The sequence below is a fragment of the Pseudorasbora parva genome, chromosome 13 (genome assembly GCF_024679245.1).
Source record: "Pseudorasbora parva isolate DD20220531a chromosome 13, ASM2467924v1, whole genome shotgun sequence".
NCBI lineage: Eukaryota > Metazoa > Chordata > Actinopteri > Cypriniformes > Gobionidae > Pseudorasbora > Pseudorasbora parva.
The window spans coordinates 27582009-27654097 of NC_090184.1; the positions used below are offsets into that span (position 1 = coordinate 27582009).

Consider the following 72089-nt stretch of genomic DNA (forward strand, 5'->3'; position numbering starts at 1 on the left):
CGGGCTGTAGCGGTGACATTTGAGTGAGGCGGAGGTAGCTTTCCCGCGAGTGGGGGTGGTTTCGGCGCAGCCCGCAGACACGCCCCCAGCGTTTGAGAGCAGAGAATACTGCTCATTTTTTCAAGATTTTGATCTCTTATTTTATTTGCTTGGCAACTTTTTTTATCATTCAAATTTGGCTGGGTGGTTAATAACATATTTTTCTGTGGTTTGACTAACTCAGATCACATACTTAATTTTGACTTTACAGGGTCTTTAAGTGTTTTTTTTTTTTCAATTGCTAATGCGACCTTTTACACCACATTTAAAATGAAGCATTGTTCAGTGATTTGTTGACCTAAATTGGTATTATTTAATTGTGTACTTAAATGTAAGAGCTGATTGGTGGATTGTAATCCATTACATACCTTTCTAGCAAAGTTATCAGACATTATCAAGATGAATTTGTTCTGACACAGTTTAACTCTGAGATTTTGTCATATTTTATTACCATTTTCTAAACTATAGCGAATAAATGTACATTTTGTTTTGACTGTATATAAATCATAGTTTTTCTATACTAAAATATTATATACCACAAATATATTGTATTAATATCTGTTGTAATGCTTAATATGTAAAACAATACAGTAAATTCATTAAATATCTTTCCTTTTGAGATGTATCCTACATTTGGAGGTTATCTACAAGGTGAACGTGATTTTAAGAAGTACAGCATGTTCCTGGAACAACATTCCAATCAACCAATCAGATTTAAGGGACAAGTTTATAGTGTATGTCTTACACTGCAAAATCACATGCAAGATTCCTTAGCTTTATACCTCAGTTAAGAATAGTTTTATTCTGTAGGAATGTTTTGTGAATCTGGTGCCAGCTTTTTTCACTCCTGTGCTCTCTCCATCTCTGTCATACATTTATTTGAATGAAGTAGTCCACTGTCCAGGGGCTTAATGTGGCTCTGTTTATATTAGAAATGAAGTGATTTACACAGGTTTAATAGCCCCTTTACACTTGTATTTTGTTCTGCCAATACGTGATTAGATTGTGTTTGCATTTGAGCTAGCGAATCAGTGAAGAAGCTTTAGCATTTATTGTGTGTAACGTTAATCAGCCTTTAAAGTCACTGCAGATGATTTATGGTGGTCTAGGCAAATGTGCCGATGACAGAATGATGGATTTTTATTTCTTTAGGAAGGAATGATGAGTGAGAGTTGTCGGTCACTGTATGCTATAGCTCTAGACTTACACGAGCACACACAGCCACAGGTGTGGTTATATGTCCGGATGTATGTGCATGTGTGCATCGCCCCTGGACGTGTTTTAACTGCGTCTCTGATGGGGTTCAGCGAGAATGTCCCTCAAGCTACTGAACACGTCTGACCCTGCAAAGAACCTAACCCTTTAGCTAAAACTCTTCCTCACCTCTGAACTCTGTCTTTGTCAGATCTACTGGCCAGCGCCTGTCGATTGGAGAGAAGAGTGCAACTGGGCCGGGAAAGACATCAATGTGAGTCCCTGCAATAATCAGATCTTGGGGTCATTAACACACCTGGTTTACACACTTATCTGTTCCATCTCTCCTATGAGCTGTTTACACACAAACACACACAAGGCAATTAACACAGCTCTCCCAAACGGCTCCATCATTTACAGTCATAAATCAATGCAGAGCCAAAGTTTTCTATCAGGGTTCTGTGGGGTCCATGAACATACGTCAAGGGGCCCACAAAGAAGATTTATGATATATTGAACGTTCTCATGAATATTTTTAACATTACTGACCTGTGTTCATTCAGTTATAGTATCAACAGCAGCGCTCCATGATACCATTGTAATACAGTACTGACACAAGTCACACGTCAGTAAGACTTTTTAAAAAGAAATTTATTTATTTTATCAGCAAGGATGCATTAGATTGGACAAAAGTAGCAGTATATATAAAAATATATATAAGAAATGTTTCTTTAGCAGCAAATTAGCATATGAATCAAGTGACACTAACGACTGGAGTAATGATGATGAAAATTGAAGCTTTAGCATCACAGGAATAAATTACATTTTAAAATACATTAAGTGTAAATTGTAAATTTTTACTGTATTATTGATCAAATAAATCCAACATTGGTCAGCATAAGAAATTTCTGTCAAAGCATTAAAACATCTTGCCTACCCCAAACTTACGTAGAGTAGTATATCCACAAAGCATGGTTTATCCATGACATATAAAAAATATATATATATTGTCAAGGTTAAAATTTTATTACGATTGTATTTTTACAGTTTTGTCAGTATGTCTTTGATAATAATGTGTTGTAACAGCATGGGCATTGGAACATGTGTGGGTGAGACAAGACACCTACCCCTAACCAATAAACACTTTATTATTAAACACACATTAGATGCTTTATTTCCACTTTTCAATTACTATTTTTATTGAAAATAAATGCCTTTTTGATCTGATATGTGATGGGAAAAGGGAGTAGAGTAAGTTCGGCAAAAGGCGGATTGGAACTTTGGGTTGATTTGCATCAAAACTTTCTCTACCTCTACACTATTCCCCCTCTAAATGATTCAATGTCTTCCCTAATTTTTGTCTGGTGCAACTAAACGTTTAGAAAAAAAGGCGGGCTTTTTGCTCTTAATGTAAATGGAATCTACACCAGTAAAATGTCCCACCCACATTTTTTTGTTGTTGCTTCCGACGCCCATGTGTAACGTGTTTGTCAAAAGGTCATAGTTCATGTAAATGGTAAATGGACTGCATTTATATAGCGCTTTCAACAGACCCTATGGCCATCCAAAACGCTTTACATGTTGCCTCACATTCACCCATCCATACACTCATTCATACACCGACGGCGGTGTCTGCCATGCAAGGCGCCATCGGGAGCAGTTTGGGGTTAGGTGTCTTGCTCATAGACACCTCGACACTTGGTCAGGTGGAACCGGGAATCGAACCACCAACCTTCCGGTTTGTAGACAACCTACATGAACCACTGAACCACTGCGGTCCAAGTATATTGTAGTTTGTGTGTTTTATCTGGTGTGTCAAGCGGATGTGTGTGGGATGTTTTTGGACACTGTGTCTGTCTGAATGTTCTCTTTATTGTAAAGGGCGTGTAAAGTTGTGTAACTTCAAAATGTGTGTGTGTGTGTGTGTCAGGGGTTCATTCAACAGTGGGACTGAGGTCAGCTGACAATGAGATCTGCCACACACACACACAGACTTTGTTCAGTGCGCTGACCTGTGAGTTGACCCTCATTACATGTAGGTGTGTACAGGACGACAGGGACAGAACCAGACCTCCATGAATAAAGACTTAAGATTTTCCCTAAGTCTCTCCCCCTGACCTTTCACTTTCTCATGCTATCTCTCTTTTGTTCAGTCTCAGTCTGAACTCTTATTTCTCACACAGTATTGCTTTCAATTTACTGTTCCCTTAATCTCTTGTCTCTGTCTTTTTGGTTTCTTTATGTCTTACTTCTTTCTCACTCCCTATTACGGTCTCTCAGTCAAACAACCACAGTTTATAGTGACCACGTCTCCGAGATGACAAAGTAACGCCACAAAAGTATCATAAAAGTTGTCCATATGACTTTTAGGATCCTGCACTATATTGCAAGTCTTCTGAAGCATACAGTAGCTTCAAATGAGTCAGAAATTTAAATAAACTCTTCTCTTGAGAAACACTGCAGTTGAAACACTAAAGCCCCTTTCACACTGCGATTCCGGCAAATACACGGATAATGTGACCCGGCATTTGTTCCCGGGCCGCTAGATTTGGTCCATTCACACTGCCAGCGAAATACCGTAATATGTGCGCTTTCACACACAACGCTTAATGGTCCCGGATCGAGTTGACACGTGACATCCTGATGTGACGTATAATGGCCAGCGATCTCAGCTTCAGCGCGGATAGTAAGGATGTCCAGTTTGCGCACATTTCTGCTTGTTTAATTTGAGTTTATTTTGTATACGAACACTCTCTGTGTTTAAAACACAGACGAGCTCTTCTGGCACTGCAGGGTTGTATTATTGAAAAAACAAGCTCTAGGAGTCGCACGATAACTACGTACAAGTTGCGGCATTAGTTTCGGCTTTTGTTCGCACAGCGCTCGTCCCGGGTCGGATACCGCAATATTACTAGGTCCCCGACCCAGGTCAAATTCGGTAATCAATGCCGGGACGTGGTTGCTTTCACACAGAAGGCGACCCGGCAATGTTCTGGGAATATTGCGGGTCCGACGTGCAGTATGGAAGGGGCTTAAGTCAGTGAACTGGAGGACCCAAATCAGTTCAATTTGTGAACGAATCCTTTGGTCTGATTTTGTGAATCGGATCAACAGGATCAACATGAATCATACTTCTTTGATTCTCAAGTTCAACTCAGTGAACTTACTCATTGATCCCATGTCAGTTCTTGAGTCAACATCTTTAGGAAGTTTATTTGTGAATAATGACTTGCATTTGGTTAATATTATTTTTGAATGAATTCACATTCGCTGTAATTTTAACAGTGTTTCACTGTCATTTTAACAGTGTTTCACAAAGACAAACTCAAAATGCTGTATTTATAAATGTGATGCTTGATGTGTTCTGACTACATGTGGACAATCACACAGGGATCCAGTGATCAGGCTAATAAAAGGTCAAAGTTGAAAGTTCACCGCACGCGTCTCAGCAGGAAATTCACTCACACACATACGGCTTATTCCTCCTGAGAGACATTGTTCATTTAAAGCTCTTTTTCTTTTGTTCTCACCTCTCTGTCTCTTTCTCTCTCTCCGTCTTTCTTTCTTTTTTCTGTATTTTTCTTTGTCTCATGGGCTCACTTCAAAGAACCCTTCAGCACACACACACACACACACACACACACACACACACACACACACACACACACACACGCACACACACACACACACACACACACACACACACACACACACACACACACACACACACACACATGCTCACACACACCCCTAACACATCCTTCCCTTATTGAGGGCTGTAAAGCTCTCGAAACAGAAGCACCAGTGTGTGTGTGTACAAGAGGTAGAGAGAAAGGGAGAGACCCCTTCCTGTATAAACACAGTTTGTCAGCAACTTAATTGGTCTTCGATGATTCTATTCCGCCACCCCCACCGTACAGCACACACACACACACTTCACAGGGTGCGTTAAGCTCAAAGAGAGGCCTTTGTTCTCCACAAGCCTGTATGTGTGTATATGTGTGAGATTGTGTGCAGGGTTTAAGCATGGCAGGAGGGCACATGTCAATCACATCTTTCTGTAGACAGAGGTAGCAGAGAGGTTACACACAAAACACACACACCTTTTAATTCTGGCATGATTATGCTGCCTAAGATACGTTGTTTATTCTAACATCCCATAATGCAATGTGATGAGTAAAACCCAATATAGTGATTTAAATGCAGAATTAGATTATTATACACTCAAACTAATCAAGCTATTTTTGAACTGATTCACTTTTGGACAGTCCTTCATGGGACAATGTGTCAGCGTCACATTGCCCTATGGAACTTAAAGGACAAGTGCCTAATAACTGAAGTTCTGTGTGTGTGTGTGTGTGTGTGTGTGTGTGTGTGTGTGTGTGTGTGTGTGTGTGTGTGTGTGTGTGTGTGTGTGTGTGTGTGTGTGTGTGTGTGTGTGTGTGTGTGTGTGTGTGTGTGTGTGTGTGTGTGTGTGTGTGTGTGTGTGTGTGTGTGTGTGTGTGTGTGTGTGTGTGTGTGTGTGTGTGTGTGTGTGTGTGTGTGTGTGTTTCTTGAACACATTTAAACAGATGTTCGGTTCAGGGTTCATTCTACTGGTGAAAGCCCACTGTTAGTCAGAGAAAGAAGATGGAGTGAGGCATAATTACAGTCCAAACAGCAGGAACATCTGCTACTGAAACGGAAGAGTCCTCTCCTCTCCTCTCCTCTCCTCTCCTCTCCTCTCCTCTCCTCTCCTCTCCTCTCCTCTCCTCTCCTCTCCTCTCCTCTCCTCTCCTCTCCTCTCCTCTCCTCTCCTCTCCTCTCCTCTCCTCTCCTCTCCTCTCCTCTCCTCTCCTCTCCTCTCCTCTCCTCTCCTCTAATGTCTTTTTGTCTCATATTTTCTCTTGGTTCCTCTAGACATCTTTTCTCAACCTTTGTTGTCTTTTCTAGTCTTGAATCTTCTTCTCTAGTCGTCTTGTCTTCTCGTTTAGTCTCATCTTGTCATGCTTCTTCTAAAATCCTCTTTGTAGCCTTCTCCCTTTCACTGGTTATCTTCTCTAGTCTATTCTCTTGTTGTCTTTGGTCATATTGCCTCCTCTCAAATACATAGTCTACTCTGTTTTGTCTTTGGTCTTCTCTTTTATTAAATAATCTCATCTAGTCTCTTGCTGTCTATGGTTATATTTTGTCTGATTATCAGTCGCTGTCTCTTCTTGTCTCAAATCTTCTATTTTCTTCTCAAATCTTCATGTCTCAGGTTAACTTCGTGTCCCTTCTTATCTTGAATCTCCTCATCTTTGGTTTCTCTCGTTTCTTGTCTAGTAACTCTGGTCTTGCTTTCTCATCTACCTTTTCATTTTGTCTTGTTTCTACTCTTTTTCTGGTCATTTTATCTAGTCTCTTACTCTCTCTGTACACCTTGTCTCTGGATTACTCTACTCTTGTCTTTTCCCATCTCTTCTTGGTTTGAATGTTCTTCTCTAGTCATCTCTTCTCTTCTTGTACAGCATTTTCTCTTGCAGAAGAAAGCATCTTGTATCTCCTTTTCTCTTGTTGTTTTTGGTCATCTAATCTCTAGTTGTATCTTCCTGACTTAAATCTTCTCTGGTCTCGTCTTTTGGTTCTCTGTTGTTGTTTCATTTTATGTTTTATAGTTGTCTGTTCTCTCTGAGTTGTCTCTTATTGTCTCATCTCAAATCTTCTGTTCTCCTCTCATCTCCTCCTCGTCCCATGTCATCTGTTTACGTCTCGTGTCATCATTCTTGTCTCACGTCGTCTGTTCTCTTTCGCATTCATCTCTTTCGGTCCATGCTTCATCCCTGCATCCTCTCCCTCTACCCTGGAATCCGGATGTTTCCGCTCCCTTATGTTGTCGTAGGGATTCCAGACACTGGGAAACGTGGCATGCTCCAGCGAGCACATTCACGAAGGAAAAAAGAAACAGAGAGACTACATGTGGCCATGTATGAACAGTCGACGTGTCTTTGTTTTTATGTATAAAAGTGAGAGCGCAAGAGATTACAGAGAGCTCCGGGATCGGGGCGAGCAGGCAAAGGTCAGCGCTTATGTCAGACTGTCGTCAAGGATATACGTAATACAATGACGTTTCATTTATGATCCGCCCAATATGAGGTCCCTTAAGAGATTTTTTTTTTTTGTATGCCTATGTCTGATAGTCAATCCAGATGTCCAGTCTCCACGTCTCACACATGTACTGGTGAAAGTATGTAAAATATGTCCTTCATGAAATTGATTTGTGCATGCATGTGTTGCAGACGGACTGTGTGAACTATGTGAAAGTGCTTCACCACTTCAATCGGACTCACCTCTACGCCTGTGGGACGGGGGCTTTTCACCCAACCTGTGCTTATGTGGAGGTGGGACAGAAAATAGAGGTAAGTGTGCATTTGTTTGGATGCATACGAATATGTTTGTGTGATAAATGGCCCCAGTTTGGCTTTTACACTGTTTTTGCTTTGTCTCTATAGGATCATGTGTTTAGAATTGATCCCGCTCTGGTTGAAGATGGAAAAGGAAGGAGTCCGTATGACCCACGCCACACATCAGCATCTGTTCTGATAGGTTAGCCGCCACTGTTCATCTTCATGATGCCCATTTAAGATACTGTTCCATCATGACCAATCAGTAACCATGTCTACATCATCATATAGGTGATGAGCTTTATGCCGGCGTTGCCACTGATTTGATGGGTCGGGACTTCACAATTTTTCGCAGCATGGGGCAAAGGCCCTCCATACGTACGGAACAGCACGATTCTCGCTGGCTCAATGGTGCGTTTGTGCATGATTTATAAAAAAATACATTACATGTATGCAATTCACACATACAGTGACTTTAACATACTCCTTTGTGATAAGCATGTTTTGAATTACTTAAATTCAAATTAATTTTAACATGTTTTTTTTAGAGCATAAAGTAAGAGCATATAGAGTATGCATTTTAAACTAGACATTTTAAAACATTTTCTTTACTCTTATTTGTTATTGACCCATGTGTTTATGTGGATCTCTGTTTTGTATCATGGCAATGAGCCCTATGATGATGCTGTGTGTTTCAGAGCCCAAGTTCATAGCGGCATTTGGTGTTCCCGAGAGTGAGAATCCTGACGATGATAAAGTCTTCTTCTTCTTCAGAGAAACTGCTGTAGAAGCTCAGGGATTTGGGAAGGTTACATATTCCCGGATTGGCCAGCTTTGCAGGGTTAGGAGCCAATCATTTATCACTAAATGCCTAATGGCAATTGGCTGTTTATCATCTTGATCTAAACGAATGTGTGTGGGTTTTTTTGGTTACAGAATGATATGGGAGGACAGCGCAGTCTAGTAAATAAGTGGACGACATTTCTAAAGGCTCGTCTTGTGTGTTCTGTACCAGGCAATGATGGCACTGAAACGCATTTTGATGAACTTAGTAAGAAAGCTCACAAACGCACACAGACACTCGGGTTAAATTATGCTGATATAACTGACAATTGCATTTCCCTGCCTTCTGACCTTTGCCCGGACCTTTAGGGGATGTGTTTCTGCTGCAGACCCGTGATAGAAAGAACCCGCTGATCTACACCGTCTTTACCACCTCCAGGTCAGAGTTCATCTAAGAGTGTGGTTTCAAGAGTTAGCTCACCCAAGAAGTTAAATTATGCAATTGGTTAATAACTGTCCTGTCTTTTAAAACCTTTATGAATTTCTTTCTTTTATGGAACATGTGTATATATATATATATATATATATATATATATATATATATATATATATATATATATATATATATATATATATATATATATATATATATATATATATACAGAAAAATACAAAAGTAATACAAAAATGGCATGATAAATTAATTAAAATTTATGGGTGAATTGTGCGTTTAAAATTTAAATAATGGATTCATATAGAAAGTATTTATAGTCACTGTATGACATCATACCGGAATTTAGTATTTTTATGACTATTTTTAACTCCTTACTGTAAGGTCTTAATATCCATGTGTGTGTGTGTTTGTTTGTTTGTATTTTATAGTAGTGTATTTCAAGGTTCTGCAGTGTGTCTCTACACCATGAATGACATCCGGAGGGCATTTTTAGGGCCTTTTGCCCATAAAGAAGGACCCAATTATCAGTGGGTTCCATTCCAGGGTAAAGTGCCATACCCACGGCCAGGCATGGTGAGAACATTCCCCACGCCTCACATCATACACTATCATTCAAAAGTTTGGGGTTGTAATTTTTTTTATGGTTTTGAAAGCTATTCTCACCAAGTGCATTTATTTGATTAAAAATACAGTAAAAACAGTTATAGGCTACTATGAATTAATATTACTATTTCAAAATGAATAAAAATGTAATGCATTCCTGTTATGGCAAAGGTACATTTTCAGCCATTACTCCAGTCTCCAGTGTTGTTTCATGATTCTTTGATGAATAGATTTTAAATTTGATGTTTTTAACAATACAAATCTTTGCTGACCCCAAACTTTGAGCAGTAGTGTCAAGTGTAGTTTGAATGTTAGAAGTTTAAGATTTGTCAATTACTGGTTATAGGTTTGGACTTGCTGACCTGTGTAGACTGTTGATATCATGTGAACGGCTTGTGCTTCCGGATTCTACTGATATCTCTCTCTCTTTCTCAGTGTCCCAGTAAGACCTTCGGCAGTTTTGAGTCAACTAAAGGTTTTCCTGATAACGTAATCCAGTTTGCGAGACACCATCCGTTAATGTTTAATCCAGTAACTCCACTGGGGGGTCGTCCACTGTTCCTGCGTACCGGAATACCATACACCTTCACTCAGGTTACCGTAGACCGTGTTAATGCAGCTGATGGACACTACGATGTAATGTTCATCGGCACAGGTAGAATGCTGACTGAATGTTGACAGAAACATTTAAGAGTGTAGACTAAACTGTCTTTACTGGTTATGGCCTTGGTTAAAGCCCCTCTGTGTTTCTCTGCAGATGTCGGCTCTGTGCTGAAGGTGATCTCTGTGCCCAAGGGAAGCTGGAGTAACACAGAGCTTCTGCTAGAGGAGCTTCAGGTCTTTAAGGTGAGAGAAGGAATGTGTGTGTGTGTGTTTGAAGGTGCAGTAAGTGATTTCTGAGAATCATTGTTGAACACTGCTGCTATTTGAAATGAACTAAAACAAACACACCTCTCCCTTCATTGCTCCGCCACCAAAATGCACGAACACGCATCGCCAGAGTGGATGTCTATTTACCATAGCAGAAGCGAAGCAAAATAAAGTCAAGATTTATTCATGTGATCATATGGAAAAAATAATTCTAAAATTGCATAAAGCTTTCTTTTCTGGTTAGGGTTAATAGCAATTATGTTTCACTTTATATTTAAAGAAAATAGAAGTCTATGATTAAAACTAGCAAAACGTTACAAAAAAAGGATCTATTTGTTAAAATGTATTAAATACAATAGTAAACATGAACTAAGAAATAAAATTACTTTTAAAGCCTTTATTTATCTCATTATTTATTGTAATTTGTTAACAATATTTAATGGTCCTGAGCTTATATGAATAGGTGTATTTTGGTAAAACTTTATTTTAAGGTGAGGTAGTTACATTACTTACAAAAATAAGTACTGAGAATTTTTTATTAACTACATACTTACTATAGAGTTATGGTTTAGGTGTAATTACTGGTAATTATGCATAATTTATTATAATTACTGTTGTAAGTATGTGTAGTAACCTGTAACTATGTCACCTTAAAATAAAGTGTTACCCTATTTTTTAACACAGATGAATAAATACTGTAACAAATGTATTGCTTATTGTTATTTAATGTTAGTTAATGCATTAACTAGTGTTAACGGGACCTTATTGTAAAGTGTTACCAACACACTCTTGTACTGCCTTCTTATTGCAGGATTCTTCATCTATTATCAGTATGCAGATTTCCTCTAAACGGGTGAGAATGAGTCTTTATTTTTATAAAGTATCAGCTATTTTTTAATAGTATTATAGAAAGACATGAAAGCAGCTTATTAGAAAAGTGATTATTTTCTCTATTTCTCTACAGCAACAGCTGTACATTGGCTCAGATACAGGTGTTGTCCAGGTGCCTCTGCACCGCTGCAGTATGTACGGTAAAGCCTGTGCCGAGTGCTGCCTGGCTCGAGATCCATACTGCGCTTGGGATGGACACACCTGCACACGCTACCTGCCAAACACAAAACGGTAAAGCTTTAGGCATACTTGCCAATACATTCATTTCCAACACACTGTACAGTGGAGTCTAACATTTTAAAACCACATAGAACGTCTGAGATTCAAAATGCAAAACAGAGACATTTGGAGACAGTCAAATATGATGAAGAATTTTGGCAAGGTTTTTTTTCGTGTGTGTTAAATATGTTTGTGTGTATGTGTATTCATGTGTGTAGAAGGTTCCGGCGTCAGGATGTGAGGAATGGGGATCCGAATGCTCTCTGCTCAGGAGGTAATATACAGTACCCCTATCAGCCTCTCGGAGAAGACATTGCTCTGTTCTCACTACTGTAATTCATTCACAATGTAAATTAAAGCAGTGGTGTCAGAGATAAAATGCTTTTATATGATTCTATATATACTATTCTACTATTCAAATGTTTGGGGTCAGTGAGATTTAAAAAAAGAAAGAAAATAAATTATTTAATATTTTTTACTAACACTATTACTTTGTTACAAAAGATTTCTATTTCATATAAATGGAATTCTTTTCCACTTTCTATTCCTGAAGGAATCCTGAAAAAACAACAAAATCTCAGTTTCCACAAAAATATTAAGTAGCACAACTCTTTTCAACATTGATGATAATTAGAAATGTTTTTGAGCACCTAATCAGCATTTCAGAATGATGATGTGACACTGAAGACTGGGGTAATGATGCTGAAAATTAAGCTGTCATAAAAAAAAAAACATATTAAAAATCCAATCCTAAATCCAAATGCAAACGCGGAGAGGTTGCATGACATCCCGTCATCCTAAAAGTGAACGAAATCCCCCTTCAACTGCAGGCTTAAATCTTGTGTATAGGCTACTGTAAATGCAAACTATTTATAATCTTTAATAAATCTCAAAATTAATATCCATTTTCACACTGTACATATAATTTTGCAATGTCTAAATGAACATGTAGCATTTAAAACCACTGATTTTAATTTTTACTGTTTTATTTTTAAATTGTATAGAATTTTAATATTACCTATTTATCAGTTATCTGCCATAACATTAAAAATATATATTGCCTTATTGCTGTCAACCAGAAAGTTCAAATCAGTGCATCCCTTATTTACACATTGTTGATCCTTTGCTGTTCATATATTTCAGTGTTTGGTTTTATGGACATTTTGTTTACTTTTTGGTAACATTTTTGTATGACAAACAATTTGGTATTATGTTGTGTCGCCTCTTAATCAAAATTCATTTAAATTCTAATATGTATGGCTGAGAAGTGACAATGCAAGTATAACAGTGTGCTGCGTGTGTGTCCTGCAGATCATCAGAAGCAGCGTGTCCTGGAGAAGAGACTGTATGCTGTGGATGGAAGCAGCTCCTTCCTGGAATGTATCCCAAAATCACTACAGGCCCAGATTACATGGACCTATCAGAAGCATCCGGAAAACCCACGGGAGGAGGTGAGAGAGAGGAGAGAGGCAGGCTGGGGCAGATATGTGGGGTTATTATGAGAAAGACGGATGCAGACAGCATCGATAAGAGATGATAAATGTTTGTCTTTGTTTAAATTAATGACTTTCATTCTCTCTCGCCTATCAGTTTAGTAACTACTGATGCTTGATGCATTTGGTGTGTGTGTGTGTGTGTGTGTGTGTGTGTGTGTGTGTGTGTGTGTGTGTGTGTGTGTGTGTGTGTGTGTGTGTGTGTGTGTGTGTGTGTGTGTGTGTGTGTGTGTGTGTGTGTGTGTGTGTGTGTGTGTGTGTGTGTGTGTGTGTGTGTGTGCTCACAGGTTCGTCTAGATGACCGTGTTTTGCATACAGAGCGAGGCCTGCTTCTGAGACGAGCCGTGCGTAGAGACAGTGGCGTGTATCAGTGCCACGCAATGGAACACGGATTCACCCAGACCCTCCTTACGATCACGCTGGAGATTTTGCCTTTGGCTGGCTCCGGCCCTTCCTCTCTTAACCCTCGCAGCCCTGCCAACACCCATGCCAATCACGGGCAGCCCACCAATCAAAAGCTGTGGTACAGGGACTTCATGCAGTTGGTGGATCACCCAAACGTAAACACGGTTGACCAGATCTGTGAGCAAATTTGGTCACGCAAGCACAGCCTATCAGGGAAGGCCGTGCCCGGCCCAGCCAATGAGGCGCCGGCTCACGACCAGCTACACTCTAAAAAGTGGAAACACCTAAAAGAAGTGAGGAAAGGGCGAAATCGCAGAACGCACGACGGGAGACCCGCACCCAGAGCGCCGCGGAGTGCGGGAGAGTAGCGAGGGATGAGAGGCGGAGTGAAAGAGAGACTGAGAGACATAAAAAAAGAGCAAAAATCCACTGAAGGTGGACAGATTCTCACACAGCATCTCATTCATTGACTGTTTATCGCCTGGTCTGCTTTTTATTACCCCTGTGACAACACTCCACTGCCTGTTATCAGTCTCTGTATACTCTATTGCCCTCATCTCCAGTCTGAAGACTCAGTCTAGTGCCCCCGCGACCCCAATCCCGCTCCCGCCAGCATCTATTACTCCAAACCTTTGATTCCTGATGGTTATCCAGAAACCCACACTTCATCCAATTCATCTAAATACTAACACAAACTCAAGTTCCTGAAGTCCAAGAAATCCCTTTGAGTTGTAACCGGAAAAGCTCTGATTGGAAATCGAAGAGACGCAAAGACATGCATGTGCTGCGTAAATCAGTGAACACAGGCTCTTGTGGACACGCATCGAGTAAATCCATGTATACTCTTCTCTGTTTGTGTGTCTGTGCTACATGTGTTCCGTAGATTAGATTATCCTCTCACTTTGGCCCTGAAACAGAGACCCTGACTCGCCAGCACCAGATGAACATCATCACTCTTCATCTTTCACTGCTTGAAGACTTCAAACACAACATTTCAAGCAAACAAAAGAGGAGACAAAATGTACATTTGTGATCTGGTAAGGCTGTAGCTACTATAAGAGTGTTAAAGTAAATGATTTTTCATTTGACTGTAATTCTATACCTTGAAAGCGGTCAGCAAAATTAGCATTTCTGGCGCGTATATAAAGTAACAAAGGTGAATTATTATTTTGAGTTACTAAGTTATGTGGTGTTCTGATTATGTGTTGTATGAGACTGGGATGGACACAGCATTAATGTACAGGGGCATTATGGGTATTGTGGCTCTGGGACCAGGTAGGGAAATCTACAGAGAAACCGTTTTTTTTTTTTGTGGATACTTTTAGGTCTAATCTCTCAACTAACCGAATAAGGCAGAATAGTTATGTATATTTGAATGTGTCTGAGTAAGAATTAGAGAGCGAGATTTTCCTGCTTTTTATACACCTCTACCATATTCACTGTATAAAGTGAGCGTTCTGTGAGCATCATATAAGCAACTGTAACAGCACAGCTAATGTATTATGAATGCTGGTACATAATGGGTTATATGAGCAAACCCAGATCCAAGGCTATCTCTAAAGACAAGACAGATGAAAAAGTGCCCAGAAATGTCCTCAGCTTTGACTCTGACAATTCAGATTAATATATAACACATTTAAGAGTCTAGCCAATTGTCCATTTATTTTTTACCGACTCGTCCTCTTTTGGGAAAAGGAGTGTTGAATTAGTCAGTAAATGCATGTTTACAGACGTTTGATGGTCAATTTCTTTTTGAAAGCATTGAAAACAGCGATGTGGAAGTGAATCATAAAAATTCCTGAAAAAAATACCATAGCTAGGCTATAACAGCTACTTTTAATAAACGTGGTAAGTTTATATCCACCAATATAAGAAATCGACAGCAGACTACGGTTATCAAAGTTTGTACAGTATTGGACAGGACACTGTTTTGTAAATGGGTGGAGCTCGCGCTGTGGCGTTATGGCGCTCTCTTCTGGCGTTTGTGTTTTCTGCTGTGTCGGATGGATGAGAGAAAGCTAAAAAAATCAAATCCGAATCATTTGTAAACGGATGTAAGAATGTTTTGAGTAGATCTGGTGGATTATCATGTGGTATTATTTATATCAGTTGTCAAAAAGTTGTAACGGTTTTTTTTTTTTTTGCATGACTTTAAACGCTTTTGTGTGTGTGTGTGTGTGTGTTTTTTTTTTTTTTTTTTTAAATGAAAAGACCATGTTTTAAAACTGTTCGAGATTATCTGGTGTTTTCATCGTATATTTATGGATCGATAAGCTAATGTGCTGTGGTGGTTTGTGTTCAAACTGACCTACATGTGTATTTCCATTTTGATGAGGAGAATATGAGAACATCCTTGTGTGTATATTTTGAAATTCTTTTGAATAGCCTTTATATTTAAAGACCTAACCTGACACGCTCCATTTGAAAAAAAGATCACATTTTAAAATCACATTTTAAAAGACTATCCATACAGCATTTCCAACTAATTCTGCTTTGTGACGCTTCTCAGCTTTTGAGAGAGAGAGAGAGAGAGAGAGAGAGAGAGAGAGAGAGAGAGAGAGAGAGAGAGAGAGAGAGAGTGTGTGTGTGTGTGTGTGTGTGTGTGTGTGTGTGTGTGTGTGTGTGTGTGTGTGTGTGTGTGTGTGTGTGTGTGTGTGTGTGTGTCATTAAATATTAGAATTTCGGGTAAGTGTGAGTTTAATTTTGTGGATAAGTCAAAGGCCAAAGTTGACGTGAACACTGTACTTCATGGGTATTTTCTCTGTGGATGTTGCATCAGACTGTAAATGATTAACACAATAAAACATACAGTTAATTCAAAATAAATAACACCTCTGTTTTATTGTTGATAGAGCGAGTGTTGCGATTAAGAGAGAAAGGGACAATTGCTATAAAGCTTTTTGTGCGCATTAGCGCAATCTCACCACTCGATGGCGCTGCAGTGCAACGCTGTGTTTCACAGTATAGTTGTCGCACTTTTAACTCCATAGAATAGCCTATTTCTTGGGGCAGGTTTTTAATTTTTATTATAGGCTAGTAAATTACTTAGTATACAAATACTTTTTTTTCGGGGGGGGGGGGGGGGGGGGCATTGTAATATAGGCTGTCGAATATGTGTAACATTTCATAACATAAAACGTAAAAACTTTCCACAAATTTTCCGTTCTGTCTGCTAATTGGTGGTAATGTCTCTCTGTGACAGCTGTAATGATTAACGATGCTTATTAGGCCCATAATTAACCCTTCATTATGCTCCTTAACCTCTCAAGCTCTCATTAGAGGTGTTGACTTAAGAAAGCATGGCCTCAGTGTCAACAGCCTGTCTCACTAACTTTAGATTCTTAAACTCGTATGCATTCTTTGTTTCTTTTCTGTCTTTTGCTTGGTCTCACTCATACGTTAGATCGGACAGAGCAGGAGGAGAGTGTAAGAGAAGAGGCTTAAAAAAACAAACCATGACTAGATGAGTGGAGAAAGAAGAGTTTGTACAAGTGGCATAGAAAAACACTACCTCCCCAAACAATGACAATTAGTTAATTAAGAGTTAATAAGGCTTTAGAAAATATTATTTGTGGATCTAATTACAAGGGATGTGGAAAACCGGGCAGAAAAACAAAGCAAGAACGTAAATGTTGCTTTAAATGTGCGCTAAACTGTCTGTAATGAAGCCCCTTGACAGTGATAGCGAGCGTTCCCTTTCATACTTTGGCTTTCTGTATTGTGTTACTGAATATTTGTATATAGATATGCTGCTCAGTGTAGAGCTGTGTATAAAAAATTTGTATGAAAAAATCCATTTGAACCAGGTATGTCCGATTGAACCATGATGATGTTTGTTAATGTTTCTAAACAGGAAGTGGGTCAGTGGTGTGTGTTAATGATGACAGTTCCTGCAGCTGCTGCATTTCACTGTTTAGAGCAGTTACTTACACACTCTTCCGCAGCCTTCACTTAATGACTAAAGTGTTTGTGTTTGCCAAGCTTTTTTTTAAGTTAGAGCACATCAGATAAATGTGATGTTGTGGTAGAACAGGATACAGTCAGGCAGAATTGGCGACTCCTTCCCTACATTAAAATATTTTTGTAGGAAAAAAAAAATCCACTTTATAAAAAACTGAGTTTAGTGGTACTTGCTCTCAAACCCTGCTACAATGTTGGAGTTAGTCTGACAACATCCCCAAGTATGTTTCAAAACTGCTCTGAATGTGTCTGCTGTAGGTTGTCTTTTTCTGCTGCTTTGTAAATTCTACATCTTTGATTTAAGGTCATTGATGTGTGTTGCACAAACAGTGTATGTGTTGTGCCGAAATTGGTACAGATACTTTGAGCAAGTTACTAAGTTTGATGCTAATAATGGTTTAAGAACAAACTCTGTCTCTGTATGCTTCAAATTTTCACATAATGACAAATAAAACACAAGACTTTGCCAAAGAATGAAATGATACATAAATACAGTATCCATTTGCATGTAGACACTGGATGCAGAGTTTGTCTTTCAGTGTGCAAGTTTTTCTCACAGTGATTCGCTTTTTGATCTGCTACATCCAATGCTATTAAACTTTGAAAAAGGCAGAGTAATGTTTAACTCCCTTGCCTCCTAAAGTTAAAAGAACCCTTGAAGGTTACTGTAACTGTTTCAAACACATGTAAGAAATAAATGTTATGCTTTTACTTTATGCTACTGCCAAAATTAAATGATTCCCATGCACTCAAACCCTTATGAAACCACTTGTAACGCTTACGATTACAAAAAAAAGTGGTTAATGGACTCTTAATTTAAAGGCCCGTTCTTCGTGATTCCATCTTTCAAACTTTAGTTAGTGTGTAATGTTGCTGTTAGAGCATAGATAATACCTGTAAAATTATAAAGCTCAAAGTTCAATGCCAAGCGAGATATTTTATTTAACAGAAGTTCCCTTTCAAAGCCTACAGCGAACGGCCACTTTGGACTACACCGCTGCACTTCCTGCTGTAATGACGTCACTGGAACCGTTTGTTGACTAACCCTCCGCCCACAAGTACACGCAAAAATAGGGGGGCGTGGTCTTGTTGTTGCTCTCCCACGTGGAGAAGAGTTCGCATTCAGCTTGCATCTCCCCCGTTATGGTAAGAAGCGGGACCTTTCCGGGCAAAGTGCGCTAAGCTGCTGTCCAATCACATCACGTTGACGTCAATGGGGTCGCTCTGTCCATTTCTTTTATTGTCTATGGAAATCATCAGGCCGTTTTTAGGACAGAGAAAACAGCGCTGTACAGATAAGTAAATTGTGTGAAAATTTTTTACATGCAAAACATGAACTCATGTTATATTGCATATATTATAAATGATCTGAATTGTATAAATCTGAATTATTGACAAGTGTAATCTAACAAAATTGAAAATTAAGTTGCATAGTACTGAATTAGATTTTTTTTTAAAATGTTGAATATAGAACCTTTGAAATTGAACACATCTGAAATGTTTTATGTTGAAATTGTATAGACATGCATTTTAAAACAGCAAATATTTTGTTCTGAATTAAAAGTCTGTAAATATTCAGTTTTTGAAAATACAGATTCAAGATTTCAGATGAAGAAGAAATTCAGATCATCAAATTCAATATTCTAAAATTCAGATCATCAAATTCAATATTCTAAAATTCAGATCATCAACTTCAATATTCTAAAATTCAGATCGCAGAAATTCAGATCATGCAGAAACATGCCAAATAGTCCTATTTTCATGATTTATCAATTTTTTTATGTGGTTCAGATACAATAATATTTTGAGTTTCTATTTATTAACTCTGGCCTACTTTCTGTATGATCTGAATTTCTGCCATCTGAATTTTAGAATATTGAATTTGATGATCTGAATTTTAGAATATTGAATTTGATGATCTGAATTTTAGAATATTGAATTTGATGATCTGAATTTTAGAATATTGAATTTGATGATCTGAATTTTAGAATATTGAATTTGATGATCTGAATTTTAGAATATTGAATTTGATGATCTGAATTTTAGAATATTGAAGTTGATGATCTGAATTTTAGAATATTGAAGTTGATGATTTGAATTTTAGAATATTGAATTTGATGATCTGAATTTTAGAATATTGAATTTGATGATCTGAATTTTAGAATATTGAATTTGATGATCTGAATTTCTTCTTCATCTGAAATCTTGGATCTGTATTTTCAAAAACTGAATATTTACAGTCTATTAATTCAGAACAAAATATCTGCTGTTTGAAAATACATGTCTAAACAATTTCGACATAAAAAAGTTTCAAATGTGTTCAATTTCAAAGGTTCTATATTCAACATTTAAAAAAATCTAATTCAGTACTATGTAAAATGCAAAATAATATTCAATTTTGTTAGATTACACTTCAATAATTCAGATTAATACAATTCAAAATCAGATTATTTTGTCATATTTCTAGCTCCATAAAAATTAGGCTTCCTCATATATCCAAGTGTTTTTTAAACTGTGGGACTCATGGTTCTTCAAAGAAAAGGGGTGAAATAAAAATAATTAAAACAAAAATTGTTGTTTTTTGTTTTAGCTTATTTTAATGCTTGTTTTTCTGATTTTAAATAGTTTAAATACAGCTTGAGGTCCCCTTGAAAGTGTGTTACGGTCTGAATAATATATGTCTCTTGCACCATAGGTGAGGCAAGTTATGTGACAAAGTTTATTCTTCAGGTCTGGGTTCTTTAAACAAGTAGAAATAAAATGCCTGACTTTGCACTTACCTTTTTAACACTAAGAAGGAAACCATGGCACAGTTTGACAGTTATATGATGTAACCGCATCAACCTGCTAACTACATTACATATAAACGGACATTTGGGCCTCGTTTAGCTGGTGTTTCAGTTCTGGTTTATGAGCGTCTTCACTGTTTTTTATAGCTCTTTTACTGTGGTCTGTTCTCCAGCAGCGGAGTATCCCAGTACAGCCGCTTGTTTTTAATGTTGAGCCTCGTACTGACTAATGACACTAACATATGACCTCACTTGAATGGAGTCATTTTTAAATTGAGCACTGACAAAGACAATCTCAGGAGAAAAAGACCTCAGTTTAACATGATAAACCAGCACACGATGGAAAACGTAAAAGGAACATCTGTAATGCTGAAGGGTCACACCCTACCCTTGGGTCCCGCTAAGAGGGGGTCGTTCTGAGCTGACCCAGTATGAAGCACAAACCCAGAAAACTCATTGTGAAATGTTTTTATTTATGTATCACTGAACCGAACAGAGTTCGGAGTTTTCTGCATGCAAACACTTTTAAATAACACATAAATATATCAGACACACTGGTTAAAACTGCATTTGTGTTGTATTTTACCTACAGAAAAAAATGAGCTAAAATCAGTACAACCAGTGAAAATATGCTGTTCATGTTATGGAAAGTACAGCACTCCTTTTAGATTATTGTTTAAATGTTGTATTTACAGTAAATTGCTGATGACAAATGAAGGATCAGAGCAATGCTATTTTCAATACACATTCACAAAAAACAGTTTCAGTGCAACTAGTCTATGCAGTCAGTCCTGTCAGGGCATTAGGAGGATAAAATGATATTAAGGGAGCTTGTTTCTTTTGCTTGAGTTGTTCCAGCGGGTTTCCCTGAAGTTCTGAAAAGACTGGAGAATGTTTGCAAGCCGAACATTTCCAGGAAAGATTTTTACAGGCAGCAATGTTTTAGAGAAAGCATTCATTTTCCCCCAGACCTTTCTAACTACAAATAAATAAAGGGTTCAAGTGATGCAGGAGCTTTTTGTATAGATGTACAAAGTAACAAGTAAACTAGTGAATGTAAGCAGCGAGCAAAGGACACAGATCGCATTATGGTTAAAGCCGCTGAACAGCTTTTGAATGGTAAAACATCGGATCAGCTGTTATGCATCAGTTAAATTATTATTTTTAAAAACCATTGTAATACTTTATAATAAGGTTCAGTCAAGCGGTCGTTGAAATACATGGTTATTCACCTCATAAATATTACGTTTAAATTATAGAGTCTTACCAGTATAGCATCTTTAACTGTGGATAAACATACTGTACAAAACAACCGGCATAGAAAAAAAGATAAACGCGATAACAGTCTTGCAGTAATATTAATAATAAAGATCTCAGAGGTCATTTTCACTACAATGGATATACAATATAACGCCAGTCGCATCTCTATATTTGTGTCCCAAATACACTATGCACTATATACTCATCCAGCATTGGAGTCTATTAGCCTCTCCCTATCCAGGACATAATTACAGTTGTGAACTGGGACGCACCTCAAATAGTGTGTTCATACTGAAAACACCAGAAAGAAAAAGTTTACTTCAAACACTGATGCATGGATGATGATAACCCAAAAGAACTAAGTGGGGAAAGCTGAACACTTCAACAGTCACAGCTTTACAGTAAAGGAGTAGGGTAGGGTTCAGATGACAGATACTGGATGACAAAATAACCTTCTAAAATTCATTCGCTTGAAGGGATAGTTCACCCAAAAATGAAATTTTGATCTGCTTACCCCAGGCCTCCAAGATAAAGGCAACTGTTTCTTCAGTAGAACACAAATGAAGATTTTTAACTCCAACTGTTACAGTCTGTCAGTCGTATAAGGCATGTGAATGGTAACAAATAAGAGTATGAGAACATGCACATAAATCCATATTAAACCCTGCGGCTCATGACAACACATTGATGTCTTAAGACAAGAAAAGATCGGTTTGTGTGAGAAACTGAACAGTATTTATATCATTTGTTTCATATAACCTCTAATGTGCCACTATGTCCAACAGCCTTCACTGCACAAACCCTTCCATTGATTGAGGTCAATCTACAATGTACACGATCTGGCCTAAGCAGCGGAAGCGCATCTTTTATGATGGATCGCAAACATATATGTGCATTACCACCACCTATCTCTAAAATAGACCACTTTACCTATACTTTATTATTGATCCTACACATAAAGGGTGTCAAATTTGTACCTTTAGGGGTACAACAGCTTGTCGCTGGGCCAGTACCCTTAAATAGACAACTTTGTACCTTTTTTACTCATAAAAGGTGAATATTAGTACCTTTTGAGTACAAATGCGCACACTAAAGTACTGCTATGAATCTTTCTGTGGTAAAATGGTACAAAGTTGTCCTTTTAAGGGTACTGCCCCAGCGACAAGCTTTTGTACCCCTAAAGGTACAATTTTGACACCCTTTTTGTCTGTGTGTACCAACCCACATACAGTCCCCCTTGAGTACCCGCAGGCTTCACAAAACTTCATCCGGCACTGCATGTTTAGATCTCACAATCGTGTATATTGACCTCACTTACCGGAAGTGATCATGCATTGAAGGCTGTTTGACATTAGAGGTAAAAAATTATATAAATGCTGTTTGGTTTCTCGCACACAAACCTATACCATAACACACTCATTTGTTACCATTCACATGCCTTATACGACTGACAGACTGCAACAGTTGGAGTTAAACATCTTCATTTGTGTTCTACTGAAGAAACGAAGTCGCCTTTATCTTAGATGCCCTTGGGTAAGCAGATAAACATCAAATTTTAATTTTGGGTTATCAATATTCAGGGCTATCCCTGAGAGAAATACATACTGTAGTATAAGTACACAGTGTATAGTAGGACATTTAGGACACAACTGCGCAGTGTGATACATCATGACCACTGGATGCCGAGATTGACCAATTAGAGTCGAGTATTCTGTGATAACATTCATGCATTAAGTATCATGACCTAATAACAAACAATATTTACAGCATTCATGAATCTAGATTAATGTTCATTTATAAATATACCATTAATTCATGTTCATTTATAATAAATTAAAATCACTTTACACAATGTAAAAAAGTCAGTATATATTACAAAAACACACAAAGATAGATAAATGCTGTAAATATTGTTCATTGATATTTCAGGTATTTATTTTACAGTGTCCCAGTTACACATTACAAGTAGTTACTTTAGTAATAAGTCAATTACGCATAGTTACAGGCAACTAACCCTAAACCAAACCTTAACCATAATCCTAATTATATAGTAAGTACTTGTTAGTTACTTTTAGTATTTCATTGTATAATTACACTGTAACAAGGACACCTTAAAATGCACCTTATGCATTAAAGGGATAGTTCAACAAAAAAATGAAAAATCTGTCATTATTTAATCACCCTCAAGTTGTTCAAAGACCGGTGTTCATTTCTTTATTCTGCTGAACACTGAAGATATTTTGGAGAATGTTAGTAATCAAAGAGTTGATGGACCCCATTGACTTCCATAGTATTGTTTTCCCCTACTAAGGAAGTCAATGGGGCCCATCAACTGTTTGGTTACCCGTATTCTTCAAAACATTTTCTTTTGTGTTCAGCAGAGAAAAGAAACTTGAGGGTGAGCAAATGGTGACTATTTTCTTTTTTGAGTTGAACTATCACTTTAACAAAGGAATTGGACCTTACTATAAAGTGTTACCAAACATTACATTACAAAGAAATAAAAGAAAACTAACCCTGTACAAAGCTGTAGCTCATGATCGCGATGTGGCGTTTCAAGCTGATTAAGAACAAAATCAGTTCTGTTGAAGTCTCAACGGTCGTCAACCTAAGATTTAGCTAACAGAAAACAGTCTAATTAGTCCAAACTTTTATTGCTTTTCAGCTTAATGTACTGGCAAGCTGAGTTTTGTTGAGCAATGCCATAGCTCTCTGTTGAGGAAAAGTCTCTAAGCATTATGCCCAGTTGTATCACAGCCAGACGAATCTTAAATGAATGTACTTTTTTGGCACCTGTTATAGCAGTGGCAGTGTTCCAGTCTACTAGTTCCATCCTGTCTACCCTCATTTGTTCCAGTAAAAAGGTTTTGCAGCTGCTAAGTTCTTAAGTAAGACATTAGCCACAGTATACTGTGAAGTGACGAGGGCCGGCTGTCATGGTCACAGGAATATTTGGAGAAGACACTCAAGAATGTCCTAATTAACATGGACAGAGCTTTGACTGTTAGACATAAAACCTACATTATTTTACATCACCAAACGCAAGAATGTTTATGTATGTGTATAAGGGCATCTAAAAATCCCATCCACTTTTCCATTGGAAGTCCATTTTGCTTCACGTGGGTCTGTATTTTAATCTAAGGAGTGGAGGTCCCGTGGAGAACGGATTCGGGATTCTCCCGTGCTCTTTTGGACTCGTGCTTTCCGTGCGGAGTCCTGCGCTTGCCGATATTTGTCCATCATGCTTTTGTGTTTGCGTCTCAGCTTCTCATTACACCAGACGCGTTCACAATACTGCTCCACCTGCGGCAAATTTGAAGGACCAATCAGCTGCAAAACGTCTTTGAACCACGCTCTGGCTGGGCCACGGTTGGCAGGGGATGTGCTGGCGGGGCACGGTGACCACACTTTATATTTGCTGTCACGTGACAGGAGGTCCGAAAGAGCGTCGGCGTGCAAGACGTCCAACCAGAAGCGTGAGAGTGTTTGCGTAAATCCGTGTTCCCGAGATCGGCATACGTAGATGCCTTCGTCCTGACGTAGCACACGACGGAACAACAAACCATCATCAGTCTTAATGATACGGTCATCTAATACCACCTGAACAGAGAGGAAAAGAGAAATTATTGGAAATGTAAATATCACATGATCTCTTGTTGAAATACAGTGAATTAATAAATAAATAAAATGAATACATTTCATTGCAATAGAGAAAGCAAATGGGATCTGCAAACAAATGATGCTAAGTTCCACTTAAGCCGCTTTTCCGCCGTGGGAACTTTCTCCAGGAACTAGGGAATTTGGAGTGGTATTTGGTGTGTTTCGACCGCAGGAACCAGGTAGTACTTTTTCAAAGTTCAGGAACTTGGGGGTGGGACTTGGGTGCTGAACATGCTGATTGGTTGAGTTCACACAGCATTTCAACCTACAAGTCTGTTGTGGTGCATGCAGTAAGAGTCGTTTTCTCTATTTGAATCAACAATGGAGTTTAAAAATACGACTAGGTTTAGGCTTTATTAAGCTTATATGCAGAGGATGAAATCCAATGGGAACTGGAAAGCTGAGCGCAGTACTACGTCACTGGACGAATCTTCACAGTATTTCAGACCGTGATAGAAACACATACAGCAGCAGGTCTGGGGGGAAAGAGTTCCTGGGAAAATAATTACCTGGGAAAAAATGTTCTTCTGGGTAATTTAGGATGAAACAGAGTTTCACAGCCAGAATGTGTCCAAATGTATTATTTTAAATTACATAACTATTGGGTTTTAATTTAAATGTAAAATACATTTTTTTTTTTTTTGACTTTGTACATTTTTGTGATTTTTTTAGAAATTTGAAAATGTATATTGTGTTCTTTATATTTTACATCCTTGTAGCATAGTACTTTCTAGAATAGTTTGAACTTATTTCTCCCCACCATTACCACTTTTAGTTTGCTCAGTGCATGTTGTAAACCAAAATTCACTCTAATGCTACTTTGGAACAGTATACATAATTTTTTTTTTAAATAAAACACCTTTACACATTATTTGAAACTGATCTCTCTGGATTATACATTAGTATACTGGCCACATTTAGATTAAATGGTGACCCAATTCCGATTTATTTCCTCCTATGTGGCAGATATCAGATATGATCCTTGAACGTGTAAGCAGGAAAAAAGCACATGGATTCTGATATTCTTAGATCGGTTTCAGGCCTCAATAATATGTGCAAATAAATTAGATATGTGGACAGATTGGATATTCCCATCAATGTGAGTCATATGCAATTGAAAAGTGACAGTTGCAAATGACGTCAACTCAGGTGGACACCAACACATGACTCTTTTCAATGGCTCAACAGAGGATGAAGGCTCAACCCAATATTTTGCTGACCTATAAAGATGGTGCGGAAAGCAAAAGCTTGTATTATCATTTTGTCTGTGTCCATTGCAAATTGCACGATTTTTACTTCTTTTTCAGCCTAAGCTTTGTTTCACCAAGTGTATAGTGTAAGTGTAGATATCGGATATGGGTCACTTAAAAAAAAGAGATTAAAAAAAAAAATTGGATACATTCAACAGATTCGGAATTGGGCATCAAGAGCTGCAATGTACATGCAGCCTAGTAGTAAATATAAATACAGAATATAACTTTTTTATTTTTTTTTATTTACTAATTTTGGTTTTTTATTTTATTTTGTCTCTAGCTACTTAAAGTCCAAGACCATTTTTTGGGGATTTCCAACTGGATTTGGCCTACCCAAATTGAAAAGCCTCCCATACACATATGCAGTGATCTAAGTTCAAAATGTTGGTGTCATTTTACAGGAAACCCTTTGAAGTTACATAAAACACTGATAAAAGTCATAAACATGTAAGTATATGTTGTCTAAGCTGTAATAACCCCCCCAAAAAGTAGGAGCTTTTTTTTTTTTTTTTTTTATAAATTCATTTTTGAACGTGTAACTCAGGCCCTGTGTGCTCTAGGAACCTGCAGACAGTTTGCATATCTCCAGAAAGTAGCTTTCAAATGGTACCACATATGACATCATAGCTCCTCCACAGACATTTTAAAATCGAAAGTATTTACATGACGGCTAGTGTAATGATAATATAAAGACACTTTTACAAAATGTCACAATTTGCACTTTTTTTAAACAGTGTGTTTTCCACTATTTTTCTTACACATTATAAGATTGTCTTTATAAATCAAAATATATAGTTGCTTTTATCTACTAGATAAGTCTAATGTTACACATCAGCATTTCCAGGTCTAAATGCTCTGAGATTACACTGGGTAAACCCAGCCTGATCTGCCGGCGATATGATTTCGCCCGGCAACTCAGTCTGGAAACCTGTACATTCATTTCTACTACTTCCATTATACTTTTGCAGGAACCAATCAAAGACCACCTGGCACGCTATTGGCGGGTTTGAGATGACAGATAGAAAAAGGATGGGTCGTTGCCCGTTGATCATGCTTCTTTTGGTCTGATTGGTTGAAGGACTATCCAATTGCATACAGAGCTATTCGAATAATGCCAGTTGATCACGCCTCTTTTGCAGTAGAAAATACACAACAGACTCCATAGACCAATGATCAATTTTAAATTGAGCTTGGTCTGCTGATAGCCAGACAACTCTGAGATCTCAGAAGCAAATACACAATGCAAATATATACTCATTGTATTAATGCAAAATCATAATACTAATCCTTAATCTCCAAAGCAAAATCTTAGTTGGCCAGACACATTATTCATTTTTTTCTGAATATTTATATAATATTGGTGTTCTGGACATCTTGAGCCCAGAGACTGTAGTGTACAGTTTATAAAAGCATAGTTTAAAGATGTATTATAAAGTAATAGTGCTCATAAATGGCTGTTGAGATTCATTTGAAACGGAGTAGAGATTTGGAGCCAGAAACAGTATTTATGAGGATTTTAGGAAGGGGGTTTTTCACAAAGAGAACCCTGTCATCAAAAAGTTTAAAAACCCTAATTTAATGCAATGACATTTTGCCATTTTTAAGTGTATGAAGGCTTTTTGTAGCCTGACAAGCCAGACACACATCAAGATTTTTGGTCTGGAAACTCAGCATTGACAGGGCTCAATCCGAGGGGCGGGATAAACGGTTGTCTTTCAAACTCCTCTGCACGCAATTGGATAGCGCTACAACCAACCAGAGAAACAAAGGTGAAGCAGAGCTAGTTGATAGATTCAAAATTCGCCGTGTCCGGTCGCCAAAACTCCGAACACATCTTCCCTTTTTAAGAATGACTTCAGTGCCGTTCTTTGTTCTTTTCTCAGAGAAAAGCTTAACTCCAAGTCTTCCAGAGTCGCGGTCAAAGCTGATTCGACCAATCTTACTAGAAGCACGCAAACGCAACTCAGCCGTCGTCATTATGGCCCCGCCCACCAACTCTATACACGATGTGATTGGCCCGGCAAGAGTTAGGCGTATACAGCTCAGAAGGGTATTGAGAGTTGCTAGACGACACTCGCGGGCAGATTAAATTTGCTGCCGCTAGGGTGCGTCTAGATTTCTAGGCTAGGCTTTTTGGTGTCCCTGTAAATATCTTTTAATCCTGTTGTATGTCTCTCACCTCTTCTAAGTAGTCATCTTTCTGAATGTGCCATGTGACAGTGGCCTGTGGCGATCGAGGGATGCACTCAAGGAAGGTGCTGTTGTTCTCAGTGCCATAAATGACCCGTTCTTCAGTCAGATCCAGATCCTCCACTACAAAGAAAAACACATGACACTTTAACACAGTCACACAGCATGGTTCAGAGCAAGGTCAGTCAGGGGTTTTCCACTGCATATGTGTTTGTATAAGAGTGCACATATATTTATAATCCCCTTTCATCACCAACATCCTCACCTTTGGCATGCAAACACTCAAGAGCTCTTCACTCACACCTCTTTTGTTCTTTCCTCTCATTCTCTCTTTCGTGTCTGATGAGAGATAAAGAGTGATCTGTCTGTTCACCTCTCACTCTATCAGTTCCTGTCTTTCACAGAGAGTTTGTCTCAGTGGAGTGAGATTGCCCTTCAAACCCTATTAATCTTCTTATTAGAACAAGCTCAAAGGTGTATTGCAGTTTCTAACTCAAATGATTAAACAATTTAACTTCAGATCTCTGGAGGAATGCTCTTCTCTTGCACTTTCACATCAGCGAACTCTTTGACATGTAAATGCAATTGAAGTTGTCAGAGGAGGCCGGTAGTGCATTAACATTCATGCTGCATGGCTGCACTCATTTAAGGAGGCTGTCATCTCTCTCCTTTCTTACCGCTGAGGTTTTGGTCCTTGCACTGCAGTGCTGGGTTTGCATGTTTGATGTCCTGTCTCCGGTAACGCCGTTTTGCGTTTGGCAGGTAGCGTGTGCAGGTGTGTCCGTCCCAAGCACAGTATGGATCTCGAGCCAGACAGCACTCAGCACAGGCTTTACCGTACATACTGCAGCGGTGCAGAGGCACCTGGACAACACCCGTCTGTGAACCTACGAACAAAGTTTGCTGTAAGAGAGAAGAGCGAAAAATAAGTTAAAGTTCCATTCTTCCACCGTTCACTTGAGCAAAATCAAATAGTTCACCCAATCACAAAAATCTGTCATCATTTACTTTTTTTTTTTTTACTGTGAAACACAAAAGGAGATGTTTAGTAGAATGTCCTGGCTGCTCTTTTCCATACAATAAAAGTGAATGAGGACTGGTGCTGTCAAAAACCACAAAAAAGTAGTCTAAATGACCAAAATTTATTTAAATTTTTTTTTTTAATTTATCACAATTTAAACCAGCACTAGGTAACTTTTGCTCTCGGGGTCCCCCTACAGTTGGGGAAAATATTGTCCTCTACTACTGTCGTAAACTCTGTCATCCTACATCAGGGGATGCGCGCGTGCATTGGTTGACATGACAACCATGATAGCCCTGAACTAGTGATGAGTGGGTCGTCCCATAACCCTCGGACCCCGTATGTCTATTTAATGGTGGCGGGTTGTAAAAATATATACAGTGGTGCGGGGCGGGCCAAATAATTTCATAAAAGCAGGACCCGCGGGTTGGAAAAAAGCTGACCCGCGCATCACTAACAGTTACCCTGAACACTGCAAGAGGAGTTCACATGCAGTTGTTCTGCTTGTGTCACGTTTGAAATGTCTTCATCCCAGGTACAGTCAGTGGCATATGTTTCAGCATGTCATATGAATATCATTTCATGGGTTTTATTTTTTTTCAAACGGCAAATGATCGGGATGCTCACGTTTACAAGCCAGCGTCATTATAATAGCCTAATCTATTGGCAATGGTTACCGTTTTACAGAATCTATGATACTTCAATGTTTGAGTGGTAACGTTAGGTAATAACCAAAGCCAGCATGACAGCCAAGTCAGCATCAGTCGGGCACCCCTCCTCCTCATTCAGCTCACGCCAACGAGCAAACGCTGGCCCAATGTTGATCCTCGTCCTGCCTTTAATCCGATTACTTTTTTGTATTGCTTTCCTCCAACAAAACCTGTGCTACTTCGGACATGACTATAACATCCGACAAACAAACGATAGTTGGGCTCGCACGTCCGAATGTAAGGGGATGGTGGTGAAAGTGACGTATATGCCGTAAAGCAGTCGAATAGTTATTTATGTTCTCAGGTTACTACCTGAAACCCAAAGTTTAAAAGTATGATTAAAAATGATACAGACCCCGTCAGGCTATGGCAGACGTGTCATTCAACCTATTGTAAGTCAATGTATCATCACAAGAGTCTTGAAAATATATTATGAAGGTTGAAAAGTTACCTAGTGCTGCTTTAAAGATGCAGTGTGTAGTATTTATGAGGATCTCTTGACAGAAAGTCAACATAACTATTTTTTTTTTTCAGTGGTGTATTATTTATCTATTTTTTTCAGTAGTGTATAAAGACCTTAGAATGACCCATTTCTATCTACATACACCTTGGGTCCTCATACAGTGAAGTCACAATTTTGTGCTGTCATATTTCTACAGTAGCCCTAAATGGACAATCTACGATACAGAGTGCTAGCTATTCTCTGCTGCCTCAGTTGACCACATCTTTGTCCTGTGTTGGCCACCGTAGCTTCTCTATGTGCTTCGAAAGGCAGGGGTGATGGGCATTAGATACCACTAAAATGTACACAGTGCACCTTTAATTCATTGTAAAGCATTATCTAATGTGAAGGGTCATCTGCAACAGTCACACAGACCCAAAGCACAACCAAACAATCTTTTTACCATGAAAATCGGGGAAAGTGAACTCTCTTTAACTCCTGTGGCTCCAGGGCTGTCCATGAAATAAGTGAACTGTCAGTTGGTTTGGATATAAAGCACCTGCTTCATGATGAATAACTAAGCAACTGGTTGTTTTGCATGAATGTTTTATTGCTTTTTAGCCAAAAAGCATATACACACAAAGTAGAGTCCCATTTCTCTGCACAAAGTAAAAGCCTCTTTGGGAATTTTGTGGAAAATGAATTTATGGGGGTGCCTATGTTCCTACGCATATGTTAATTTACCGGAACAGTACAATGAGAGTGCATGATGCTTGAACTTACCCTCTTCACAGATATATCCATGGAGGTTATGGGAGTTGGTACCTGCATAAATAAATACAATGAGAAACAGAACTAAAGGTGCATACACATATACAGTACACCATTGTTCAAATGTTTGGGGTTAGCCATTTTATGAAATTATTACTTTATTCTGCAAGTATGCGTTAAATTGATCAAAAGTTACAGTAAAGACAATTTTTATATTATTACAACAGATTTATGTCAAATAAATGCTGTTCTTTTAAACTTTAGATTCATCAACAAATTCTTGAGCACTGAAGGCTGGAGTCAGAAAAAAAAAAAAAAAAAATATATATATATATATATATATATATATATATATTTAAAAATATATTAAAATTGAAAACCGTTTTGTTAATTATTATTATTATTGCAATAATGTTTCACAATAGTACTTTTTTTCACTGCATTTTAGATAAAATAACAATTAGCATAAAAAACACGTTCTCACTCACAAAAAGACACGCATTCTCACAGAAAGACAAATGAATACACCTTATTATAGGTACACACACTTATAGTCACAAACTTTTGAGATCACAGACCTTGAACACCTGCATTTCCTCCAGTGTGATTTCCTCGCTGGTGAGAGAGTTACCATTTCCTAGTACGATAACCTTTAGCACTGTCCCAATATCTGAAGAGGTCAAAGGTCAGTTTTTTAGTAATTTAACCATGGTTATGAATACACTTGAGTATTAAGTATAGTGATTACACTTACCGGTGCCGATGAACATGACGTCATAGTATCCGTCCTCGGCCTGTGTGCGATCTACAGTGATGTGTGTGAGCCTGTAGGGGGCGCCGGTGCGGAGCAGCAGGGGTTGCCGCTGTGAGGGGTAAATGGGGCGCCACATTAGTGGGTGCGTTCGAGCAAACTGCAAAACGGCGTCTGGGAACTCCAGTGTGCTACGGAAGGCACGGCCAGGCTGGGCCGTGATTTTACTGGGGCAAACTCCTGGTCGTGGATAAGGGACTCGTCCTTCATACGGTCCCCACTGATAGTCCGGTCCTTCTTTATGAGCAAATGGCCCATTAAATGCCTCCCGGATATCAGCCATATTATAGACACACACTGCATATCCCTGAAACACATTACTAGAGAGAGAAAATGTTCCTTTAAACTCACACAAACCTGATTGCCCTTAAAAATACCAGCAGTGTAAGTGTGTGTGTGTGTGTGTGGGCATGCTTTTGTGACATATGAGGACACAAATGTGTATAATGACATGGGTAGGACATAGGTATTACAAGGAGAGGGTGAAATATGAGGACATTGGCCATGTCCCCACTTATTCTGCATTTTTACTTTCTAAAAAAACTTATACTAAAACTAAATCCTGTATGATTTATAAGCATTTTGAAGTTTCCTGTGATGGGCAGGTTTAGGAGCAGGGGCAGTGTAAGAGGACAGAAAATTTGTACAGTATAAAAACCATTATGTCTATGAAATGTCCCCATATGTCACAAAAACAAACGTGTGCGTGTGTGTGCGTGTGCATGCGTGTGTGTTGGTGTGCATGTGTGTGTTTTTAGTCTGGTCTTGACACAGACCTGATTGTGCTGAATATTGCGTAGATTTCTGGATTGGTTTCATCTTTGGTCCTTAACAGAAATACATCCTCTGCATGACAAACATATCAAGAGATCACAATGATGAGTTTTGAGTTTGAGTTTATGTAATATTGTGTATAAAGAGCTGAGGGAGTGTGTTTGTTTATCGTCTCACCCAGCTGCTGAAAGTGTGTTTGGATGCCGTGAGGTCCAGGAACAGAACACACCAGTCGGGCTTTAATAAATGTGCTCCACTTATTCACCAAAACCCTCTGCCCACCCACATCATTCTGAAATCACATAAACAATAAATCATGAGGCGTTGAATTCGCTTCTGAACTCTAACAGATTGGCTAAAACTCAAATTCCAGTATCATTTACCCCCAGACCACACACACAATGAACTCAGGATAAAACAAACTATCCCTTCATCTCTATTTTTATATGATCCTCCTAAATAGTATGAAAGATTAGGATTAGTGCATCACAAATCATAGTGCATTGAAACTAGTATACGAGAGGTGCAACAGTGCACCCATACATGTTTTTTTTTTCTTCAAAATCCCTTATTAAATTGAATTTGTGAGAGTTTCTTATTTGACTTTTTCGGGTGAAGTAGTTAAATTAAGGGGTCACACACCCCAAACGTCTGTAACTTGAACACTGTTTATATTTAAACATTAAGTTGAAACTGTTCCCGTGGGAACAAGAACAATTCACTATCACAAAATATCTCACAGCATCACCAAGTTATGGAGATTATGGCACTGTAAGGGAAGAATTGTTTCAGATTCCAAAAAAGCAAAACAGCTGGGTGGTGTAAGGGATCTGAAATCTGTGTAATCTATATATGTGGAAATAATCACCCTCTCTGCAGTGTAAATGTGTGTGTGATTTGGGAATGTGCTAGAGCTGAACAATGAATAGCAGTCAAAGTGACAGTAATGTGCGATTGACCCCGGCTCTTTGAACACTGACCTCTGAATGACAGAGAGAGATTTGTACTGCTCCCCTTACTCTACAGACCCTTGTGTGTTAGTGTGCATGGATACCGGGGTAATCGGTGTGTGTGTGTGTGATTCAGAGGCATGCAAACCATCCAACAGCTGCGTGCATGGGGTTGACAAAAAGGCAAGAGCATTCCAGTATACTGGTCTACTTGTGCCTGAATGTATATGGTGTTTGTTTTGGTTTTCCTCACCGCACACAATCGTCCAATGCGTGTGTGTATGGCTCCTTCATCATCTCGCTCTGTGGTCTCTGTTGCTCTTTCAGTGAAGAAAAAATACATTTTATCGTCTTCTCTGTCTGCACTGTCAGGAATGAGGTGGGCTGCAACAAACCTGGGCTCTGCGCACACACACACACACACACACAAACACACACAAACACACACACACACACACACACACACACACACTATTATAATGCATATCTGATTGTAGTATGAAGATTATACAAATCATTTTGAAATGATTTTAGTTATTGGGTTTCATCAATGAGCACATATGCACAATATGAAAATACATAAAATAATAAAAGTTATATTTTTAAAACTATAATTCTAAATAAATATAGACTCAAATACATATAGCAATAGTTACTGTGTGTTAAAATGCACACAAATTATGATTGCTTATTCCATTAGTTATTTTAGTATTATTTAAAAAATATATATCTTTTATATTTAATCTTAAAATTTAAAATAAATATTATTATTTTCAGTTGAATAAAAATAATGTGTGTATGAAAATATTATTTAATTTTGTGTATTTAGGACACATGGTGCTAGCTATGAAATTTGTCCTAGCAAGACAAAGTAGTTAAACATTGTATTCCAAAAAAAATGTAAAATGTCAGCTATCATTTCCAACAGAAAAAGCTATAAAGAAATAAGAAAGTGTTTTATTAAAATCAATATCAAGTATTTTTATACCTTGTAGAATTCTTTGATCTGTCTCTGTTCTCATGGGTGAGCGAGTCCCTAAACCTCTCAAAATCACAGAGTCTCTCCCCAAAAAATCAGCAGTCAGACCGGTGTACAGCTCTCCACCTGAGAGAGAGCATTGGAGGTCAGTGCCGACAGCAAGATTTTCAAACTCTTACAAGAGAGAAAATAAAAGTAAACTTTTCTGCAGGAAGCACCACCACTGTAAATTGAATTAAATCATGTTATCAGCAATAAAAAACACATTCACACACATAAATCAGCTAAGTCCTGATATACAGTCAACAGCCTTTCAAAGTCTCTCTCTCTCTCACACACACACACACACACACGCACACATGCACACACAAACACACACATTTCTAATGAGATTATACCATTTTAAAGTTTTTTAATAGTATTGTACTTACAAAACGTAACTTTGTTTATAATAAAAAAAAATGTTTAAGTATGAACACACATTGTCTCTGCTGCTCATCAATTATCTGACAGAAATGCGGGTATGTTAGTGTGAGAAAGATCTCCAAATTCACTAATACGCAATCTTAAAAATCTGTCCCAACATATACTGCACCTGGCAAAATGACAAGCAAGGAAAGCCAAGATTGCGCAGTGTTGTAAAGCCACATGCTATACGCACTGGGAGATGTGTCTATGCCCCAGCAGACTGTAACACACCCACAAATATACACACAGAAGACCTCGTAAGACTGAACCTGGCCTGAAGAGCACCTCAAATTTCCCCCATCAGAGCAGTCAATCTACAAAGGCCCATGAACTCTGACAACTGACAAGCAGAAATCTCCACCCTACACACACAAGAGCCAAAATACACACGCACACACGCTTTGACATTCTCAAGCATAACACAAACATGTAATGGCATGAACGTTTACACAGAAACTTAACACATTGGCACTGTACCTGTGAAGGTGCTTGCAAAGGGTAGTTTGGGGTCATGAGGACATTTCCCCCTCCCGTTCTGTACCGTAGTACGGTCCAAACTGAACACATGCTGCCAACAAGAAGTCAGAAAATTCACATCAATTTCACCACTCAAAAAATAAACTACAGCTCGCACATTAATTTATTTTGCTTGTGAAGCAATGTATTATTTATTTTTACAACACTGTAATGTATTATTATTCCTCATGTTCTGTTTGCGGTATAACAGACGTATCGGTTTAAAATAACTGTAATGTTAAAGGTGAATTGTCAGCATCATTACAGCGTCACATGATCCTACAGAAATCATCCTAATACACTGATTAAGTGCTCAAGAAAAAAAAAATCACATTTTGATGATTCCAAATATAATTTATACATTTTAAATACTATTTTTTGTAACAATTTAAAAGTATTTGCTGCCACTGATCAATTGAATGTGTCCTTGCTTAAGTACACTGTAAAACAAAAATTATCCAATTGAACATTTTCTAGTGACTGATCACATCTTTATTTTTTATCTGGCCAAATTGAATTTCTGTGAATTGATGCAATTTAATTCACAGAAATTAAATTTGGCAAACTGAAAAATGTGATCAGTCACTAGAAAATCCTGTTTTTTTGTTTGTTTGTTTTTACAGTGTATTAACTTCTTTCAACCACAAAAAAACTTACTGACCCTAAACTTTTAAACAATACTTTATACTTTAACTTTTAATTACTTTAATTGTGATTTATTTGAGTCAAACTGACCCCAAACAGAAACAAACTGATGTTAGGGAGTAACGTAACGCTATACTAACCTTTACTTTTTTCACTTTTCAAGTTTCTCAGTAGCCTGACTGTATTTCAGCTGTATTCATAATAGCATAGCTTTTCAAGTAACAAATTACTTTTTGAAACAAGTACCAGAGTAGCATAACACAACACTACATCATTGTTATTTTTGTCATGGTCTATTATACACTCAGCCAGAAGAGCTGAGGCAATGATTGTGCTTTCATACACAATCTTTTTTTTTTTCTCTCTTACTGTAAGTAGAATTGGGAAATGGTTAGTTTGGGTTTACATTATATAAACCGGACGGCTCAAATAAATCATGTCCTGATTCCTGAAAGGGGGGCTCTAATGCTATTTCATGCATTCTGACTTATTTACACTGTTAAAAAGTTGGATTCTCATGCTAAACCTGGCCAAAAAAAGAGTTGGACGTATGACGGCGTATTTCTGTGCCAAATACACTCCTTCAGGATTCAAATAAGTTTCAGAACGTTTTTTCCCAAGTATGTCCCTGTATGACGTCATAAAGGGTGGAATTGCTTGTATGGGCACTTCTCCTGGATGAGTGTGTGCACATCAACCAGATCGAAAGCAAGAGCATGCCCATCCACGAGCTTCGTTCAGCTACGGTAGCCGTCGACAGCGCTGTTATTCTGTTTTTAGACCACAAAATCAACAGTTTCACTAAAGGAGTGTGTTTTTGGTTGTAAAGGAAAGATAACCCAGCGTGCACATACTTGGCTGTTTTCGGAAAGAATCGGTACAGTGTATGTATCTTTAATAAATATGATAAAGTAAAGACTCTTCAGAGATATGAAGGGTGCAATACTACTCTATAGGTATTCAACATTATCATGAGACTGGCAGAAACTGTGTGTGTTATGTACCATTTGAAGTCTTCTTTAGTGAAATATTGATGTTTGTCTTTTTTTTTCAACTAAATATCTACAGTTTTAACTAGTTTTATTGGTTGTATTTATCATTAAAGTATCTTTTCAGTTTATCCTATTTTAGTTTTGTTCCAGCAGATAAAGCTCTGTTTACAAAATTAAATAAAATCATCTGACTTTAAGTTTCTAGGCTGTATCTTATTAGAGATTTTGATACCAGCCATTAGAATATCAGTTGACTGTCTGCTTAATATCTGCTGCTCACACTTTATTTTGATGGTCCCCCAACAAACTTTCTACTGACTATAAGCAACTCTGCAAGTCCATATCAACTTATTCTACAAACCCTTATCTAACAGTCAACTAATACTTCAATGAGAGTTAGTTGACGTAGTTTCAAAGTTACTTTTGCAGTAGTTAGTAGCATGTCTTAAGTGAACTATCGAAATAAAGTGTAAACAAGTTTTCATAAAGTGTAATAATAGTAGTGGAGTTTACTGTCAATGATGTCAGACAATGTATGGTTGAGTCCAGCGATGCCAAAAACAGATTAAGCCACTGGTGAACTGTGCCAGTTCAGTTACACAATGTACTATTGTCTATTTGTCAAACATCTCTGACGCCATGTGCGATGACACATCAGTTAAAACACCTCAAAGGAAGTAAGAGTAACTCACTCTGTATTCTGTCTAAAGCCAGAATACACACATACATACACACCAGTATCATACATACACACAATATCTCTCTTTTCTATCCTCTCTTCTGAATCCTCTGAATTAGTGTGTTTGTGTTTTTGCTTTGTATCTCCTCTCAGGATCTAGTCTTGACCTTTAGGGTCAGTCTGTTGGTGGGTGACTTCTGACCTTAAACAATTTGGTCTCTGATATGCATAAATAAATGAGATCATCCTGATGTGCATACACAAACACACTAAGTGTGAAGTAGTGGGAGGGTGTGTTAGTGTGTATGCTACCTCTCCACGGTGTCCGACGTTCACATACGCACACACAGGTTGGAAAGCTCCAGTTCCACAGGCCAGCAGATGAGTGCGGTTAATAGGCTGCAGCAAACGCACAAAGTTTGCACACTCCATCTGTACCAAACACATACACACACACAGAGGTCATATTTAAATGCTGGTGGCAAATGAGCGTACAATTTGGATCACCAATTACTTACATAAATATACAAACACATTTATTTTACATTGGACGACCAGATTAAACTCTTCAAATGCAGTTTGTGCTCATATGAAATCAAAGGATTTTGGAATGTGTGAGTTTTGACTGATATTTCCCTGGAGTTACAGGAACTAGCTCATTTTAATGGACAGGAGAAAAGGAGCAAACAAATACCAAGAAAATGAACCCTACTTAAAACTCACTGAAGAGCAATCAGTGCGTTCAAAATGGGAAAGAAGCTCTTAAGGTTCAATTACTGAAGGGTTCAGAAACAGGAAGACGTCACACACACATACAAACACACACTATCAACATGTACACACTCTAACTATGGCCACCTGTATGCAGCCTCAAAATCATTCGAGCATAAATGAACGAAAGGGTCAAGGGTCATAAAAGATGCAGGCAGATGCTCAAACTGCGACCAGATGTTAACCACCAGGACTGAGAGAACAGGACAAATACAAAGCAGCAGTCGCTTAGCATAAACAAGGCATAAAACAGTGTGAAGCTTAAAAAAGCAAATGTTGTCAGTAATTTATAAAATAAAACAAATCCAGAGTAAATCCAAAGAAGCTTCTAATTTTTTAGTGGTCTCTTAATTCTTTCATATCATGTGAAGTGAAAAAGAAATTATAGGGCTTTACGTTTCAGGACATAAAAAATCATCTGGTCCTTGGCAGGTCTTCAAATGAGGTAAATACAAGATGAACAATAACACATGACATATTACACTGTGTTATTATATTTTAACACAAACAAGGCCAAAATTGAGAAGCCATGGGTGACAAACTAAGTTTTAGTGCTTCCATAGGAATAGCAGTCAGGCACTGCTAATCAAATGATTAACTGATCATCAGCAAGGATCACTTCTATAAAAGGAAAAGTTTTGGCAGGTGGGTGTTAACACAATGCCAAGGAGGAAAGACATCAGCAATGATCTTAGAAGCAAATGTTTCTGCCATCAATCTGGGAAAGGTTATATGTCCATTTCCAAACAAGTTGAAGTCCATTATTCTACAGTGAGGAAGATTACTGAAAGTGGAAAGCATTCAAGACAGTTGCCAATCTTCCCAAAAGTGAACATCTCAGCAAATTCAGCCCAAGGTCAGACTGTGCAATAATCAGAGATGTTTTGCAGCCATAGAGCCAACCATGAACTCCTCTGTATCCCGAAGTATTCTAGAGTCAAATGTGAGGCCATCTGTCGACAGCTAATGATTGGCCGAAATTGGGTTCAGCAACAGGACAATAATCCTAAACACACCAGCAAAACCACAACCGATTGGCTGAAAAAGAAAAGAATCAAGGTGTTGCACTGGCCTAGTAAAATTCCAGACCTCAAGCAGATTGAAATGTTGTGGTAGGCCCTTCAGATAGCTGTACATAAACAAATGCCCAGAAACATCAATAAACTGAAGCAATGTTGTAAAGAAAAGTGGGCCAAAAAAAAAGTGTGCTGTGGTATCCGGCACCAAAATGTTAGCAGCAGATCTTTTAAGTCCTGTAAATTGCGAGGTGGGACCTCCATGGATTGGACCCGTTTTTTCAACACATCCCACAGATGCTTAATTGGACTGAGATCTGCATTGGGGATTTTGGAGGCCAAGTCAATACCTCAAACTCATTATTGTGCTCCTAAAAACCTTCGGCTTGCCTTCTTTCCATAGTGCATCCTGGTGCCATGTGCTCCCGAGGTAAGAGATACACACATCCGGCCATCCACGTGATGTAAAAGAAAACTCGTTTAATCAGACAAGGCCACCTTCTTCCATTGCTCTGGGGTCTGTGGTCCAGTTGGAATCCTCACGTGCACTTTCGGCAGTGGGCAGGGGTCAGCATGGGCACCCTGACAGCAATTTTAATTGTTGGATACAGTTAAGAAGGCCAAAATGCCCAGGTTTGATGCGTTTAAAACAATCTATTATTTATTTAATTTATGAATCTATTTGCATTAGTTTATCTAAAATATCTAATATTTCTCATATAAAAGGAGATTTGCACATATAATGCTAAAAGAAAGGAAATGTCCTATATTCATGTAGTGACACCAGTTTTTCACCCATTTTTTGGTACACAAGAGTGTTCTGGGTTACATAAAACAGTGTTACAGTGTTACACCAGCTTGAGAATAAATGAAAAACAAATATCCTGTTCAATTCCCTAACACATACTCACACAGTGACCAGAGTCATTAAAACACCGCTGTGAAATCACACTCACCTGTCACATCAAACAATACTGCCGGGACAGTCACCAGAGCATGTAACCATGGAGGCACCTCACATTTCTACTTTACAAGCGAAACATGTTAAACACTAGCAGATGCAGTGTGTGTGTGTGTGTGTGTGTGTGTGTGTGTGTGTGTGTGTGTGTGTGTGTGTGTGTGTGTGTGTGTGTGTGTGTGTGTGTGTGTGTGTGTGTGTGTGTGTGTGTGCGTGTGCGTGTGCGTGTGCGTGTGCGTGTGCGTGTTCCACCATTGGGGACAGAGGACAGGAAAGCTTTAACTTGAAGGAACATAATTAACCTATTCATGGCTGAATGAGAAGGAAAAAGAACAAGAAACAGAAATAGAAATAGAAAGCAATGAGGAGTTTAACGAAATGAAAGTTCTGTGTATTGGGACAGCCTTCTTTGGTCATTAGGTTTAAGAGACTCATGAGTCACACACACACACTCTTGGTTGGAAGCAAGACAACAATAAGTTAGTGGATCAAGTCTCATTTATGGGCGTTTGGCTTCTGCTCTCCAGTCATCACGCCAACTGCAGCACACTCAGAGTATAGCTGAGGATGGACAGATGTTTTCATTTGAAACTCAAGAGTGAACCACATGAAATAAGTTTGAGAATCACACTAACCAAACATTCCAAAACAAACATACAATTGAGGATTTTTACTGTCATCTGCTGGATTTAAGATTCACTTGAATCTAAAGTATGCCAGCTTCCCCCCAAAAATAAAACTTCGGAAACTATGACAGAATGACCAGGACTCATGAGATGTTTTTTTTGTGAATTCAGAACCAGTTAATCACTCACCTCGGGATCTTTCCCTTTAAGAATACAGTCCTCACGATTCCCAGGCAATGAAGGCCAATGGATCTGGAGATAAAGAGGAAATTTATCATCTCATAAATTAAAAACACTCAAAGCACAGTGCTGTACCAAACACACCCAGACTCAATTACTTGTTAAGACTAATTAAACCTAGCAGAAAAAAAGAAGAAGAAGAAAAGACACCAGTCACCATGGAATCAAAATGGTTTATTATAATAAATGTATCTGTGTATAATTTTTGTCTTAAATTGATGTGTCCTTGTAATCTTTTACTCAAATGAGATCACAGAAGTTAGCTAAAAACAACGATGCAACTGATTCGATTAACCAAAGATGGACCAAATCAAGTCCCTCCCTACATTTCATTCGAATGTTCGTCCCAATATGGAGAAGAGATGATTGCAATTTTCATGCAAACTTTGATTTTATAGTAACTTCTGTGTCACTTGCAGCTTTAAATGGAATTTGCAAAAATAATAACTGTTTCCTGAACACAAATAAATGGCATTGGTCAGACAAACAGACAGTCCTGCGCCACTGGTTGAGCTGATGTTGCTATGTCTGTGCACTCAATTAAACACTGCACTGTTTTTAAAAGTGCCAGTTTTTACACTCTTCTGGGAAATCAAACTTGACTCTGCTCATTATGTAGAGTAAAGTGTGTGTCCCCGAGGCTGGGTGTGCGACAAAAACAAAAAAATATATATTTTTGTGAGGTTTTTTTTGCTGCTCCCATGAGTTATGGAAACAATAAATCTTAAAGTGTGAAAGTCACAAAAACCTATTCTTATGTTTTGAATGATTGAGAAATAAACAATTTCATCTGCTGGGTGTCAAAGAAAAGTCTGGCACACAACGATTGTCACGTTCAGACCTCACACAGACTTTTGGGTTTGTTTATACAGATCTGCAAACTTCATTGCATTATATGGTCTCCTTTACCAAAACAGAATATAAATGTTATTTTAAATAGCAATTTGTGTGATATATATCAGTTTCTTTAACAAATTGTATTGAATGCATCGAAGCAAATATTTAACAGTATATATCAATTACCAACCTGATCACATCTAAAGCGTATAAATAGAACGAGTGTGCAATGTCGTGGAATGTATACGGCAAAACTCATGCTCTTGGGTAGGTTTAGGGTGGTGGGGTGGGGGGTTCGTATGTAAAATATGCCATAAAGTACGTAACATATGCACGCGAAAAACAGCGTGGCATAGACACGCCAATATGTGTTTTGGCATATACATTCCACCATACATTCCGCATTTTCGTGAGATCCAGATGTATAGTTTCCAACAAAAACATATTCAAATAAAATAATGTTAAATATTGATCATGTAGCTCAAACCTGGAGCATGTAGCTAGCAATGCCACGGTCATGGGTAAATTCCCAGGGAACTGTGGTTAGACTTTAAATGCAATATAAAAAGTGTCCCTATTATGGTTTTTCAATACTCCCTTTCACACAGTGTGTAATACAGCTGTTTGTGATTGTAAACATTCAGTAAAGATGTAAAGTTGAAAGTGCACGATAAATAAAGTTATTGTCTCCCAAAAGAAAGAATCAGCTCTGACGCAGCTCTCGGCTATACTAGTCGTTTGTATTCCGAATCCTAATGCATGACTTTCACATGTCACTAGAAAAGACATTTGCTTAATGCACGACCATGTTGTACGTTGTCCTTCCGCAAACAACTTGACCAGTCCTCAAAGGTCATTTTACTGATGACTTCTTCTTAATCTTCAGTGCAGGATTCTACAACGCTTGCTCTGGAAAGATGGGTCAGTACCCAGTTTATTTGGACCAGCTTGCTCCTCAGAATCACACTACCTGTAAGTATGAATAATTATTGATGTTTATATTTTCTACTGTGTGTTCAAAATACATTGTTTTGTGTTTTATATTGTGTAAGTTTCCGGCTAACTGGCTAACTCACATTATTATTGTCTTACTGAAATAGTGTTGCAAATCAGCTGTGGCCACTATTACCAAAAACTCTGTCTATTAATGCAGAGAAGCTTGTGGAAAGGAAGGATTTAGAGAGACTGATTCATCTGTTGAATTGTTTGAGAATCATTGAAAAATTTGGTGATGTGTAATGTATATTATTGTATGAGAAAATGAAACTGTTTTTGATGTTTGATGCACCTGTTGCAGGAGACCTCCAAAATTATGAGGCTTTAAAATATCATAATGGGGGCACTTTAAGTGACTGTGGATGTGTCTGTCAAATATGTAAAATGTACATACTTTCTTGACTTTGCATCACACAGTTACAAATTAGTTCTTCTGCTTGTTAAATTTTAGATATCATTCAAGTGATGTAGCTCCTTTAAACCAGCTAGTTTGAAACTTTTCCAGCCTTCATATGATTAAATCATTAGTGAGTCATTAGTTTTATGTATTCTTTCAAGCTCTTACACATTTTGACATTGTCTAAATCCGGAACCTGTAATCAACTATGTTACCCAGCATCCTTCCCGTGCATAAAGGTATTTCCTGTTTCCTTATTTAGTCATCACCTTTATTTTTCAGGACACTTTGGTACTGGACCAAAAATAGTTATGTTACCAGCATTGGGTCATATCGACCTAAAAGGTCATTAATGATCATAAAACACTATACTATAATACAGTGTGTATATATACATGGTGTGAAGAAAGGGATCCTGGCTTATTCATCTTTAATAACGTTTGAATTGCTCTGAGACACCATTTTAAGATGAACCATTACCCATGAGAGAAAAACCACAGCTAAGATTTACAGACGACCTGGAACTGACATTCCTCTAAAATGAATGAATAAATAAATGATTCCTCACACTGATTTGAGATCAGCCATGATGAAGGCTGCAGTTGATTTGGGATTAACAGTAAATACATGCCCAAGAGCGAAGAGGGAAGTCTGATCAAGGTTGAGTAATTTTTCCGCTTGAAGAACAACAACATTAATCATTGCTTGGTTTCTGTGGGAATCTACACTTCGATTGGAAATACACACATCCGCATTTTGTTTTCTGGCTCAAAAAGGTCAATAACCCTTTCTGTACCTTGTTAATTTATGTATTTAATCTCAGTATTGAATGTAATATATGCGAAAACACTGCAGTACAGCAGCCGTACAGAGTGTGTAAGGGTCTAACGAGCCTGTCCTTTGGTCAAAGGTCAAGGGGTCATAACCTCAGAGGTGGCAGCCACTCCCATGTGTCTGTCACCATGGCAATGCACTTCCTCTTCCTGTTCATATCATTTAACAAGGCCACACACAATGATAAGTTCTTTGGAGATTACATACGAAAACAACCACTTGTTGAGGCTCCAGTGACTTGAGTCAAAACATATTCACATGAACAGAGGCTTTAATTAACCTCAGCCACACACACACACACACACACACACACACACACACACACACACACACACACAAAGTTAATTGCTTAGTGAAAAAACTGCCAAACCCTCGGGACAAGTAGTATCAAAGCACTTCTGCTTTTACAGTCCATTTAGGTCAATACTTATTTACACACACTGTGGCTCCTCTCATGACTCGCAACTTTATTTGATAAACTACACCATAAAAATGTGACAAATTAAATAAAAAAGGGCCCAAACACTGATCTTGTAAAATCAAGCAGGGCCATTTACGTGTTTATATGTCTAAGTATGAACTAAACAAGAAGTGAGGTCAGTTTATAGGATTTAAATGTGTGTTTATGGACAGCTGTTTTTGTGTGATTTATATTAAACATTCTGATGGATGAGAAAAGTTCTAAAGGAGGGGAAAAAAACTAAATTCTTAATGTATTAATAATCTAAATCAGGGGTCGGCAGCCTTTTTATCATGAAGGGACATTTTCAAGTTAATCAGCGTGCCATTTTGTCTATGTAAAGCAACTCTCTATGGATGTGTTTGACTAGTGGGATGCATCTTGCTGTTTCTTGTCAAGTTAAAAAAATCCAGCTTTTAAAAAAAAATCCAGCTTTTTCCATTCTGTTGCACTTGATCTAGTTTTTAAACGCAAGAATGCATCACACAAGAACTGGCCTTTACACGCCCTTTACTAATCATGTGTAAAATGTGTCAGCACATGTAAGCGTCTCCTGATTTTATCTGTATCTGTAGATAATAGTCTCCAGTAGAGCAGACTGAATAACATGACACCTCTCACTAACATACTTTCATCTTGCATTTTTTCTGGGCTCTTACACTTATGTTCTTTGTGACAGCTTATTATCTTAACCTTATCGCAATGATAGTGAGTCCGTTACCTCTTTAGCATCATGTGTGTGATCCAATCTCAGTGAGTAGAGAACATCCTTCCCTCCCAGGAAAACCCTGTCATGATATTCATCCAAAAACACAGCCGACAAGTGCAGATCGCCATGGAAACCACTGAAAACGGAGGTGCGGTTTGTGGCCAACAGGTCTGTAGGAAAGGGATTAAGAGAAAGATATATGAATTATGAATGATATGACAGTGAACGCTACATTTCAACTAAAAAAAATGACAATAAATCTGTCTCTCCTGGTTAAAGTAGACTGACTTTATGAGGAGATAATGGTGATGAAGTGCAGAAAGACACCACTCATCTTAAATCCAGAACAGCAGGAGAAGCACTTTGAGAAGAGTTTGTGGAATGTGAATGATGATGATCTGTTTCTCTTGTTGTCAATTAAATGTAATTGTGCTTTATTGGCGTGACTATAACTGCAAGCCAAAATATTACAGGTCGCAAGATTGCGTCAGTACTTTTTGTAGCATTTTTACTAAACTTGGCAAGTGACTTTCTGGAGAGATTGTGCTTTCTGTTGAACATCACAAACTTCTACAAAGTAATTTGTCCATATTAAAAGCAAAAATGTTGCACCGACAAACAAAGGTAAACAATCAAATTGTCATGGGTGAAATCCAATCATTTCAACAGGAATCCACACAATTGGGAACTTCGTGTTAGGGCAAAAGTTTCCCCATGCAGATTTTGCATCAGGTTCAAGTTGGTCATGCGAATTTGCCATGCATGTTTACTAACAGAAACTGTGCACTTAAGCCTCTTAGAATCAAAGTTGTCAAAAACGTAATTTTGTTTCAGTCTTGTATCTGCAAGTGTGTGTGTGTGTGTGTGTGCGTGCGTGCGTGCGTGCGTGCGTGCATGCGTGCATGCGTGCGTGCGTTAATTTTTTTCTATCCCAGTGGGGACTTCAACCGGAATGCACACAGACTCATGGGGACTCATGGGGTCATAGTGGGACCCAAATTGAGGTCACCATGAGGAAACAAGCTTATTAATCATCCAGAATGCATTTTTTTTAAATGTAAAAATGCAGCAAGTTTTCTGTGATGAGAAAGGTTTAGGGGTAGGGTTAGTGTAAGGGGATATAATATACAGCCTGTGTGTGTGTAACCTTTTGATGAGATACCATAGACTACTGTTTTTTTTATAGAAAACTAATTCTATAACTTCCAGATTAACCCAATCACTGTAAGAAAACTTTTAGAATGTAATAAAAATGTTTTTGAATTGATTTCCCAACTGAGAATATCACCCAAATGCCGCCAGTGGGTGGTTGTGTCATATTTAGCTAATTTTAAACAGATACACTTTGGTTTCCATGTTTTATGTAGATTTTCCATAAGAATAATGATTTTCAAACTGTGTATATTCTATACCCTCCTCAAACCTACCCATCACAGAAAACTTTCTGCATTTTTACATTTTCATAAAAACTTATTTTTCATAATTTAGAATGATTTATAAGCCTGTTTTCATCATGGGGACAAAACATATTGGCATATTTGTGTGGACATTTTGTCCCCATAACATAGGGAATACCTGAACTACGCACACACAAACACATTCTCTTGCTATCTTTCACATCCTGAAGTACAGCTCTACAATCCCTCCACATTCCCCTCATATAACGTGTGGTTGGACAGAAAAGAGGAGTGGAGAAAGACCAGCTGAAGGAGGAATAAAGCCTCGTTGAGAGTGTGGCACGCGTCTAAAGCCGCTAATGGGGCACTGCTGAAAAGAGCACAAACAGAAGCCAAAAAACAAAGCCAAATGTTAAACCACAATTATAAAAACACACACACATGAAAAAATAACAACCACTACACTCCTTTATATAAATCAATTAAAACTCGCTCTCAGCCATTTAAGGAGTGTACCAAAAGACTTTTACAGTTTAACAATCACTGGCAAAGACGTCAAAATATATTCAATCACACATTTCTGGGATTTGACATTGTGTGAGGTATTTTGATAAACCTCAAATAAACTCAAGCTGAACAAAGGAGAAAGAGTTTTGTTCTTTCTTTATTGGAGTGATCTTGCGTGCAAGTTTCACAATGATATATAAAAGCTTTTAAGGGTTTGGTTTCCAGAACACAACAGTGTAGTCCAAACTAGTGAAATACTGACGCAGGTACTCTCTTTCTTATATACTGTACAAAACAGCACGAAAGCAGAGTCACAGATCACTGGTTATTTGTCATTTAACAGGCGTTTCATCCAGCGGGTACATACAGGAACAGTAATTGCTGCGAGCCCCTGAGGTAATCTGCAGTTTAGTGCTCTACTCAAGAGTACAGTGGAGGCAGATGATCTCATTAAATCATGAATCAACCGTGTAAACACACATCTGAAGACAATTAAATATAGCAGAGACATATAACAGAAATTTAGAGTATTTTCCCTTTCTCTCTAGGCCCTGTTTACACCAGGTATTAAAACCTATTTTGGTCAATCGGATCACAAGTAGAAGAAACATTCCCGTTCACACTTGATGTTTTAATCTGTCTCTTTTGCCTAGGTTTGACCACTTCTGTCCTTATTCTTCAAGGGGAGGGTCGATGTACAGGCTTTTTCAGATCTTGTACGATCTAATCTAATATACGTAATAAACTCACGCAATTTACATATGAACCAAAAGGAGACGACATGAGAGCAGCAGCTTCAATTTCTGCTCTGACAGCCACAAGACCACACGTTTTTCTGTAAATTAAGAAGAAATTGTATTACAAAATTTTTGGTGACTCGTCATTTATTCTTAAAAACGTTAGTACGCACATTTCACCCACAAATTTGTGCATATGTATGCTTCGAGAATGAGACCCATTGTGTTTAGTACGTTTTTCATCTACAAACCGAAATCAGCCGACAAAGTTTAAATCCCATATGGCTAGCGCGCTTCCCATTATGTTCACACATTAGGTCAGTAGTCGGAGAGCTGGGGCTGTTCCAAAGCATTTGACCACATCAGCGTTTACACTAGCAATCCAGTCAAATGCATTTTTGACTTGCTCTGAAAGTGGTCATAATTGGACAAGCTCAACACGTTTAGATTAACACCTGGATTTTGCATCGTCCACTTGTGATTAGATTGCTGAAATTGCTTCTTAATTGGTTTAAACAGGAGTTAAGTAGGAATAGGAATCATTTATTATTAATAAATTCCCCAGTACCACCTGACCAAGTGTCGAGGTGTCCTTGAGCAAGACACCCAACCCCAGCTGCTCCCGACGAGCTGGATGGCGCCTTACATGGCTGACATCGCCGTCGGTGTATGAATGGGTGAATGTGAGGCAAAAATGTAAAGCGCTTTGGAGGGCCTGTTAAAAGCGCTATATAAATGCAGTCCATTTACCATTTATTCTGAGGAAGAAAATTTACACAGCCTTTTTAGTGAGGGAATCAAGGCTATATATATATATATATATATATATATATATATATATATATATATATATATATATATATATATATATATATATATATATATATATATATAGCCTTGATATATATATATATATATTTATTTATTTATTTATTTATTTATTTATTTATTTATTTTATAAGCTACTACTGACAATACTGTTCTATCAACACTGATACTGAATCTATAGCGCATTTACACATTTAGATTGCATAACCTAATTATGGGATACACTTAGCCTTAAATAAAGCTCTGAAGTGGCATTAGAGAGTGTAAATTTAAAGAAAGGGGACTGAGCTTGAGCATTTACTCTGTGACAGACTGGCACACTTACTTCCTGCCACCTGCACAAGTGGTCAAGACTGCAAGTGTGGAATTGGGATAGTACCCACTGTCAGCATGTATAGTATGGGATTCTGTCATTACAGAACAAAACATAATGGTAGAGGAGATACTACAACATTTTACACATTGTAAATACTGCCTCCTCCTAAGTGAAAGTGTATGTCTCACACACATTACGCAGTACACACTCAGAGAGTATGGTGCAAATTACACAGGCTCTCTGCCATAATACCTTTTTCTGTTAAAATAACAGTTCACAATTACCAATTTAAAGGCATCAAACATGGCACAATTACAACACTATCCAGAGGTTTGATTTGGCAAGAACTCCCTCTCTACACACACACACACACACACACACACACACACACACACACACACACACACACGCACACACACACACACACACACACACACACACACAATTGTGGTCATCCTCCAGTGTGACAGTAAGAGGCTGTGCGGATGCCAAATGTGTAACACTTTGGAACAGAACTTAAAATTAAATGTTGGTGTCAGAACACATGACGTAGTTACAAGCAAGGGCTCAGGGTTTGTCTGGTTAGAGCCGGCCAGTTATTGGATGTTGTAAAGTCACCATCTGCTGACATTAAATCATATTTCTCCATTAAGATGAATAGGAATGCTAATGCATGCTTTCTACAGGTATTATAGGCTTCATACACAGACCGTGATAAAGATATAGGCCTTTTCAACTGATTCATGTTTTTTCTTTAAACCCTATGCCCTTTAAATCATTTAGTTCATAATCACATCTGTGTTTGTGTGATCAATAAGAAAAAGAGGAGGATGAAGAGTTGAGAAATAAATGCAAACCAGAGTTCGCAGGGTGTGTTGGAATTGCAGTGACACATGCTGTAGATACAGCAGAGAAAATTTATTCCTTTCCTCTTTTTCTCTTAAACTTTTTTTTCTTACATCAGTAGGCTTTCTGCACAGTGGCACACCACCAACTTTTTAAATAAACCATTAATAACACACACATGCTTGTTGGCATCTTGCCTGCCTTTTAGATTTTCGCTTACTGGTAATGAAGTGAATGGAAAAGGATGGAGGGTGAGCTTGCCTTAAGGGCTGCATTTACTCTCATTTTTGTCTAAAGGGTCGTGTGTCTGTATGTGATTAAGAGACAGAGAAAGAGAAAGATAAAAAGATAGAAAGTGAGAAAGGATATATAAATATGTAATAGATGAATACATAACCCTCAGGAGGAAACATGTCTGCATAGAAAGTTAATCATGTTCTCTGCTCTAGTGTAGACAGATACATTAATATATAATGTGTGTGTGTGTGTGTGTGTGTGTGTGTGTGTGTGTGTGTGTGTGTGTGTGTGTGTGTGTGTGTGTGTGTGTGTGTGTGTGTGTGTGTGTGTGTGTGTGTGTGTGTGTGTGTGTGTGTGTGTGTGTGTGTGATCAGTATCAGGTTGATCTTTTGGGGGTTATGGACTGATTCTGTCAGCAGTTGCGTAGTGTAACTAATTGATTACGGGCTGGTGCAGCGAGCAGCAGGGGAGAGCGCTCACAGAGTTGAACATCGACAGGAAGATCTCTTGGTGTCTTCCCCAGGCACTGAGAATACACAATGTTAAGAACTGCACTCTCTCTCTTTCTCACTCTCTCTCTCTCACACACAAAGCACTTTTCTTCTCAGATAACAAATCTAATATAGAGTATATCAACATTTCACAGCAGGTTTAGGACTTTAAGAATCTAAGTCTCAAAATCTCAACAACAACAAATCTCTCAAATTCACTGAATACGTTATCATGCACAACACACATAAACCTCTCTGTTTTACCCTGTATGGACTACTGTTTAAAAGATGGGGGACGGTCAAATTTAAATAGGTAATTGTTAATCATTATTATGCAATTTAATATTCTGATCATAAGGCTGGACGTGAAAAACGCCTTATATTCAGGAGTGTATAATAATAATTAACCAGGTTTTCTTTTACAGATAAAATTGGCCTTTATCAGGCATGACCAGCGGACAGCAAAATGCTCATTGGTTCAGCATGGTCATACTAAAACAGGCCAAGAAGAAAAGACACATATTGACTGCAAAAAAAATAATTAGGAGTTAAGGTGAAGAATAAAGGGATGAAATCATCAGAAACCATTTAGTCTCCATTGCCACCATTTTCAACCTACCTGGAGTCTCCAGAAGGAATCAGGTCCTCAGAGACTAAGGCAACAAATCTTAAAATATAACCCACACTTCAACAGATAGGTTGGAAGTGACTCTTGAAGAACCAGCATGACATCCTCTCAAGAATTTGTCTTCGAGAATCTGACAGTATAGGCTTTGTGAGCTGATTTGAAGTCTATCTTCTACCCTGAAAGGTAGCTCGCTCATTGTTAGTAGCAGCTCACAGCACGACTCCCTCACCACCGCTGCTGTTGTCTGACTTGAACTGGTGCTGGTCCGTCTATAAAGCCTTCAGACAGATAGATTGTCTATAAATCATGTATTTCACAACACTTCAGTATGGGATTCTTACTAAATGTGGGTCATATTTTAGGATACTTTACCTTACTCTCTAAGGACCTGATACCTTATACTTCAGGAGACTCCAAGTTGGTTACAGTTCTGAAAAATGGTGGCACTGGAGACTAAAGTGTTCCTGATGGCTTCACACCTAATTCTTCACCTTAATTTGCAGTTAACATGTGTCTTTTCTTCTCTGCCTGTTCCTGACCCTGCTGAACCGAATGGGTGTTTTGATGTCCCTTGGTCATGCCTTAATTGTGCAATTTCTAGTATTGCATTAGAATTGAATACTTCTCATGAGATATTAATATGTTTTGACTTTTCAGTGCAAGTTAAATCTATTTTTGTTTAAACAAAGGGTAAAATGTGCTTGGAAAACATATGATCAGCATGTCAACTTGCATTAGGAATGCATACAATACGTAAATTATAACTATATAACTATTAAAATAACTCTGTTTGAATATTTGAATATAATTTATTTTTGTGATGGTAAAAGCTGAATTTTCAGCACCATTACTCAAGTCTTCAGTGTCACATGGCCAATCACAAATCATTCTAATATACTGATTTTGGGCACAATAAATATTTCTTATTATTATAAATTTTGAAGACAATTGTGCTGCTAAATATTTTTGTGGAAACCTTGACATATTTTTTAGGATACTTTGATGAATAGAAAGTTTAATTTGAAATAATCGGGGGGGGGGGGGGGGATCTTCTTTTCTTTTTTTAAAATAGATGAGTTATACCAGATGACAGGAGGCAAAAGGTAAAAACTACCAAGCATAGGAACTCAACAGCTCATGAAGTTGGAGTGTGCAGATCAGGAAACTAGATAAAGGATGACAGGCTTTCTTTAAAATTAGGTCTTATATTATTCCCCAAAATTATTTTTGTGTTATTAAGTAGTTTTGAAGGCTTCGCTATAGTAATAAAATGTAGTGAAAAAAGTGTAAGTACATGTGTTCAAACATTTGACTGGTAGCATATGCATGGATATATATGTAATTCTCTATAGTATCATAGTATCTGCTGTTTCCTTTAATTCTCTCGCTCTGTCTCTACCTGTCTGTCTTCATTTGTCACACACACTCACATTACTGCAGGGCAAATCCAGCTACACTAGCTCTTACTGGTAAACTCATAAAAGCCCCTCATCCCCCTCAAACCCACTTTTCCTAGCTTATTTTCTCAGCGTTCCTTTTGTCAATCTCATTCTTTGAGCCCCTCTGTCTTCTCCTGCTCCCTGGCCTCTCTTGATCCCCTCTCTCCCCAAAGCAAGAAACAGAACGTGAGGGTTTAGATAAACCCCTCTGGACAGCAGCCATGAGAGTCACTGCCTTCCCCTCTGTACACACACGCACACAATGAGACTCCAGCAGCTAGACAAAACACCTTTTTATGGTTACACACACAGACTCCACGACTCGTTTACACATTTAGCCAGAAAGAATGAACACAATCTATATGACAGTGGGTTAAATTCATTCGGTCCACACCATTCCTCCTTTTATTCTTTACTTTCTCTGACACCTTTCTTCTTTGCCCTTTATTACCCTGATCCCTTTTTGCACCCATGTTTCCATATGTTAGTGTGTGTGCATTTAGTGTGTGCACAGAGGGCAGCTGTATTTGTGCAGTGTGCTTGAGACCATTACAGCTGCAATTAAGTGTGCGTGTGTACGTGTGACGGCTCCCAGGACAGTCATCAGCTCAGGGGTTAAAAAAATCGAATCATAGTTTAAGTGACCAGCAGCTGTTGTGGTCATTATCAGTGCGTGTGATCACGTCCAGGGCTTGTGAACTAATTGCGGTAAGCTGTGAACTCCCCTCAACGCAGGAGGAAACCGCCACAATGCGGCATTGTTCTGCCACGTTGTACCGTAAACTCTTGACTGACTCCATAAGGATGGAGGGAATGTATATGTTTTTATTAAAATTCCACCAGCATCCATTACATACGGCTCAAACACTGTATTGTTGTCTCCTGTGTGTGTGTATGCACACTATACCTGTGTGTAAGTATGTTTGTGAACTCCACATGCATTTACGCTAAACCTTTAGCAGGACATTCATTTCCTCAATAGTTTTCAGTTTTGCCCACCTAAAACTGTAATTCATCTTTTAAAATGTAATTTACAATAAATACTTTAGTCAGACTGAAATTGTTTCGTTTTATGACGATACAAATGGCCTCAGGGTTGAGATCTGCATTTAGTGTATTTATGATGCTTCAAATATGTCAGAAAATAGACAGATTTGACTGAATTTTGTCCTGGGATATCTGTAAACAGGAATAGGTCCCTTTGTTTTGCCAACCAAAAGACTTTAAAGCACTTTGCCACTCAATCATTGTGCATATTCATAGAGCAGCCCATATATGAAAGCATCTGAGATGTGGATCGTTCAAGCTAAATGCCATATTACGCTTCATAAGCAGCTGTTACAAACAGCTGTTTGTGGTGTTAAAATGTATATTTTGCTACATGCTGCTGTTCTCCTGATCCGTCTCTGATTACAGTATTCTCAGTGGCACAACTGTATCCTTGTAATCTGGATTTTGGTAAGAGGAAGCATGTCTAATTCAGTTGCTAGTCTGGCAGTTTCAGTACAAACATCACTCAAAGCACCTTTAATATTTAGAGCGATTCCTAATCTAGAACCCACGATCTCATGGGAGAGTTTCACAACATCCATCTTACAGACATGAAACTCTGTGCCCTGCTCTCACAAACAAACGGTTCCAGGGAGCTGGGAATATTTAGGGAGTGAGAGAATGTGAACAAAAACCAAAGAATCATCAAACATTCTGTTAGTGACAGATTCTTTAGCCAGACCCCACAAACCCTCCACAAACATCTGGGCAACGCTACAAAAATAAACTCATTAATTCATTAATGTAAACTAAAACAAACACAGATCCGCCCACCTCTGCGTCTCTGTGTATGTTCAACCATAAAAGAGTTAAGTGTGCCAGTGTGCGTAAATGAATGCATGCGGGTGTGAAAGTGAGGGAGGGAGGAAAGACTGTCTCCTCCTTAATCAGCACGCACAAGTGACCCACTGAAGGACCCCACGGATCCACACACACACTTAATGCCCAGCTGCTGGCATATACAGGCCGTCCCTCATTTCCCATTCAAAACATAACATGCTCCCTTCAGACCAATCCATACAGCTTTGACAGCTTGATGAGTGTGTGCATGCTTTAGCCTTTTTGGTTGGCAGAATGATCAACAGGCATTCTGAGACCCGTCAGTTTTGAAAATCTAAATATAGTCTAACTGAATCTCTAGGCTGATCATTATCAAGGTTAATAGCACGTCCGTGGAGAAGAACACAGGCCGATTACATGCAATCAGAGCTCCACGCAGGGACTGGGCGCGCATTAGATGACCACAATCAATTCTGCACAGATGCACTCTAGTCACGCACTCATAACGCTGGAGGGAAACTGGACACAGCTTATAATGATTAATGAAAGAAACTTTTGAGGTACTGATAAACACAAACTATGCTTCACATTCCTGTCGCCACCATAAACCTCGTTCCCTGTACCCTGCGGGTAAATTAGGGTTAAGCTAAGTTTCACTTGCTCATCCAAAAAAAAACAAAAAAAACAATAGCCTATCATTGCTCACCCTTATGATGTTCCAAACCCACATGACCCGCATTCATGGAACACGCACAGAAAATGTTTGCAGCATCTTAGAATGACGTGAAGGGGCAAAAAAACTTTTTAGATATTAAATAGCTCTATAGCCTATTTGTGCTAGTTTGCACTGTGCCCTGCTGCTGCTGTGTTATAGGGATAGTTGACCCAAAAATGTATCTGCTTACCCCTAGGGCATCCAAAATGTAGGTGTGTTTGTTTCTTCAGTAGAACACAAATTAAGATTTTTAACTCCAACCGTTGCTCGTATAATGTATGTCAGTGGGGTCTTATTCTAATTAGACCCCATTGACATGCATTATATGAGCAATAGTAAACATCCTATATAAGCAGATAAACATCACATTTTCATTTTTGGGTGAATTATTCCTTTAACTTTTAGATTTTTAAATTATCTTCATTATGTTGTTCAAACCGTTATTCAAAAACACTGCTGAAACTATATATGATGTAGGCTATTTATTTATTTATTTAGTATGTTATATGATAAAAACTGTTGAACCATTTGTTAGGGACTGATAGCCTCAGTCACCATTCACTAGCATCTTTTTTTTTCATGTAAAGGTGCGAGGATATTAGCGAAATGTTATTTGTCTATTGTTAATAGCCTATTGTAGCGATGTATGGAGCACATCTATAACAGAAATCACTTTCCAACCACTTTTTACGCGAGTGGATATTGAAATGACTGCCTTTCGAACGCGAACACTTGCCGAAAAACTGACTCCTCATTTGTGTTCATTAGAAGAAATAAAGTCATAAGAAATTAGGGTAAATGATGAAAGAATATTCGTTTTTGTATGGACTAGCCTACTCCGTTAGCGATTTCAAAGCTGCAGCATCTAATCTAACAACAGAGTTAAAACAACTCAAACTCCCTCAAGCCACTGCAACATTTCCTTGCACTCTATAAATCCAGTAATAGAGCGGCAAAGTGCTGTAAAAAGCGCTAACTGTCTCGCGCACCGCGGAGAGTCTGGCCGCGGGGAGGTGAGCGCGCGCCAGGAGAGCTGGAGGCATGAGGATCCCGGAGTTTTGGATAACAGCTGAAACAGTAGCCCGGAGTCCTGACGTAGCTTTTTCCCACAGTTTAAAAAGCGACCAGCCACAACATCTCTGAAGCTCACTGCCATGCAGAAACGGAAACGGCGCTGTAAACGAGTTGAACAGGGCGCTCAGATTCGAATCCGATAAGGGCACAGAGGGACTGTGCGTAAGGCTTAAAAATACTCAATGTGTAAAGCAGGATGTGCGAAAGGCAATACAAATGCGAACAAGGGAAACAGCTTAATGAAAACATTGTTCTGTGAGGTCTCTTTCTTACACTGTAAAAAAAATAGAAATCCTACTTTCGACCACTTTGATTTATTCTAAAGATAGAAACAATTAAAACACATATAAAGTAGGAAAATAAATTAGCCTAAAATTAGAGACAAAATAAAATAGGTTAAATTGATCTAAGCATTGCTGTTAAACATTGTTGAATTGTTTTGTGTTAGTAGGCTATTTTCAATAAAAAATCTTATGCTCTATTTAAATTCATAGGCTACCAGTGATTTTCTACAGCAACTCATATGTGCATTCTTTATAGGCTACACGTATAATGTGTGTTCTGCTGGTCTGGAGCTGTTATAGACCTAGGCTATTTGAGCAGCCTAATGAAAGCTTGTTACAATTACAGTTATTTTTCTCCCACTTATTCTGATACCATTCCACAGTGACCACTCGCACCTGTAGACTCATTCACACAAACGATGAACCGAGGGATTGCAACATTAACCTTAACACTCAAACTGTGAAAAGAAATAATCATTAATCTACTTAAACCACTGGACCGTCCTCTCTCCACAAAGTAGCTGTGTAAATCTTAACTAGGTTATTTTTAAATCGGTTCATTAGATATATGGCTTTGTGTTACAGTTTTAAAGAGGAATAAAAAATAATGAAAAGATAAACGCATTCAAATAAATGTGATGTGAGTAATTTACCTTTGTATGACAGCGAAGACGCGGCACATTCAGTTTAGTGCTGGTACCGAAAGATAGGACCACCGTCACTATAACCAGAACCGGTAATTCCATGTTGAGTGGACCACTTTCAATGAACGTTTATGTTTTACTCTAACTGCAATAAAGACTCAGGGCTGTTTTCACTCATCAACGTTTGAACGAAACCCATAAGATGTTGGACATCCACAGCTGGACCCGAGTGGTGAGATCCCAGGTCTCAGGTTAAGGTTCGCATATGCCCCTGTGCGCTATTTTCCCACACAGCTCCAGTTCAAGTGCGCAAGTCTCTCTCTCGCTCGCTCTCTCTCTCTCTCTCTCTCTCTCTCTCTCTCTCTCTCTCTCTCTCTCTCTTCTCTCTCTCTCCTCTCTCTCTCTCTCTCTCCTCTCTCTCTCTCTCTCTCTCTCTCTCTCTCTCTCCTCTCTCTCTCTCTCTCTCTCTCTCTCTCTCTCTCTCTCTCATGTTGAGGTCCGTTCGTTCGTTCAGTCCTGAGAAACACCCTCCCCGCCCTCTCAGCGTCTCGAGAGCTTGTGTTCAGTTTCTATTGCATCCTAGTGGTATAATGGTTCTCATAAATATTTTTACTTTAACATAAGCATATTTTTAAAAAATGATTCCAAACAAATTTTCAGTACAGTTAGTTAGAGAGTTAAACTGACTCTCGCGTTCAAGTGAGGAGGTTCCCATAGCAACAGCCTGCGGCATGAGCGCAATCTCTTTCGGCTGCACAACTCAAGGGAAACTTCAAAAAGACTAAACCTTAAAAATAATAACACAATAACTTTAGTATTAGGCTATTTTTGTAGAGGAATGCCACTGGGAGGAACACAAAACACTGAAAACTTGGAAACATGTAGACTACACTGAGATATTATTACCATAAATCATATTAGCTTAAAATGTATAAAGCTTAAAAGGATTCGCCCAAAAATGAAAATTCTTCATGAAACCTTCATGTCGTTCCAAACCCATAAGATTTTGGTTAGTCTTCGAAAGACAAATCAAGATATGTTTAATGAAATTGAGAGGTTTCTATCCCACATGAAGTAAATCAAATGTGGTAAACAGTAGCTTGTGCATGAGTCATGCCACTCATGTGTTTCACTAGCACGAATCTCTTAGGTTTTTGCACATAACATGTTTGACCTGCATGTTTACCCAATGTGATGTGCCCTATGTACAGTGGGTACGGAAAGTATTCAGACCCCATTAAATTTTCACTCTTTGTTATAACAGAAACACAGAATTGTTGACATTTTTGCAGATTTATTCATAAAGAAAAACTGAAATATCACATGGTCCTAAGTATTCAGAACCTTTTCTGTGACACTCATATATTTAACACAGGTGCTGTCCATTTCTTCTGATCATCCTTGGCATGGTTCTACACCTTCATTTGAGTCCAGCTGTGTTTGATTATACTGATTGTACTTGATTAGGATAGCCACACACCTGTCTATATAAGAACTAGCAGCTCGCAGTTAATGTCAGAGCAAATGAGAACATGAGGTCAAAGGAAATGCTGAAGAGCTCAGAGACAGAATTGTGGCAAGGCACAGATCTGGCCATGGTTACAAAAAAAATTCTGCTGCACTTAAGGTTCCTAAGAGCAGTGGCCTCCATAATCCTTAAATGGAAGATGTTTGGGGCGACCACAACCCTTCCTAGAGCTGGCCGTCTGGCCAAAACTGAGCTATCGGGGGAGAAGATTCTTGGTGAGAGTGGTAAAGAAGAACCCAAAGATCTCTGAGGCTGAGCTTCAGAGATGAAGTCGGGAGCTGGGAGAAAGTTGTTGAAAGTCAACCATCAGTCAGGGCTTTATGGCAGAGTCGCCCAACGGAAGTCTCTCCTCAGTGCAAGACACATGAACGTTTGCTAAAAAAACACCTGAAGTACTCCAAGATGGTGAGAATCTTATTTCTCTGGTCTGATGAGACCAACTTTTTGGCTTTAATTCTAAGCGATATGTGTGGAGAAAACCAAGCACTGCTCATTACCTGTCCAATACAGTCCCAACAGTGAAGCATGGTGGTGGCAGCATCATGCTGTGGGGGTGTTTTTCAGCTGCAGGGACAGGATAACTGGTGGCAATCGAGGGAAAGATGAATGCGACAAAGTACAGGGATATCCTGGATAAAAACCTTCTCCAGAGTGCTCAAGACCTCAGACTGGGCCAAAGGTTCACCTTCCATCAAGACAATGACTCTAAGCACACAACTAAAATAACAAAGGAGTGGCTTCACAACAACTCTGTGACTGTTCTTGAATGGCCCAGCCAGGAGCCCTGACTTAAACCCAAATCAGCATCTCTGGAGAGACCTAAAAATGACTTTCACCAGGCGTTTACCATCCAACCTGAATGAACTGGAGAGGATCTGCAAGAGGAATGGCAGAGGACCCCAAATCCAGGTGTGAAAAACTTTGTTGCATCTTTCCAAAAAGACTCATGGCTGTATTATATCAAAAGGGTGCTTCTATTAAATACTGAGCAAAGGGTCTGAATACTTAGGACCATGTGATATTTCAGTTTTTATTTTTTAATAAATCACACAATCATTTGATTATACTCCAGGGTTTCTACTGATACAAAGCCAAATGCTAATCGCTGAAGTAGCCCTTTAATCAAGCTGACAAACCAGTTAACGTGTTCCAAAACCATTTAAAGCTGATAGGAAATTATTTTTCTCTTTTTTCACTTGTCATATAAATGGCTTTTATTATTTAAACTTCAGAAAACCTATTTAGTAAAACCATGTAATCACTGTACCACTTTTGTTGGTGATCTCATACAGCTGGAAAAGAAAAGTCAAACGCAGTTCCTAATCGTTTAAAAGTCTAGCATTGTTGCATAGAAATTACATCAAATTTAATTTTTATATATTTACATTCAGGAGAATTGTGGCATCATAAAAATTTAAAAGCTGTAAAGTATTTCTTTCTAGTATTTTAAACGTTTTCACAGTGAACCAAAACTTTTTTTTTTAACTTTCTTGCAGTAACCACAAATTAATTTGTCTTTTATGCATTCACTCAGGCTGTCCACTATATCTGAGCTTGGATGTTTTGTTTGCAGAATACTCTGATTATTTTAACTCCAGAATATATAACCTAGGGCCACATTCCATCTCTCCCTTGATCTGCCACTTGGCGCTATTGTTGCGGCTTGAGGATTTTAATTAACTCAAGGGTTGCATTGGGGAGGTGGTTTCAAAAAGTGTCTTTTGTAAAGCATGCTTTTTTGGGGAGTTTAAACGCTGCAGGGTCTTTTGATCAGGACAATCAAATGGCAAAAGTGTCGACGTCATTTGTGCATGATGTCAGCATACCACTTCCAGAGCTGTGTCATAGCAACGGGTGATTGGAAATGACCAGGGAAAGGGAGAGAGAAAGTATATTATATAGGGGGAAACTATGGACACTGTATGACTGTTTGCCAAATGCAAACTGTCTGGAGTACTAGAACCCATTTTAACAGACTTTTAGTTTATTGTCTAGGACATTTTGTAGTTAAAGTCTGCTAGGAGTACTCAGTCATTCCATGTCCAAACACAGCAGCTCACATCTAAATATACAGAAGGATTCAGGCAATGATTTAGACTGACAGCCAGTATGTTGGTGGGCTGAGAGAACAAATTTAAGATGGTACATGTGCGTTTATATAGGTTTAGCTTCTCCAGTGTTTTTTATTAGCCTTAGCTAGATTTTTTAGTATAGACAAGTAATGCATCTGCATGCCATTTTCTTTATGACATTTTCTACACATTAACATTGTGTGCGTGTTTGTGTGTGTGTGTGTGTGTGTGTGTGTGTGTGTGTGTGTGTGTGTGTGTGTGTGTGTGTGTGTGTGTGCCCTTGTTTATATTACATTGTGGGGACCAAATGTCCCCATAAGGAGAGTAAAACCTGAGATTACCAACATTGTGGGGACCAGCCAACGGTCCCCACTTTTCAAAAGGCTTATAAATCATACAGGATGAGTTTTTTTGAGAAAGTAAAAATGAGAGAGAGAGAATCAGCGTGTCTGAATCAAGTTCTCTTTTGCGCTTGAACAGACAATAACATGTATACAAGTATACTCATAAGAGCAGTCTTAACGTCTTAAATTAACTTAAAGAGTTAAAGAGAGAAAATGAGATACGCGTGACAGCGTTTCAGATCCGCGTCGTGCGGCAGTTAAAAAAGTTCTTTGATAACTACGTTTTTAATTTCTCTATGTCTACAGGTAAGAATGCCACATGTAAATATACCTATGACATTTATTATAATGGTTTTTTTATGTGAATATTGTTTTTTTTAACCCTAAATGTTGAAATTAATAGCTTTAAATTATACTGTAATGTTGAATGTCTATCATATTTTTTTTAATCTATTTTATAGAAATATCAGTAGTATTATATCAGTGATACTGGCCTTCATTCATTAAAAGACACCATTACATTTAAGTTGTTTCAACATTAATATGGAGAGTAACTGAAATTACATACATATAAAAATATTAAAAACTCAATTGATTGCACTGAAACTGATCAATTGACAGCACTAGTACACACACACACACACACACACACACACACACACACACACACACACACACACACACACACACACACACACACACACACACACACACACACACACACAATGTAGCCTATATTTTGATCAGAGTGGTGAGATCCCATGCACATACACACATACAGTATACATGTATATTTAACTTTCACTGCCATATATACCATAAGCTGGCAGAGAAAGCTTCTCAGTGCAGGGCGACATGACAAAAGACAAAACAAGATAACACTTTATTTTAAGGCTAAGTTATTAACTATTAATTAGTTGCTTATTAGCAGGCATATTACAAGGATATTGGCTGTTTATAAGTACTTATAAAGCACATATTAATGCCTTATTTTGCATGACCTTATTCTACATCCCTTAATCCTACCCAATACCTTAAGTTAAATGCCACAAAAATACCTTACTAACTATTAATAAGCAGTGAATTAGGAGTTTATTAAGGCAAAAGTCATAGTTAATAGTGAATATGTGCTCCCAAAGTTTTGCCAAAAAATTTTCATTTCCAAAAAAATTGATTTTGTACACACCGGATATGACACAACGCAACAAACTGATGTCTCATTCTATTTATGACATACTACAAGCATTGGCGATACTTCTCATAAGAAGGAAGAATGGATTTGCAACGTCAAGTTTAGACGCATGCAGTGTAAAACTAATGCAAAATGTTTGTGAATCTGATAAACAGGATGAACAAAATCTCAAATACCATCTTTTCTTTTAACTTACCTGAAAGTTAGAAGGTTTCCGACCAACAAAACAGCAGAGAGAGAGAGAGAGAGAGAGAGAGAGAGAGAGAGAGAGAGAGAGAGAGAGACAGAGAGAGAGAGAGAGAGAGAGAGGACTAGAATGAAATTACTACAAAAGTTGTTTCACCAAAAAGCGTGTGTAAACCACCTGCTAGACAGATGAAATATGTGGTAACCCCAAATCCTACTGGGGCTTGACCTTTGACCCTATGAAGAGGAAAGAGGTCAATTATAAAAAGTCTTGATTGTACTGTGACCTCTGACACAGCGCTCAATCTCCTCTCTTCCTTTGCTCTTTTTCTCATTAATCTTATTTTCTCTTTGAGGATATTCCAGTGTACTTGTCTTCCAACCCTTTCCTGATTTCAAGATATTTATTTCAGACCGATGACAATAAGTAAAAATGTACACAAACTTATTCGTAAACTATTCACTGCTAGCTTGCTATAGACAGACATCTTTATATATATATATATATATATATATATATATATATATATATATATATATATATATATATATATATATATATATATATATATATATATTAGGGGTGTAACGATACGCGTATTCGTATTGAACCGTTCGGTACGAGGCTTTCGGTTCGGTACGCGGTACGCATTGTGTACCGAACGGTTCTTTGACTAATTAATTAGATTTGGAAAATAAAAAAGTGTGTGAAATATAATAATATGCGTTCAACAAGGTAGCCCAATAACCAAAACGACATAACAGCCAATGCCCCTGACACCGCCGAACTGAAAGAAAAAAAAAAAACACCAAATATGTTTTAGGCTGCTCAGTCAGGTGCTCGCTTACTCAGTGGGCTACACGCTGAATGCTCACTGCAAAATGGCTATTGCGTTTAACAAACCAGAAATAGAAGATCCTCCAATAACCAACAGGTCTGGTGTTTGGGTGAACTTTGGATTCTTTGTAAGCTATGATGGTGTTGGCAAGAGTGATGGATTAAAAAACAACGGTATGTCGCATTTGCTGATGGTACAGCAGCGGGAATAATTCATGTCATGTCAATCATCTCATTTACGCCGACAACAAGACGATAAAAAGGAGAAACAGCCACAAACTATCCCACAAACTATCCCCGCAGCATTTAGACAGACATTTCCAACTTATTCAAATGGAAAAAGACATCACCGCGGCGAGTGGTCCATTTATAGCCGCGCATATGAGACCTAACGCCCGTTTCACACACACTCCGTCTGCAGTACCTACGTGTGCGGTGCGTATTTTTTTCCGTACCCATGTTAACGGATGACAGCTACACTGCACGCGGATGCTGTCCGTCAGTCCGTTCCAGGAGTGTTGCGTCAGCAGCAGTGCACGGATCGTTTTCGTACCGAGTCTATTTTCTGCTGCGCTGCGTTGCTGCATTAAAGCGACAGAAGACTTTTCGCATTAAAATTAACATGTACTGACGCGAAAGTCTAGTAATTTAAAATATACTCTTGTTTCAAAGTCAACATGGCTTTTTTTCTCAAGTAAAGCAACAAAACGACACCTTACCTGGCATTTAGGTAAAAAAAAAAGTGCCATAATGGATAGCACTCGTACTTTCTTGGAGGTGAAAAGCAAAGTTCTTTATGACCTGCAGGATTTCTTTTAAAAGGGTGTAAAAAACAAAAGAAAAGACGAGAGTCGGCTGTTTTTGAATAGACTATTGTAAGTTTCTAATTTAAAATGTTTGTGATTTAGGGCTATAACCTATGTTTAAATGTTTTGCTACTTGTGTGAGCTAAATCTAAAGTATATAAATATGAATAAATGAACTTAATAAAATGTTGTTTAAATGTAGTAGAAGTCAGGTTACTACCAGTAACCTGACTTCTATTAAAGAGTAAACAAAGAGAATTGGAATTCTGACGAGGCATGTTCAGTAAAAACTTTTGGATTTTAAATAAAAAAATAATGAATCAATGCTGTGTTTGTGCAACAGGATCAGTTGCGGACTGCAAACGCAGCATATGTGAAAGCACTACAGCGTGTGGGGCTCCTGCAACGCAACACGCACGGCACAAAAATAATAATAAAAAAGGTAATTTATCTGCCAATTTTTTCTTTTTGCTGTATCTAAAACATACCGAACCGTACCGAACCGAACCGTGACACCAGTGTATCGTATCGAACCGAACCGTGAATTTTGTGAACCGTTACACCCCTAATATATATATATATATATATATATATATATATATATATATATAGTGTGTATACATATTGTGTGCTAGTGTGTTTCTAGTGTGGGAAATGATGACAGATAGATTAAAAGAGGAAGTCTCCAGAACAGGGTCAATTTATAGCATATGGCTGGTTACACAAGAACTCGAACCTTCTCTGGTCAGTAGAAAGATTAATGAACAGATTTCAAACTAAAAACTACAGCACAATTATCCTGTGAATTGTGCGTCCTGGCTTATATTTATGAATATATTCATATTTGAGCCTCTATGTGGGTTTAGGCTTGTTTTGGTTTGACTCCTTATCTTATCTGAATTTGAGGAGGTAATTTGATAACATGAAACTCTTTTGTATAATGATGAAGCTCTAATAACGCGCACTCACTAGGCCTCGCTCCAGCTTGCGGTCTGGAAAGGACGTGATCCTTCGCAGCGATTGGTCAAGCATGTTAGGGTCGTGACCCTGACATATATGATCATAATGACATTGTCATTGACTGTGTCCCATGACTTTTGACCCCTTGCGCATTCTGACTGCATTTATTTGTTTACCCTCAAAACCCTGGAGCTCATAAATCATAACAGTCACAACAATGTGTGTTTATAGAGATAATTGTGTGGCTTTGAGTGTCGGTCTGCATGTTTGCAGGTGTGTGAATGTAGATTTCTGAGAACAATGGGTTAGCATAAATATTTGTTTGTGCACACCAATGGCCCTGTGTTTAGTTTGTTGGAACATGAATGCATGTGGTTTTAAGATGTGTTTTTAATGTAATAACAGCTGAATATTAGAGATACATGTTTACAGTATGAAACTGTAATTACTCCAATTACCAATTACTCACCAAAAGCTACCTGTAAGCTGCAGAGCACTGACACACACACACACACACACACACACACACACACACACACACACACACACACACACACACACACACCAATCACAGCTGAAAATGCTTGTGAAAATTCGAAACAACAAGATGTTGATTTTAATCAACTGAACAATCTTTCTGTCAAACAGCGGAATACTTGATACTGATACAATATTTTTTGAATAATTCATTTTCATTCTTTTTTTATGCATGACTGTTACATCAATTTTCATTTGTATAATGTATAATAATTTATTTTTATAAGTAGTAAAAATACATTTAAATATTATGATGACATTTTGACAGTTTGAGGTTATTTTAATTAAGATTTTTATTCAGCAAGGAAATTAAATTGATCAAAAGTGACAAAGACATGTATAATGTTACAAAGGATTTCTATTTCAAATAAATGCTGTTCTTTTGAGCTTTCATTATGTACCACAGTTTCCACAAAAATATTCAGCAGCACAACTGTTTTTAACATTGATAATAATAAGAAATGTTTCTTAAGCTCTAACTCGAATGATTTCTGAATGATCGTGACACTGGAGACTGGAGAAATGGCTGCTGAAAATTCAGATTTAGCCAACCATCATAGGAAAAAGTTTAAATGTAATATATATTAAAATAAAAAATAACATTAACCTGTGATAATATTTCACATTATTACAGTTTACTTTATTTTTAACAAATAAATGTAGCCTTTGTCAGCAAAAAGATTTCATTCAAAAACATAAAAAATGTTGAATGTGTGCATGAATGTGTGTGTGCTCATGCTTCCAGACCTCCGAGAGCAAGCAGTTTGAACTTTTTTCCCTCTTTTCATCCTTCATTCTGTTTTTCTTTTATCACTGTCCTCCGCTATAACCATCCACAGAACAGAGTCCAGAGCCACCTGCTCAGTTTGAACAGAAATGAATGACTGAAAGATTGTTTTGCCTCTTCCCCAGCCAGTTTCCTCACTCTATAGACTTACATGTTTCCCTGGCTTTATTTCAGTTCTGTTTTGTGGTTGATCCGGTTACTGTGTTTTGGCTTTTTGGGGGCCTCTGGAGTCTGTATCAGCATCAGCAATTCAGCAGTCTGAACTGTTAACACAGCTAAAGTTTGTGTGGAAAAGGTTTCAGCTGAATAGCTCTCTCATGTCATCCCTCTAAAACCGTATGACATTCATCCACAGAACACAAAAGAAGGAAATAAGAAAGGACTGTTTTCCGTGCAATTACAATGAAAGATTTCTAAATGGACCCAAAAGCACCATTAAAAATGTCATAAAAGTGGTCCAAACTCTATTCAAAGTCTTCTGAAGTCATACGATAGCTTTGTGTAAGAAAGTTTACAGTAAGTCATTAAAGTGATCGTTCACCCCAAAACAAAAATGGTCATCATTCACTCTCCCTCATGTCTGGTGTGATATCTCTTTTTGTTCAGTGTACAGTGGAAGCCAATGGACATCAAACTGTTTCCTTACCAACATTTTTCAAAATATACTCTATTGCGATTCACAGAAGAAAATATCCATTCAAAAAACATCTATTCCAGTGACTTTGAGACAATGCATGTACATGAATCTAAATTTATTCATACACATATCTTATTTTTGATAAGCATTCTGCAAAGCATGATTCTGACATAAAATGCTGTGTGTGTGGGGGGAGGATGTTTTTGTGACATTTTGTGACACAAATGTGTATAATGACATGGGTAGGACATAGGTATTACAAGGAGAGGGTGAAATATGAGGACATTGGCCATGTCCCCACTTTTCAAAATGCTTATAAATCACACAGGATGTTTTTTTTTTTTGAGAAAGTAAAAATGCAGAATGTTTCCTGTGATGGGTACGGCAGGGGCAGTGTAAGGGGATAGAAAATATGGTTTGTACAGTATAAAAGCCTATGGAATGTCCCCATATGTCACAAAAACAAACGTGTGTGTGTGTGTGTGTGTGTGTGTGTGTGTGTGTGTGTGTGTGTGTGTGTGTGTGTGTGTGTGTGTGTGTGTGTGTGTGTGTGTGTGTGTGTGTGTGTGTGTGTGTGTGTGTGTGTGTGTGTGTGTGTGTGTGTGTGTGTGTGTGTGTTTAGGGTGTGTACAATTCATTTACTGACTTAATCACGCCCCACACACAAAGTTCACCACCATAACAAATGAATCACATTGATTTATATTGCTACTAAAAGCCATCGCAGATGTCCACCGAGAGGATATCTGTGTGTTTGTGGGTGTGTTCATGGGAATGCCACATAAAATGGTGATATATGCCTCAGTGTACGGATGTATACAGCGCAGCCACTGAACAAAGCTGCCCTATGGTATTTTAATTTGAGCACACTAAATAAACATTTGAAGATCATGAAGAGAACATGTTTGTGTGTGTCCTTCTATGTGTGAGGAAATTAGGGTGTTATAAAGCTTATAGACAATCACGAGGGTTTTATTAGGCTCTGCTACTCTGTCTGAACCCAATGAAGACCAGACCTCACCTTAATCCTGTTTTTATTTTATATAAATACCTTTCTCTCAGCCTCCTCCTATTTAAAACACTGGGATTTATTTTAGATAAGTGTTTGATTCCCAAACCCCCTCTAAAGGAGCACACTCTCCCCCAATGAACCCCTAAACCTTCCTAAAACTCCACTAACCTCCTTAAAAAGACCCTTAATAATGATCCAAACTTCGATCTGCCCCACCCATTGTATACCAGCTGCCAAACCAGAAACCCAGACCACCTCCAAAACAGTCCTTTTCATTTATTTTGATATTTTATTCACTTTGATTATTTTTGTATGGGTTTGACTTCTAAAGAGAGCAATTAAGGCTGGAATTTGGCTGCAAAACTATAAACTAATAACCACTAACGCTTGCTTCACATGACATTTTAATGTTTCTGTTTTTCTTTCTGATTAGCTGTTGACCCACAATGTATGGGCACAGAAATGATTCATATACAAAAGTTGCAAGCCGAAAGACTGGTACACTGGTTACCTTGACAAAGAGCCAGTAAGCTTTTTCATTGGTTTCTGGAAAACTGCAGAAAATAAGCTTTGACCAATGATTCTTTTATGAATTTTGTAGCCTTAATATAATCGGCAGAAGCAAAAAGCTACAGTTAGACTATAAAAGAACTACACAGCGGTCACATGAATTCACTGTCACTACTACTAAACTTCTGAAAACTACTGCAATCTTTATTTACAAGTTGGGACGCATTGGTTTTTTTTAAAAACCCCTCTTAAATTCCAAATGGGGTATTACTGATGTATTTGTCTTTCTGCCATAGAATAAAACATGAACACATTGAGCTTGTGTTAACCACAGACTTAATTTCAGGCATTAAACCAAAAACCCATTAAAAAACATCCAATGAATTCGGGACAATGCATATACTGGTACATAAATCTAAATTTATTCGTAAACATTTGTCTTATTAGGGCCTGAGCACTGATGGTGTGAGGACCCTATTAGAATTGCTCAGTCCATTCTTATTCTTCTCCGAAATTAATCACCTTTTTGAGGCCTGAACACTTTCAAAAACTCATGAAACTTTGCACACACATCAGAAGTGGTGAAAATTGTCATCTGATATGTGTTTCAGAATAAAACGTGCCCTATGCAATTTTCCATCCACTGGAGGGTGCCTATTCAAAAGAAATGCGTAGTTTGATGACGCAGCATCTTGGGACATGTGGTCTTCACCTCACAGCCGGTGGAAAATAGGACTCTGGCAGAAATCAGGTTCATGCATGCGGTTATTAACGTTACTGTAGTGTAAAGCAGAGCAGGACAGAGTGTTGTGGAGAGCTGCTGGAGAGCTGCTGGAGAGATTGTTACACAACTACCCGCTTCACGAACACCGGGACTTTTATCATGACGGGACGGGACACAGTCGCCGGGCGCGCGCACTATTTCTGCTCTTCCGGTTATGATTGTGAGGTAATGCAGCTCTGTTTATCATAATGGCCCTCATTTATCAAAAGTGCGTACACCAAATTTCCAGCGTACACCTTGCGTACACCCAAACCCACGGTGACTTCGAGATTTATCAATATGGACGTTGGCGTACGGCACGCTCAAATCCTACGCCAGCTCAGGAGGTGGTGTACGCACGTTTGAGTTAGTGGGAAAATGCGCAGAAAAGCAATTCCTAACACCACAAAACGCACTGACAAGATATGCTATATGATACACTGTTAAAAACCACAACAACAACATTTAGTGTTTATTTTTGTGTAACATGAACGTCAATGTTTAATTTGTGTGACTTTACCAAAATGTTTGATCTGTAGGCATATGTATTCCTCCAGTCGCGAGCCTGTGCGCTTTACCTGACGTTTCAGGCCCGCCTGGCCCAGCAGCTGCGCACGGACTGGGACTAAAATAATTCAGACTGACAAAATAATAAAAATGGCCTTCTTCTTTTAAATAATAATAAAATCAATAAAAACGGCATTTTCTTCTAAATAACAAGCGTCATTAAGAATAATAATCATAATAATAATAAGAAGAATCTTACAAATTGTCATGTAATTATTAATGTGAATGAATCTTACTCCACATCACATCATCATCACTATTGTACACCCCAATACATGCCGTGATACGAAATTAAATGCCAATTGTTTCAAAACGTGCTGTAAAATAATGCATTGGGATGGTCATTTATCATCCAAACAGCTATTTAAACTGCTGGAGTGCGCTTCTCAACCCCCACACTAACAGTAGCTACTCGTAATTTGGGTCCATATTTTGTTTTTGTGAGCGCCTTTAATCCCACTCTTTAAACTCCCAAATAAAACAATTTCGGGTTTTTTTCCACTTCCCTGGTGATGGTCTCGATGGGCGCATCTCAATCATCTCAATAGTTCAGTAGTCAGAGCACTGATCAGGGAGTCAGCCCGTTGACTTATGTCCTAATCAGTGCCCTGACTAGTGGACTAAAGAGATGATTGAGCGCGCCCGATCTCCACGTCGGAGAAGTTTCGTTTCTTTGCCGTCTTCTGTGTGTCCATGGCGTAAAATGAGGGCGTGGGAGAGGCGGAGACTTGAATATATAGGGGCGTGTTATTCTAATGACGATCGTTTTCAGCCGCGGGATTTATCAAGGGCAAGTATTGCGTACACCTGAATTGCAGAGGTGCGCACAGTTTCATAAATCAGGCGGTGAGAGGAGTGTAAGCATAATCTTACGCCAACATATACACCCGTTTCTACGCAAGATTGATAAATGAGGGCCATTAGATACATTTAAGTGTGTTGAAAACGATGTTATGACGTTACTCCGTGCGTTCACTTGTTCACACTGCTAAGAGTAAAGCGCTCCTGCGAAATAAAAGCCGAAACCGAGGGTAGCGCAGATATGACGCAATTGACAGGCGACTTCCTGAGACGCTATGCTGAAACGTCCCTGTCCTTAGTTAAAATAGCAATTCTCTCACAATTTACAAATAGTTAGAAACATTTGGGATATTATAGGGAACTCGACTGAACAAAATATATAACACTGGCCTAGTGGTTTTTGGATTTTTTCCTCCAAAAATACTACATAGTGCACCTTTAAGCGTCGTTCGTGCTACATTTCAAGCACAAGTATTAAATTCGATAGACACAAAAGTCCCTGGGAGCAAAATCTGAAAACCCAACAGGAAGTGAGATATTTTAAATTTG

At 38.3% G+C, this 72089-nt stretch overlaps 2 protein-coding genes across 2 annotated transcripts in view; one reads left to right on the plus strand and one right to left on the minus strand.

Annotated features, from left to right (window-relative positions):
* sema3b (sema domain, immunoglobulin domain (Ig), short basic domain, secreted, (semaphorin) 3B) overlaps positions 1 to 16382 on the plus strand; it is a 39021-nt gene extending 22639 nt beyond the window's left edge. Inside the window, exons 4-18 of the mRNA XM_067413668.1 lie at positions 1445 to 1507; positions 7491 to 7610; positions 7704 to 7797; positions 7887 to 8006; positions 8294 to 8436; positions 8532 to 8646; positions 8748 to 8817; positions 9261 to 9405; positions 9871 to 10090; positions 10193 to 10281; positions 11117 to 11158; positions 11270 to 11427; positions 11634 to 11689; positions 12727 to 12866; positions 13196 to 16382. Of these exons, the coding sequence (XP_067269769.1) occupies positions 1445 to 1507; positions 7491 to 7610; positions 7704 to 7797; positions 7887 to 8006; positions 8294 to 8436; positions 8532 to 8646; positions 8748 to 8817; positions 9261 to 9405; positions 9871 to 10090; positions 10193 to 10281; positions 11117 to 11158; positions 11270 to 11427; positions 11634 to 11689; positions 12727 to 12866; positions 13196 to 13681 (2061 nt within the window). The 3' untranslated portion in view covers positions 13682 to 16382. The remainder of the gene's footprint in view (positions 1 to 1444; positions 1508 to 7490; positions 7611 to 7703; positions 7798 to 7886; positions 8007 to 8293; positions 8437 to 8531; positions 8647 to 8747; positions 8818 to 9260; positions 9406 to 9870; positions 10091 to 10192; positions 10282 to 11116; positions 11159 to 11269; positions 11428 to 11633; positions 11690 to 12726; positions 12867 to 13195) is intronic.
* A 7575-nt stretch (positions 16383 to 23957) lies between these two features.
* sema3bl (sema domain, immunoglobulin domain (Ig), short basic domain, secreted, (semaphorin) 3bl) lies at positions 23958 to 53926 on the minus strand. The gene is made up of 15 exons (XM_067414676.1): positions 53905 to 53926; positions 46040 to 46197; positions 41744 to 41806; positions 38496 to 38615; positions 35829 to 35919; positions 34893 to 35009; positions 34158 to 34306; positions 33132 to 33246; positions 32957 to 33026; positions 32124 to 32500; positions 31948 to 32039; positions 31382 to 31423; positions 29103 to 29328; positions 28415 to 28548; positions 23958 to 24922 (listed from the first exon to the last, which is right to left on the minus strand). Exons 1-15 carry the CDS (start codon positions 53924 to 53926, stop codon positions 24455 to 24457), a joined length of 2244 nt encoding a protein of 747 aa, XP_067270777.1. The 3' UTR covers positions 23958 to 24454.
* Positions 53927 to 72089: the final 18163 nt, after the last annotated feature.

Coding starts and splice junctions, on each gene's coding strand:
- sema3bl (XM_067414676.1), bottom strand. CDS start 53,926: ATGGGTGCAAAAAGGGATCAGG. Junction 46,198..53,904: donor GGGTGCAAAAAGGGATCAGG/GTAATAAAGGGC, acceptor CCTTTCCTACAG/ACCTGTTGGCCACAAACCGC. Junction 33,027..33,131: donor AACACACTTTCAGCAGCTGG/GTGAGACGATAA, acceptor TTTGTCATGCAG/AGGATGTATTTCTGTTAAGG.